The sequence below is a fragment of the Felis catus genome, chromosome B1 (assembly GCF_018350175.1).
Source record: "Felis catus isolate Fca126 chromosome B1, F.catus_Fca126_mat1.0, whole genome shotgun sequence".
Lineage (NCBI taxonomy): Eukaryota > Metazoa > Chordata > Mammalia > Carnivora > Felidae > Felis > Felis catus.
Genome location: NC_058371.1, coordinates 118,109,082 through 118,181,170, shown reverse-complemented (window position 1 = coordinate 118,181,170; position 72,089 = coordinate 118,109,082).

Below are 72,089 nucleotides of genomic sequence, written 5' to 3'. Positions count from 1 at the left end.
GAGTGCCGGGTCTTCTAAAAAGGGAGTAAATCACTCTATATACCTTAAATCAGATTAAAGAGTTTTAACTTGTAGATCATACTAACTTCATCAGTTTTCACAGTAACAATCTGTTAACTTAGCTACTTAGAGTAGAAAATGTTATCCATGCTATTTGCATATCTGGAGAGCATAACATTCTACTTTGCTCCCTATGAAGACCATTTATTAAAGCCACTGAATCAAACTGAGCCTTTGAATTGTAAACTCTGTTGTGTTATCTTAGCATAAAAACTCTGTTGATTTTATGAATATCACCTTTCCAGATTTTATTGATGCTATTCTTATCTGTATTAATTTCAAAGGAGACTTTAGCATAGAAAAAAACCTATAACTGGAGTTCAGTATATGTGCTTAAAAGCTTTATCTCTGACTTAGTAATGGAATACTGTTAGGGTCAGAGTATGTCATGGTATGGAAGAGAGCATTTTTTGTGTAATTTACTTTTTATGTAAAATCAATATTCTATTTATGTTTTATATTATATACTTATTTGATATAGTATGGTAGGGCAACTCCCTTGTCTTCAAGAAACTTATAGCAGATATTTAAAGATGTAATACAATTTATCCATTTTGGTTCAAAACATTTTAAAATATATATCAAGACTTCAAAGCTTTCCAACTAGGGACCAAGAAGAACAGATTTCTCTCATCCCATCTTGATCACTATAAAGGATCTCTAGTCTTTGAAGCAAAATGAGCTTATATTGCACCTTAATTGTGAAATTACATAATTTAAAATATAGTTATTTCATTAAAACTGATACTTTTGGTAGCTCAAAAATGATTTGTCTCATTGAACGTATGGCTAATGCCAGAGAAAGCCCATAATAATCGACTAGTGAGGCAACAAAGAATTATAAATGCGTAATTTATAAAGATGATGACAATACCTCAAGCCAATAACCCCTATTACCCTGCTAAGCTCATGAAATCACCAGAGTTGCTTGGAGTAAGGGAAGGATGTGTTTGTTTACAGTGGGCAGTCATGAATACCTTGCTATGGCTGATTACCACTCTGACTACTAGAAAATGGAACTGTTATACACAACAGCATCTGCTGAGCTGGAGTACTGCAATGCCCAGATTGCCTATTACAGAATTCCAGAGACTATTTGCCAGCAATAGACTTCATTTTGCCAATGGGTAATTTGCAGTGTGCTGTGTCATCAGAATCTGAACATGTCACATCTTCTCCTCATCACAGCCAATCCAATGGCAAAGTGTTATTGAAGCAGCTGTCAAGTGTGCAAAAAAAAAACAAAAAAACAAAAAAACAAAAAAACAACAAAACCCCAAAACTACAGAGAAAGCACAAAGTGACAGCAGATGCTATGCAAATCAGCAGTGGACACAGAATATGCGCTCCCAGAAACAATAACATACAGACCTGTGAAGTTCCTGACACTATTCAATGTGGAGACAATGCAGCTCTGCCTCAGATAAAATATCACATGTGGATAAATCAAAGACCCTGTAAAGAATGAGGAAGGGATTGTAAAGCGAAATGGTAAGTGCTAGATTATATTCTAAAATACTACCTGTGCACGGGGTTGAAGTCACAAAACATGCTGTTGGTAATTATTTCAGAAAAACAATAACAACAGAAAAACCCAGAAAATTTGTACAGCCATATCTAAGTTTTATAGTTGTTCATCATTTTTTAAAAAGTTCTATTATTTTGATTATGTTCTTGTTATTAAATGCAATTTGAAATATCTTTGTCATTCTTGAATTAATTCTGAACTAAAACAAAATATTTGTTTCAAAATTGATATGCAACATGTATTTACAGTCTATAAATTTCTGTTCTTTGAAATTTTCCTGAATTTTTTCTTACATAGTATTGAAATATCTTGAATACCGCCCATCATCATTGTTTAATTATAAAATCTTTGAATTGTAATACATTTAAGAAGTTATGTTTTTATATGAATCCACATCTCAAGAGCCCCTGTATAACATCTTTAGTGAATGCTCATTTGCCCAATTAATGCATATTTGAGTGGTGGGGATGTCATTGCCTCTTGAGGCTTACCTATCTCTTTGTTTATAGCAGTTCTAATTAAGCAATATCATAAATTAAGCCAAAATTTGCCATCTTGTGACTTTTATTTATTGGTCACAGAAACACAAAGTCTCCAGTGTTTCTTCCTCTCTAGTCACTCAGTCCCTAGGTTCAGTCACTTAAGCCCGTCAGTCCTACCTTCACTGATTGTCTTTGCAAGCGTTCCCCTCTTTCCTTCTTTTTTTTTTTTTTAATTTTTTTTTCAACGTTTATTTATTTTTGGGACAGAGAGAGACAGAGCATGAACGGGGGAGGGGCAGAGAGAGAAGGAGACACAGAATCGGAAACAGGCTCCAGGCTCTGAGCCATCAGCCCAGAGCCCGACGCGGGGCTCGAACTCCCGGACCGCGAGATCCTGACCTGGCCGAAGTCGGACGCTTAACCGACTGCGCCACCCAGGCGCCCCCCCCCCCCTTTCTTTCTTATGCCATCTCCCTAGTTGTGCACTTCCCAACTCTGCCAGAATTAGTAGAATAGCTTGCTGAGGGGCCTTCCCACTTTTAGCTTATTGATGCTACTGTTTTCCTTAATGTCACAACCAGCTTTTTTCTACAACGCTGTTCGAGCTCTTTTACTAGACTATCCAGGACTCCAAGAGTATAGTTAATAGCACTTTTATTAGTGTAGGTAGGGTAACACCAGCTATTATGAAATGCACACACACAGGCTCAGTGGCCAACAGAAGCACAGACTCCTTCTATTTGCATCTTCTAGCACTCCTTTCTTCCAAGACTTCAGGATTTTTCCCTTCCAGGATAAGAACGGGGAAAGACATGGGAGAGAAAGCACATCTGTTGTTAATCATGCTGGACTGGAAGGGACACAAATCACTTCCATTCAAATTCCATTATTAAGTCTTGTAGCTCCACTTACATGCCAATTGGACAAAAATGAAGAGTCCCTGACTTGGCAACAGCTTCCCCAGATCAATGGGGAATGGGGTCTCTGATATAGAATGGGACAGCAAACCTTTAGTAAACAATTGGCATACATTTTTTAACCGTATTTTTAACAAAATTTCGCAGTAGAGTATCCAAAGCAACACCTTCTCAATATTACATTTCAGCTTCAACTTTCACCTCATCTGTTCATAATCCTTAAACTCCCTTCACCGTATTACTTATTTTCCCCCCAACAGCACCTTTCACTGAGATGTTGTACATCTTTAGGTCCATCTTGGAAAGGTTTTTTTTTCATTCCTCCCCACTTTCAGGAACCCTTGAAATCCAAATTTCATGTCTCAGTTCAAATTATGTTCTTCTCTACAATCTTCTTTAACAATCCCATTGTAATTAGCTCCTTCCAAATCATTTCCCAGCTCTTTTTTATTTTTGGCAGGGCTATTTATATGCCTGTCTCTGCAATGTTTTGTGCATCCTCTTAAAAGTTTTACTTTTCGATTTCTCTTTTCTGTTGCCTCACTCTGTTGGCAAACGATGGCATGTCATAATAGCTAACACTTACGGAGTCTGCTATGTGTCAGACACTAGCCTAAGTTTTTTAAAAAACATAGATTATCTTACATGATCCTCAAAAAAACCTGATGAATTAGGCACTAAATTATCCCTATCTTATAAGAAAGAAACTAAGAAACAGAATGGCCATGCACTTTTTACAGGGTCACACAGCTAATAAGTAGAGAGTTGGGATATAAATCCAGCCTGACCTCAAAAGACACACTCTCAATTACTATGCTATAGCAGATTATTGCTTAATAATTATTGGATGTATTTTTGCCATAGTGTGTAATTCATTCTGACTTTCTTCACAATGTTACTTGAATACACATCATTTTCATCTTTCTTTATAATGTTCTCTATTACTAAAATTACTAAGCATTTGCTATTTTCAAGGAAAGGCATTCACTGAAAGTTTAATTCCTTCAGCTTTCAGTTATGAGACCAAGTTGGGATACTTAATACTCTTTTGCATGTTTTGTTACATAGACTGCATGTTCTCAGCATCATCATAAAATGGCCTTCAAAACTTAGGAAACGAATAAATATAACACCAATTGTGAAATTGATTTCCCTGATTCTAACTTTTTCTTGTGAAAATATAGTGTCATTAACAATCATTCCATGGATTTGAAAATAGATTCTCTAAGTAATTCTACAGTTCTTTCGTGGTTTATTTTCTTTCTAACTTGCTGCCTGCAAGTAAACAATGTATGAAAGAGGATAAATTTTGCTTAGTGATTAAGTCTGTCTTTAGATGCAGAAAATCCTTGAGATCTCTGTATCCACATGCAAAGATGTGTGCCCCAGGTTGGCATCAGTAGATTTTTTTTTCCCATTTAGTCAGATTTACTTGTATCTCTCTTCTGAATCTTTGTTATCAGTTGACTTGTTTTCATATCATAAGCAATATATAATGTCCATGTATAGAAATAAATATTTTCTGTTTGTGTGTGTGTGAAAGAGACAAAAAGGAGAGAGTGTGCTCACAATCATGAATTTGTGAGCGAGGTAATCCATCACTAGGATAAAAATTTAAAAGAAAATTAGGACTGCCCATCACTTGTTACTCAGTTGTTGTTTCTAGGACTCTAAGTCAAATACATTGTTGGAGGAGGTCATAAAGAGGACAGGATGACCAGTTGATAAAGGAGCTGGGCCTGGGCAATCGGAGGCTCTTCACCACCCTGGACTTACAAACCTACATTCTGCATGCCATTCCCACAGTGGGAGCCATTTTAAAGGATGCAGCCTTGAGAGAACAGTGTGTTTGGGGGTCTATCTGAATGGTATGTATGACTGAATTCTGTTAAGGTCTCTATATAAACTTTTAAGATGCTGGCTGGCAAATGTGGAGATCTACTCATTCCTCATCTTGCCGCCATCAGGGACAAACCTCTAGGTAAGTTCCCTTGCATATTAAACTTGCCGTCTTGGATCTCAGCTGGCCTGCCTCTTTCATTTCTCCTTAACCTCTGTGTGTGGCAGCCAGTTTGCAAACCAACCTAACATCCTTTTTTTTTTTTTTTTTTGGAATGTGGAAGTTAGCATATACTTATGTATATAGATTAATTTTCACAATGTTTTATTTATTCAAACAATTCAAATCAGAAAAGAAACATACACTGTACATTGAATTACCCAATTTATTTCTATTTTAGTCACCAAATGTCCCTAAAGTAGGCCTGTTTATGTCAACAAATTAGGAAGGGAGTTTCCATGGGGATATGTTTACCATGCAATGTTTCTTGAAGCCATAGGCAAAACTTTTAATAAGAATCTTAGAAAGGAATCTGAGTATGCTAGCCTATCAGGAAAAAGAAGGGATGGACCTCTTTAAAAACATTGTATCCAATTGTAAGATAGAGATGCTTATTTTATTTCACTTTTGAGTTTCAATTTGTGTATTTGGGAGTCTGACATGTTGCCATGGTCCAACCGATGTTACTGCTTCCAAAATGTCCTTGCCCTGTTCTATCTTATTGTATCACGTAAACTCTAAATGAAGTTTGTATTTATGACTGAAAATTTAAGAGAGCTATTTATGAAATGTTCTATGAAGAATGCCTATTTATGTTTTCATTTCTTTACTTTATTTTTATGGCCATATAGCTTATGTGATAGGTTAGTTAGCAACAGAGTCAGTAAATTTACATTTAGCAATTTACTATGTTCAAAGATAGCAATATGCTAAGCATCATGGAACATAAAAATGATCTTAAGCATGGTTTGTCCTCAAGACATCTGATCATTATAGGAAAAAATAATTTAAGACAGAAATGGGATTGATTCCCATTTAAGGCACTGCCACCAAAAATTGCACACCAATTTGTTCCCTACCCGTATGTTTGTTTTCTGTCCTATGGAAACAAGATATTGATGATAATTATCAACAAAGCCTTGGCAAACAAACTTCCTTCACAATTATGTAAAATATGTAAACACAAAAAAGGGTTAAAGCCACAGAAGAAATTGTATGTCTCAAAATCTTGGAATTAGAATTTGTATTTATTATGGGATTCTAGTTCCCCAAGGAGAAATAAATCAGAGACATTCGTTTGGGTTCATTATCACTTTCCTAGTTGCATTTTTAATTGAAGTTTTTATTCAAATAATTGTAGAATCACAAGTAATTGTAAGAAATATTATAGATATATTTCCAAGTATGTTCTATGCAATTTTATCACATCTAGGTTTGTATGTCCACCAAGACAGTTAAGATACTGAAAAGCTCCATCATCACAAAGATCCCTTGTATTTCATTCTTACAACCACATCAAACTTTCCCACCCCTTCCTAGCCTAGAAAAACCAATTCTAAAATTTACTCATTTCAAAAATGTTATATATACTGAATCATTCAATATATAACCTTGTAAGATTTTTTTTTCCTTACTCAGCTAATTCCTTGGAAATGCATCCAAATTGTGGCATGTATCAATAGTTTATTTCTTTTTATCACTAGGTAGTATTCCATGCTATGTATGCACTAAAATTTGTACAACCTTTCATTTGTTGAAGGAAATCTGGGCTGATTATAGCTTTTGGTTATTACAAATAAAGCTGCCATAAACATTCATGTACAGGATTTTGTGTGCTCACAAGTTTTTATTTCTCTGGGATAAATGCCCAAGGGTACAATTGCTGGGTCATTTGGTAACTACATGTTTATTTCTATAAGAAACTGCCAAAAATGTTTTCCAGAGTGGAAATTTTGCATTTCTATCAGCAATGTATGAGTGACCTATTATCTATGAGTGCTTGCCAGCATTTGGTAGTGTAAAATTTTTAAAAAATATAACCATTTATTTTAAAAAATAAAAACCATTCTGGGGGGCGCCTGGGTGGCGCAGTCGGTTGAGCGTCCGACTTCAGCCAGGTCACGATCTCGCGGTCCGTGAGTTCGAGCCCCGCGTCAGGCTCTGGGCTGATGGCTCGGAGCCTGGAGCCTGTTTCCGATTCTGTGTCTCCCTCTCTCTCTGCCCCTCCCCCGTTCATGCTCTGTCCCAAAAATAAATAAACGTTGGAAAAAAAAAAAACATTCTGATAAATATATACTGATATCTCATTGTGCTATTAATTTACATTTCCCTGATGGCTAGTGGTGTTCACCAGCTTTTCATATGCTTATTTGACATTTGTATATTGTCTTTAGTGTAATGTCTCTTTATGCCTTTTGCCCATTTTCCAGTTAGATTACTATTAAGTATTAAGATGTTTCCTTTTTTTAAGCATTGAGATTTCTTTATATAATCTACAGAATTTTTAATAAATGTCTAGTGAATTAGCCTTCTCTTATTGCTATACCAAATTACCACAGAAGTAGTGACTTAATACAAATTCATCATCTTACATTTTGGAAGGGCAGAAGCCCAAAATGACTCCAGAAGGAACCATTCTGGAGTCTACAGGGGGAAGTCTATTCCTTGACTTTTGGAGCTTTTAGGCCCTTGCATTCTTTGCACTGGGATATTACTGCACTATCCACTTCCACCATCACATTGCCTTGATCCTGTCTAGCTCTCTTGGGTGCCTCTTGTAAGAACCTTTGATTACATTGGTCCTCATTTCCTGCATCACATCTGTAGTCTCTTTTGCCATACAAGGTAACATTCACAGGTTCCTGGGATTAGAACACAAATATCTTTGTCGGGGAAATTATTCAACCTACCACACATGACTTGCAAATGTTTTCTCCAAGTCTATAGCTTCTCTTTTCAATCTCTTTACATGGACCTTTAAAGAGTCTAGCCCCAGATACTATTTTCTCTCATGTGTTTTTCTAAAAGTTGTATAATATTACATTTTCATTTAAGTCCATGATTCATTGTGAATTAATTTTATATAAAGTGTGAAGTTTAGTCTGAGGTTGAGTTTCTTGTCCATGGATATACAATTGCCCCAGTCTCATCCGTTGAAAAGACTACCCCACTTTCATTGAATTGCCTTTGCACCTTTGTCAAAAATCATTTAAGTATATCTGTGTGGTTTTATCTCTGTATTCTTTGTTCTGTTTCATTGATCTGTGTGTCTGTCCTTCTGCCAATATCAAAAAGTCTTTTTCATTTCTATAGCTATAAAGTATAGTTTAATATTGAATAAAGGGATTCCTCTAGCTAGATTCTTCTTCTTTGGAAAGATTGTTTTTTTTTCTAGGGCCTATACCTTTCCACTGTAGAATGAGCTAGTCTGTGCCTGCACACACACACACACACACACACACACACACACACACACACACCTAAACCCCCCCCCCAAAAAAAAAACCTTACTGTGATTTACATAGGAATTGCCTTAAACGTATAGATAGATTTTGGGAGAATTGACATCTTTACTTCATTGAGTCTTTGAATCTGTGAACACACTATGTCTCTCTGTTTAGGATTTCCTTGATTTCTTTCATCAGCATTTGGTAATTTCCAGCAAAGAATTCCTGAATATGATTTGTTAAATGATATGTAATTATTCCATTTTCTTTGGAGCAATTATAAATGGTATGATGTTTTTAACTTCACTTTCCATATGTTCATTATTACTGTTTAGATATATAATTTTACCATTGCTTTTATATCTTTTGACCTTGCTGAACTCACTCATCAGTTTTAGCAATTTTATATTTTTTTGTATAGGTTCCTTGTAATTTCCTGTACAATCAAGTCATCTGCAAATAGAAACAGTTTTATTTCTTGATTTTCAATCTATGTACTTGTATGTTTTTCTACTGCCTTATTGCACTGGCTAGAACTTCCAGCACTATACTGAATAGGAGTAGTGACAGTGGACAGCTTTAACTTATTCCCAATCTTAGAGAAACACATTCAGTCTTTTATTATTAAGAGGAGTGAACTTAGCGGTAGGGTTTATTAAAAAAAAAAGTCCAGGATATTCCTGTCTGTTCCTAGATGGTTGAACATTTTTTATTGTAAATATATGTCGCACTTTCTAAAACTCTTTTTTGCACATCAATGGCTATGATCATCTAATTTTTCATCTTTAGTTTGTTATTGTGAATTACATTGATTTTTGAATATTGGATAACTAGGAAAAATCTTAATAGATCATAGTACATACTTCCATTTCTTCATTGCTGTTACAGAATAAAGCAATTGATTTTTGTATTTTAACATATCCTTCAAACTTGAAACAGTGATTTGTTATATCCAGGAGATTTTTGGTCAATTCTCTGACTTTCTACATAGATGATCATGTTATTTGTGAACAGGGAGAGTTTTATGTTTTTCTGCCTGTGCTGTATACCTTTTATTTCTTTTTCTTGTCTTATTTCATTAGCTGGAATTTCCAAGACAGTGTTTAAAGAAATAGGTGAGAGGAGATATCCTTGCCTTATACCTAGTCTTAGTGAGACTGTTTCCAACCATTATGATGTTAACTATAGGTTTTTGTAGATATTCTTTAACAAGCTGAGAAAATTCCTCTCTATTCCTAGTTTACTAAAAGTTTTTTTTTTTATAATTAGTAGGTGTTGGATTTTGTCAAATATTTCATAGTATTTGTTGATAAGATTGTGTGATTTATCTTTTTTTAACCTGTTTTTGTAATGAATTACATTGATTGATTTTAAACATTTTTGAATGTTTAACCAGCCTTACACACATGAGATAAATCCCATCTGGTTGAATGTATAGTTCGTTTATAAGTTGTTGGATTCAGTTTGCTCATATTTTATTAAGGATTTTAAAATCATTGTTTGTGAGAGCTGTTGTCTGTAGTTTTCTTGAAATTTATCTGGTATTGATATTAGGGTAATGCTGGCTCATAAAATGAGTTAAAATGTATTCCCTCTGCTTCTATCCTCTAAAAGAAATTGTAGACAATTGATATAATTTCTTACTTAAATGTTTGGTAGAATTCACCAGTGAATCCATCTTGGCCTGGTTCTTTCTGTTTTGAAAGGTCATTAATTATTGATTCAATTTCTTTAATAGGGGCCTAGTTCTTCTTGCATAAAGTTTGGCAGATTGTATCTTTCAAGGAAATGATCCATTTTATCTAAGTTATCCAATTTGTTGGTGGAGCTGTTTATATTATTCCTTTATTATCCTTTTAATGTCCATGAGATCTGTAGTGATATATACTCTTTCATTTCTGATATTAGCAGTTTGTGTCCTTTCTCTTCTTAGTTAGCCTGGCTAGAAGCTTATTGATTTTATGGATCTTTTCAAAGAAACAGATTTTGGATTCATTGATGTTTTCTATTGATTTTCAATTTTCAATGTCATTGACTTCTCTAATTTTTATTATTTCTTTTCTTCCACTTACTTTGGATTTAATTTGCTCTTCCTTTTCTAGGTTTCTTAGGTATAAAATTAATTTCATTTTAGAACTTTCTTGTTCTCTATTATGTGCTTTTATTTAACTCTATCAATTTCCTTCTAAGCACTGTTTTCACTACATTCCACATTTTGTATTTGTTGTGTTTCATTTTCATTTAGTTCAAAATATTTTAAAATTCCTCTTGAGATGTCTTTTTTGACCATGTATTATTTAGAAGTGTGTTGTTTAGTCTCCATGTATTTGGGGATTTCCCAGTTACCTTTCTGTTATTGATTTCTACTTTAATTACATGATTTCTATTTAAAAAAAAATTAAGGTGTGTTTTTTATGTTCTAGAATGTGTCTATATCAGTGAATATTCCATGGAATCTTGAAAAAAAAACATGTATTCTGCTGTCATTGGAAGGATGAAGTAGTCTATAATGTTCATTATATACAGTTGACTGATGGTGTTGAGTTCAACTATGCCATTGCTGATTTTCTGGCCGCTGGAGCTATCCATTTCAGATAGGAAGATGTTAAAGTCTCCAACTATGATACTGGATTCATGTATTTTTCCTTGCAATTCTTTTTTTTTTTTTTTTGCCTTACATAGTTTGACACTCTGGTATTATATGCAACACATTAAGAATTATTATGTCTTCTTGGAGAACTTACCCATTTATCATTATGCAACACCCTGATGACTTTTTTTGCTTTGAAGTCTGCTCTGTCTGGAATTAATTTAACTACTCCTGGTTTCTTTTGATTAGTATTAGCATGGTATATTTTTCTCTGTCCATTTACCTTTCATCTATATTTGTCTTTGTATATAAAATACATTTCTTTGAGACAATATATAGCTGGGTTGTGTTTTTTTTTTTTTTTTGCGTACACTGTGACAATCTCCATCTTTTAATTGGTGTGTTTAAACCATTGACATTCAAGGTGATTATTGATATAGTTGGATTACCATTCTTCCTCCCATCCCTTGTATCATTATTATCACTCATTTCAGCTATATAAAAACACTAGATAAATAGGTAGATAGATAGATAGATAGATAGATAGATATAGATAGTAATATATATGGATAAATATACATAATCAAATAGATTGTCACTATTTTTATTTTGAAGAAACTGTTATCCAATAGATCAATCATAAATAAAAAAGTTTTTATCTTACCTTTCTACCTTTACTCCTTTGGGGCTATTTCTTTATTTATGTAGACCCAAGTTTCTGATGTACATTATTTTCCTTTTCCCAACAGATCTTCTTTTAACATTTTCTGCAAGGCACATCTACTGGCAAAAATTCTCTCAATTTTTATTTGTCTGAGAAAGTCCTTATTTCTTCTTCACTGTTGAATAATAATTTCACAGAGTATAGAATTCTAGATTGGTGGGTTTATTTTTTTCTCTCAACACCTTAAAATTTTCATTCTACTCTCTTCTTGCATGGTTCCTAGTGAGTCTCTGTCCTGATATAGTTCTTTTTTTTTTTCGTTTCTCTATAGATATGCATCCCCCTCACACACACTTCTTTCAGGAATTTTTCTTTATTTTTGATTTTCTGTAGTTTGAAATGCTATGCTGAAGGCAGTTTTTGTTTTTTGTTTTCCTGTTAGATGTTCTTTCAGTGTTCTGAATCTGTCATTTGAATGTCTGACATTAACTTGAGAAAATTCTGTTATTATTGTTTATCTTTTTCTTTTCCTGATATTCTTCTTATGTATATGATACACCTTTTATTTATGTTCCACAGTCTTTGGATATCCTGTTTTGGGTTTTTTCACCTTTGTTCTTTTTGCTTTTCAGTTTTTGAGGATTCTATCGATATAGTCTGTAGCTAAGAGATTCTTTCCTTGTCCGTATCTAGTCTACTAATAAATTCATCAAAGGTATTCTTCATTTCTGTTACACTTTTTCTTTTTGATCTTTGGCATTTATTTTTGACTCTTTCTTAGAATTACATTTCCCACCTGTTCTTGCATGCTGTCTACCTCCTCCATTAGAACCCTTAGCATATTAATAACATTGTTTCCCATTCTTGGTTGGATAGTCCCAACATTCCTGCCATGTCTGGGTCTGATGTTTGTTCTGTCCTTTCAGATTGTGTATTTTGCATTTTATTATGCCTTGTAATTTTTTGTTGGCAGTGAGACATTATTTACTGGTTAAAAGAAACTCTTGCACACTACTCTTATAGTGTGGGGTATGGGGTTAGGGAAAGCATTCTATAATCCTATGATTAAGTCTTTTGGTTAGCAAAGTGTCTAGACTATAAACTTCAAAAATGTTTCTCATTGTTTTCCCACTTAGGAGGTACAGGATGGCTAGAGTGGGATGCAGTCAGGTAGGTATTTCCCTTCCTGTGTGTCAATTTTTCTCTGATAACCCAGCTGGCTAGGCTCTAGTTAACTAGTTTCTCCTGAGGGCAGGCCTTGTTAAGAACAGAATGCTCTGTCATATTTCAAAATGGTTTCTTTTCACCTCCTCCTGCTGGAAGCCCAAGAGGATTTTTCTCCAATATTTACTGTCAAAACGTGGTTGAGCTTTTGGATGTAAATCTCACATATATTATGGGAATCCCCTTATGACTGGGTTCCTTGGAGTTTTTAATGTTCATAGTTTTCTACACTTTGTCATTAACAGTTCTTTAGGTACAGTTCCAGTTTCCCTAACTCTGGTTCCCTTGGTGGTTTTCCCTAGTGAGTCTCTGTTCTGATAAACTGTGACTCCCGTATTTGCCTGTCTCCAACCTTTTAACTAGTCATTTGTCCTGTGTCTTTCCTTCTCTGTAGGATGCAAGAACAGTTGCTTTTCAGTCTGTTCACCTTTTAATTTGTTTTAGGATGGAGTGGCAAGTTCCAAACTCCTTACAGGTGGAAACAGCTAATTCTTTTCATGTATTGTTGAATTCAGTTTACTAATATATTGGGGGATTTGTTGTCTAAGATCATGGGATATAAGGTCTGTAGTTATTTTTTTTATTGTACTTTCTCTTTTCCAGTTTTGGTGTCACAGTAATAATGAAATTATAAAATGAACTAGAAAATATTCCTTCTTTTTCTGGAAGTGATTATGTAAAATTGATGTTAATCTTCTTTATATGTTTAGTGGAATTCTCCAATGAAATCATCTGGGCATGAGATTTCTTTTTCAAAAGCTTTTTTAAGTTATGAATTTAATTTCTTTAGTTATTATCTGTTTATTCAGATTGTCGTTTCATCTTGGTTGAGTTTGGTAGTTTACAGGTTTTAAGGAATTGGTCCATTTATTCTAAGTTGGCAAGTTTTGAATGTAAGGTTGCTTATAATATTCCCCTGTTCTTTTTTTTAATAGATTCAGGGTCGGAAGTGATACCACCTATTACATTTTAAATATTGATGTTTTGTATTTTCTTTTTGTTTTCATATGTCTTGGTAGAATTTTATCAGTTTTATTAATATTTCTCCAAGAAGCAGCTTTTTGTCTGTTTCATGTTTTCAATTTTATTCCTTCCTGGACTTGTTCTCATTATATATTTTATTCTGCTTACTCTAGCTTTATTTTGCTGCTATTTTTCTAGTTGTTTTTTCTGAGTTATCAACTGTGATTATCGATCTGAAACCTCTCATCTTTTCCCATATAAGCATTTGGTGCCATACATCTCTTTCCTACTTTGGCTATATCACATATTTTGATAATTGTATTTCCATTTTCATTTAGTTTAATGTATGTATCTATTTCATTTGAGACTCTTTTTGACCCATGGATTATTTAGAGGTATGTTACCTAATTTCCACATGTTTTGGAATTGTCCTGTTTTTGATTATTGATTTTTAATTTGATTTCATTAGAGTCAGATAACACACTCTTTAAAGTTTCAATTGTTTTAAAACTGTTGCATTTTTTTTTTCATGTCCCAGCATATGGCTGTCTGGTAACTGTTTTAGATTTCAAGGCTTTTGTTTTTAAAAAAAAATTTTTTTTTCAACGTTTATTTATTTTTGGGACAGAGAGAGACAGAGCACGAATGGGGGAGGGGCAGAGAGAGAGGGAGACACAGAATCGGAATCAGGCTCCAGGCTCTGAGCCATCAGCCCAGAGCCTGACGCGGGGCTCGAACTCCCGGACCGCGAGATCGTGACCTGGCTGAAGTCAGACACTTAACCGACTGCGCCACCCAGGCGTCCCAGATTTCAAGGCTTTTGATGGTAAATAAGATGTCATTCAAGTTGGAATCCTTCCAATGCCAATGTCTTATGTCTCCCTGTCTGATTTCAAGAAGTTTTCTTTGCCTTTAATTTCTTCCATGCAAGAATCATCTCTCCTCTTTAGGTCTGCCTGGAGAGATGGAAGGCATTGATAATAAATGCACTGGGAAAAGCTGGTGGATTCATGGCTCCTGCTCCCTCCAAACTCAGTCCCCTGGTTGCCTCATTGTATCTCTTTTGCTCTCTTTTTCCACTTACCTTCTTCCTTCTGCTAACTCAGACAAGAGACCACCCATTCTCCTTTGGTTGTCTTACAGGATATGTCTTTCAGGATATGTGCTTGTGTTTAGAGCTAAAGAACAGGAAAAAATTAGGTCTATGCTTTTTAGTCTGAATGGGAAGTCCAGTCATAATTGCAATTTAGACCATGTTGTATTTTAATTGTTGCAAAATATGAGATTAATTAATGATTTATTTAACAGGTTATGTTACGTCATGATGATATTACAATATATTATAGACAAAAACAGATATTGTAAGCCAGTGTGTGTGTTATAGTCTCAAATTTCTAATTATATAGGCATATTAAACATTCAAGAAAGGAAATGCATCAGAAATATTAAAAATCATTATTTCTAAACAGTGGATAGTGGCTAATTTTTATTTTTCTAATTTTTGTGTAACTTCCAAATTTCCTGAGTGTGTATATTGTGCATGTTTATATTATTATCAGAAGACAAATAGAAAGCAAGACAATGGGGATCACTTTTTTTTTTTTTTGAGAAGAAGGTAGAAATGGTAAGAGGAAGGCTGGCCAGTGCTATTAAGAATATCTTGTAAAAACTTCTGCTTTCAGACATTACCCTTCCAAAAGGAGGGTTCAGTAGAAAAGGGTTTATGTAATTATATCCTTCCCTGTAGTGGTGGGATAACTAAGCAACTGAAACAAACAAACAGAATTAAAATAAAATGAAAAGAAAGAAAAAAAAGGAAAGGAAAGGAAAGAAAAGAAGAGATAAAAGAAAAAGAAAGAAAGAAAAGGCTCCCTCATGTAAAGAGCCTGGCTGCTAAAGGATTGTGTCATCCCAGAAAAAACTTACAGACCTGAAAAAACTTACTGCCTGAAAACATACAGACATCCCTTCAGGAAATTTTGTCATGTCCTACATTCTTTCTTTGCCTACTGCCTAGTTCCCATACATAAAAATAGTTAACTCAGCAAGGTAGATAAACAATTATTCCAATCATAGATGGGTATTATGTAAAACTAAAACTATAAGAGTTCAGGATATGGCTATAGCAATTTTATGATCGGTGTATCCAATAACTTAAACTTAGAAACACAAGCAACAGAAATATGTCGTAGTTATTTTGCATGTATCAGATGCCTATTTGGGTTGGCCCAAACATGAAGGGGAACTTAATGAGTGAGAGTAGAAGGAGACAGGGAGTGTTCACAGAATTCACAGAAGAGGGGAATAATTAAAACACAGCTAAGACTAGGAACAGAGAAACATCAGTGATATCAGCAGAAAGAATAAATGGGACTTAGTTCTAGTTTCCAATATTCACTTTATTAACCAACTCCTATCTCCTTGTGTCTCAGTTTAAATTCCTGGCACTGAGAAGCAAATGCCAAGGGGGAGACAACCTGAGAAAGAGGGAGAAATTTAATGTTGCCAATATATGTGAAATATCCACTTTTTGTCTAGTGGACAAATAAAAACACAACTGCTAAGGACTTAATTTGGTGGGTCAGTTGAACAGTTATAATTAATCCACACTGTATTTCATCTCTTTATCGCTCAACCTACATAGACTTCTCTTATACACAATTCAAAATGTATCCATTATCACATGTACAACTCTTAATGCATCCATAATCTCCCAAATGGAGACAGCAGAAGTCACATCTAACTTCTACATTTAAAAAACATTCCATCAAACAGTTGCAGAATACATTCTTTTCAAATGCACATGGAACATTCTCCAGGATAGAAAATGTATCAGGCTACTAAACAAGTCTTAATAAATTTAAGAAGATCGACATATCAAGCTTCTTTTCTGATCACAATGTTATGAAGCTAGAAATCAATCACAATTGCAAGAAGAATATTATAAAATACACAAATATGTGCAGGTTAAACAACATACTTCTTAGCAACCAATGGGCAAAAAAGGAAATCAAGAGAAATAAAAAATATTTTGTGACAAATGAAAAAGGAAACACAACCTATCAGACTGTATGGATGCAGCAATTTAAGAGGTGCATTCACAGAGATAAACACCTACATTAAAAAAAAAGATGGGGGCGCCTGGGTGGCTCAGTCGGTTGAGCGTCCGACTTCGGCTCAGGTCACGATCTCACCATCTCGCGGTCCGTGAGTTCGAGCCCCGCATCGGGCTCTGGGCTGATGGCTCAGAGCCTGGAGCCTGCTTCCGATTCTGTGTCTCCCTCTCTCTCTGCCCCTCCCCCGTTCATGCTCTGTCTCTCTCTCTGTCTCAAAAAATAAATAAACGTTAAAAAAAAAAAATTAAAAAAAAAAAAAAAGATGGGTGCCTGGGTAGCTCAGTCGATTAAGAGTCTGGCATCAGCTTAGGTCATGATCTCATAGTTCGTGGGTTCGAGCCACATGTAAGGCTCTGTACTGACAGCTCAGAGCCTGGAGCCTGCTTCAGATTCTGTGTCTCCTTCTTTCTCTCCCCACCCCGGCTCATGATTATTTTCTCTCTCTCTGTCTCTCTCTCTCTCAAAAATAAATGCTAAAAAATAAAAAAAAATAAAAATAATAAATTAAAAAAAGAAAGGTGTAAAATAAACAACCTAAATTTACACCAAAACAAACAAAACAATTAGAGAAAGGAAAACAAAGTTTGCTAGCAGAAGAAAGCACAAGGAAGCAAATAAAAAAGATCAGAGGAAAAATAAAGTACAGACTAAAAAGATAATAGAAACCATATATTTGGCTCTGGGCTTTTCTTGTTGGAAAATTTGTGTTCAGTGACTCAATACCCTTAGTCATTGGTCTGTTCAGATTTTCTATTTCTTCATGAGTTAGTCTTGGAAGGTTGTATGTTTCTAGGAATGTTGTTCTAAAAAAATTTTATCCATTTCTCCTAGTTTGTTCAATGTGTTGGTGTATAATTGTTTGTAGTAGTCTCTTATGCTCCTTTGCATTTCTGTGGTGTCAATTGTAACATTCTTTTTTCATTTCTAATTTTATTTATTTGAGTCCTTTTTTTATTCTTGATGAGTCTAGTTAGAGGTTTGGCCATTTTGGTTATGTTCTCAAAAAAACCACCTCTTAGTTTCATTGATCGTTTCCATTGTCTTTTTAGTCTCAATTTCACTTATTTTCACTCTGATCTTTCCTCTTGTCTTCTTTCTATGTCATTTGATTAGGAATTTTCAAACATGAGACTACATTCACAGAAAAGTAATTTCTAAGTTACAGGCTTGAGACAGCAGACATGTCTTCCTTCCTTATCCTTTCATTCCTCCAAAGCCTAGATAGGCAGCCCAAGCCTGGTTGGCTGAATGGTGCATTAATCAGGTTGCTTGCACCACACCCAAAATATATCAGCTCAAATAAAATAGTAATGTGATAAATTAAAAGTCAGAATTATATGCTTTTCAGAGTTGACTCACTGATATTAGTATCAAAAGGGCCATATTGATAACTCAATATATTTCATTTTGATTGGTGATTTCTGTTGCAGTTTGGAGTTTGAGTCTAGGGCCACAGTTTTGGAATTAAAACCCAAAGAAACTTGATCCTTACATATTGTCACTGGAATCAAGGAAATTACACGTCTTAGGTGATTAGGAAACCAAATATAATCCATTTTAGAGTTATCAAATTAATTTCTCTTTATTAACAGTAAATAAACAAAGATCCCAAATATTTTAATCATAATAAGCCACAGAAAGTTAGGAAATAAGGTAATAAAAATTAATACATAGCATATAATGAAAATATCCCATACAGATACCACAAATATCACAAATATCAAGATTATCACAAAGGACAAAGGATTCTGAAGTACCAAAGAATCAAACATAAGCAACCATGTCCTAAATTCATTCAATGGCCTCCTAACCAGTTTCCCTATGTCCACACTTGCCTTACTAAAATATTTCATGCAATATAATTCAGTAGTTTTTAAAAAGTATATCACTCCCTACTTAAGTAAGGGGAGGAAGGACATTTTCAAATTGAAAGGAAATCATTAAGTTAAAAAGAAAAGATTACCTATGAGTGTAGAAGGAACAAAGAGGATTATACAGGGATAGCAGGGACACTTGATTATACTTTATATTATAATTTTAATTTTCAGATCATGTAAATATTTTACATATTAATAAAGCTATTTTATGTTTAAATAATATCCCAAAATTAAATATAAAAACTAACTTCTAAACCATATTCTATGAGACTGATGGAATGACCACACAAGGAGGAATTAATTATTCCAAGTGGATAGCTGTATTTAAAGTGGGGTTATTTTACTTTACATCACTAGTGAGATCTATATTACAGACAAAAGCACTCAGTAAAAATCTTAAGCTGTTTTAGCAATTATGTTGTTAGTGGTTGTGTTAATAAGATTATTATGAAATTGTTTGGTGTGTATTTTAGGACCAATAAAGGAAGAAATTTTATTGGTATAATTAAGAAATGATATTTCATTATGGTTGAAACAAGACACAAATCAGAGGTGATAAAAATCTGTGTAGCACTGAATTTGACTTAAAAGTGTAAGTATAAACCCAACATGTACTTTATGTTTAAACAATTCCTAGAACTATCCAGTAAAAAAGGCCTACAAACAATGATCAACCCAGTAGAAATGAGTATGTCTTTGTATTCAAAGTATGATTTTAAAATGTCATTCCCTGTAAAACTACAATTGTCTTTTGAGAAATGGTTAATTTCAGACCCGAGCATGAAATATACAAATGAGTCTGAAACTCATATGGAGAAAGCTGTAAAGAAAGGAAAGACTCTTAAATCATGGCCAAAAAAAAAAAAAAAAAAAGGCCCAGAGCCATATCACTGGCAAAGGAGTGGACCATTTGAACTTCCATAATGGTTATAATTACAAAGGATTCAATCATAAACCGTGAGTTCATAATGATATTCAAAAACACGTCGGTCACTTTTAGAAAAAGTTAGAAATCGACTTAGTACTTTGGAAATTGTTAAGAAAAGGGGAAGAATCAAACATTCATCTTTTTATTTCTACACAAACTATCTTAGGATAAGAAAGTGCTTCAAGGGTTACTTTTATGATTGTAGAAATATTCTGCCTCATTAATGAAGCAGAAATGATAGAATTGGAATATTATATTACAACTCCATTAAATTTATTAAATTAATAGCTTTAGGTAAATAATCATCAACAGCTGGTAAAACAAAAACAAAAAGAAAAAACAAGGGATCACCAAACATGATGTGATACTTAAAAAAGTCCACACAGCATGAGCTATGAAAAAGAAGACATGTGGAAGAAGGAGGAAGAGAAGGAGAAGGAGTAGAATCTGATCAAGTCTGTGGTTTTAAAGCCATTTACAGACAACACAATAAAAATGCCAACGTTGAATTTACTTTAGCATACTCCCATGGGTATATAATTAGCAAACTCTAGACTTCAGCAAGTTCTTCAGGATTGCATGTTTTATTTGACAACAATCAAATAAAATGAGAGAAGTGAGGAGAGGAAGGCAAAGAGGGGAGATACAGATTAAAAGATGCTTAAGAGAAATAATAACAAATCACAATCTGTTGGACTTCTCCAAATTCTGTTTTAAACAAACTGTTGTTTTTGTTTTGTTTTTAATTGACAATCAGGACAGTATGACCACACGGTGGATAGTAGATCATCTAAGAAATTCTTCTTCTTCTTCTTCTTCTTCTTCTTCTTCTTCTTCTTCTTCTTCTTCTTCTTTCTTCTTCTTCTTTCTTCTTCTTCTTTCTTCTTCTTCTTCTTCATCTTCTTCTTCTTTCTTCTTCTTCTTCTTCTTCTTCTTCTTCTTCTTCTTCTTTTTAAATTGATAATAGCGTGGTAGCTATTTTAAAGTGTCATTTTTGGGGGGCTGCCTGGGTGGCTCAGCCGGTTAAACATCCGACTTCAGCTTGGGTCATGATCTCACAGTTCATGGGTTTGAGCCCTGCATGGGGCTCTATGCTGAGAGCTCGGAACCTGGAGCCTGCTTTGGATTCTGTGTCTCCCTCTCTCTGCCCTTCCCCTGCTCATACTCTGTCTCTCAAAAATAAATAAATGTTAAAAAAATTGTTTAACGTGTCTTTATTTTTAATTGACACAGAATACTCACAGGATGTTATGTGAAATCTAGGATTTGCTTCAAAATAATTCAGGGGTGGGGAAAATGGATAGCATGTTGATAAAACAACATTGACTCTGTGTTGTTAATTGTCGAAGTTGGAAATAGATAGGTGGGGTTTGTTATATTACTTTCTCCACTTTTGTATATCTGAAAACTTCCACAATAAAAAATGTAAAAATATTTAATATAGCAAAACACAGAAATGAAAAATGGAAAAAGTTGGTGTCACTGACCACTAGTTGGTTTCTTTAATCAATACACCATCAATGTGTGGCAAACTTCTGAATCTTTCCTGTCACATAAATTTTTGTTAATGGGAAAGTGTGACATTACAAATTGGATTTTGCACTGTTGTTTAGATTAAGGATATTATCAATCTAAATGTAACTTAGAAGAGAGTGGTGGAAAAAATTATAATCGCCATTTAACGACCTAGTATCTTCTATTTCCCATCTCTATCAAAGAATGCATCACCCTAGGAAGGGTCCCAAAAGAATGAAGCAAAGAATGTATCAATAAGAAACATCAGAGGAGGCAGCACTTTGTCTTAATTAGGCAACAAATTCATGGGAAGATTTTGTGCCTTATCTGTCTACACGTCTATTTTAGAATTTAATTTAGAATGTAGATGGTAGTCACAATAATGCATATTAAGAATAATTATTTGAATTTAGAACAAAATTAGACTCTTTCTGACAGAATGTAAATCTCATCCGGTTGATTGAATTTATGATAAGAAGTGGCTTTGCTAATCCATTTGTATCTCACAAATTGAGTTAAATATATAGTTCAAGGACTTGATGCAAATAAATTTAAAGCACATGGTAAGATAAATATAGTTTGTTTAAAAACTGCATTGACAAAGTAGAATTTGTAACATTTCCATTTTTCTCAACCCTTTCTGACCATACTGGATTAAATAAAATGCCACTAACTGAAAAACTGGCAAGCATCCTCAATAATCATAGCTAAATTTCTTGAAAGGATTTTAAACACACTTTTCAGAGACAGAAACTAAATAGCCCTGATGACTAACAAATCATTTTGCCAGTTAGGCTGCTTTTAATTCTTTGCTTTCAGAAAAACTGACAGACCTTTTAGGTCAATAAAAATAACTTTTAATGATATACCACTCTATGATTTTAGATGTGTAACTAAGAGGAAGTGAAAATAATGTGTTATTGAATAACTAAAGTCTTCCATTTCCATATACATCTTGTAAGAAAAAGTACTTGCAAAAGTCAAATCCATAAAAACAATATAGACCTCATCCTGAGCACTACTGCATTCTACTAAGTATTCATTTGTGTATTCATAAAACAATTTTTAAAAGTCCAATCTCATGGTGAGGTGCATTTTCAATATATTTTATTTTAATAATTATCAAAATTGGCCATATATTTTTGATCAATTGTTTAGAATAATCATAATGATTTTAATCCTGTACACATTTTCAAAATTCAGAGACTTGCTAACACACAGATACACACACACGCACACACAAACACACACACATAAACTGCAGAGACTTGTGATTAATAAGGCTATCAAACTTAAAAATATATTACACTAGGATAAAATTTTGTGGGAAAATTGGAATAGAAATACACAAATATGAAAAATACAAATTTTGACTATAATAAATTTTACTGTAACGTAGTTTTAACGGACTGAGGTACATAATTAAAGGCCATGTCCTTTATATTCACTTGTATGTATATATATACATATTATTTATTTATGCATTTATTTTCTGTTTATTTACTTATTTTGAGAGAGAGAGAGTGAGCAGGGAGAGAAGCAGAGAGCTAGGAGAGAGAGAAGCCCAAGCAGGCTTCACGCTGACGGTGCAGAATCCAATGAGGGGCTGGATCTCACAAATCATGAGATCATGATCTAAGCTGAAATCACTGACTGAGCCACCCAGGTGCCCCTGTTTATTTTTAAGAAAGGAACATTTGAGACAGAGAGAGGCAGAAAGAGAAAGAGATAGGATCCTAAGCAGGCTTTATGCTGACAGCAGCCAGCCTTATATGGGTTGGAACTCATAAACCATGAGATCATGTCTTGAGCTGAAGTTGGATGTTTAACTGACTGAGCCACCCAGGCACCCCTCAGTTGTATATATTTAAAAAGTGGTATAATTGAATTTTAAATGTCAACATTTATAACACACATAAATTATATCATTTGCCACAAGGACGTTATGAAAAACAATTTTATGTCAAGTTGAAAATTTGTAAGGGTTATGGAATTCTTCTTTTTTTAATGTTTATTTTTGAGGGAGAGACATAGTACGAGTCGGGGAGCGGCAGAGAGAAAGGGAGACACAGAATCTGAAGCAGGCTCCAGGCTTTGAGCTGTCATCACAGAGCCCGACGTGGGGCTCGAACCCACAAACCATGGGATCATGACCTGAGCCGACGTTGGTCACTTAACCAACTGAGCCACCCAAGTGCCCCAGGTTGTGGAATCCTTAAGGAAATTATTTTAAGGGTATTAGACTAAGAAGGTTTGAAAACTACTAAGTAACCCAAACCCATATAAAATGATTGCTGGATTAAATTAAGTTCTTCAGTGTTACCAAACTATGAAGAGATTTCAATTAAATTCACCACAGACAACCACGCGAGGTCATCCTTCTGCCACTTGATCTTATACCCCTCTTCCTCTGTGACATTTTCTTGGAATAGAGCCTTGTTCCATTTATGACTAGTGATTTCCTGCTACTTTGTACTTACCACACTCACAAATTCTTTCTCAAACAACAGGGATTTCCCACCTTTCTCCCTCTGCATATCTCAATTAGGTTTCATGCTATGGTGATAATCAGGCTTGCCCTTACTTGACACTCAAGGCTGTAACATCCACTGTAAGTGATGATTTCTCTGACTTTTTTTTTTTTTTTTTAGTTTCTTGAATTACCTTGGTCCCGCTCCAGTAACTGGGATTTGGATTCATCAAGGTCATGTACCCCAATCACCTGAAAGTTCAAATCACAGATCAATAGTAACTTCTTAGTTCAGCCTCAGCAAGGCCCAGGGAATTGGTAATTAGGGCAAGAAAAAATTATTTTTTCCCTTGAAAGTCTTCATCTTATATGAAGCCAATAGTTTCCTCATCAAACTGTACTCATTCCATCTTTATTGCATTATCTACAAGATATTCAAAATACATTCCTAAGCAATACCTATGTTTTATTATTCAACAAAGGATAGTCCAATCAGAGTCAGATCAGAGAAGATGATTTATGGTAAGGTGGAAAGCAAATAAAAGTTTTCTAACGGAAGGATCTGAAAAGTTGCTGGCAAGGCAGCCAGGCAGTGTGTGAGCAAAATGTTCAAGGAAATATTTTATTTTTATTTATGTTGGCTATGAAATAAATATTGCATAGTTGAATCAGTGGATTTTATGTGTCAGACACTATTTTCTGCTGCACCCAATCACCACAGAGCTGTCAGAAGCAAAGTGTGTATTTGAAGAGGCTACCCTCTCTGAACAGAAAAAGAAAAAAACAAAACAAAACAGGAGGGTTGACAAAATGCATCCTGATGAATGTCTCTTTTTGGGTTTATTCCAATTTTAGCAAATGTGAACTGTGAATGAATGGTAATTGAAGGCAATAGTTTCAAGAAGACATAGTGAGGGAAGGGGGAAGACTTACATTTTCTAAGCAGGTAACATTACACAGGTGTAATGTATGTCTGAAGAATATAAGATAGAATGGTCTCATCGCAGATTGGATATCTTCTCCCTTTACTCAATAGCAAAATACATAGAATGTGATGAGATGAGCATTTTATATTGTGGGTGTCTGGTCACTGACCTGTATGTTACAGGCACATCGGTGTAGATGAGCATCAGGAACAGGCAAATGAGAATGGCCCCGAAAACAGCAAATGTCAGAGGAGTCCAGGCGGGGAAGCAACAATAATTCAGCACATGACCCTGCGCAGAATTTGATTGGAATTACATGGCAGAAGGATGGCGTATGATAAGGCCAGAGAAGGCCCGGCACACGCACCTGAGATTTAGGCTAGCCTTTTAAAATGGCTTTCCTGGGCAGGCCTCTTTGTATTCTCAGTTTTCTCTGCCTCATTCCTCAGAGGCAGAGCTCCAGAGACTGAGACATTGGCTTTTGGCTGTTTATTAATTGCCATGTGTGTTTGCTGCTGTTATGTGACTCAAGAGCTTTAAGTTATGAATAATTAAAGCCTTGACTCTCTGTGGACATAAACTATGATATAATAATAACAGTCCTTTCAGAGTATCCCTTAATACTGTATGGATAGTAAAATTATTCCCACCTCTCTCACACATGCATGCGCACACACACACACACACTCTCACTAACATATTCAACTCCTTCATTTTTTAGTAACCTCAGTTACTCTGAATGCTTTTTAAAAAATTACCACTGATTTCAGTGTTCTAAAAAATCCTTTTTCATGCTATGATGCAAAAGGTTAAAATAATACTGAGTAATTAAATTTGTACCACTCCAGCATCTTTGATAATGTCATAATGGCATACTATTTGTCCTAAAAGACTTCAGATAAATGCTTTGTCCTAAATGGGCTAACTAAATAATTTTGAGTGCTAAAAGTCTTCATAACTTGGCATTGGCCTTTTCCTTTGTCCAGCGTCTGGGCACCACCTAGATTCCCAGGTCTGAGCATGCGTCCACATATTTGTTTCTCTGTGCCTCTCTGCTTGTTTGTGGCCTCAGCTGGTTGAAAGGAGTGAATTTCTAATGGTGAAATTACAGGCATTTTGACAGGCCAATGGAGAGATATTCTGAGGGTGGGGAGCTTCCCAGCATCCCTCAAATTTAAATGACAACAAACAGTAGGGTTTAATTTCTTCAGTCCAGGTTTTAGCAAGATTCTTGTCAGTCAAAGACATTCACAAAACACCTGCCCTATATAAAATATTTCTCTTCACATACTAATTCCCTGCCTGACACTTGACAGTTCTTATAAAGAAAGATGGGAAGCTGAGTATTTGCTCTGTAGAATGGAAATTTGATTCACAGCAATTTACTTATTTAGAATGAAATGCCACTATGGCAAAACTGTTTCATTTCTGTGGTTTTCATTGTAAAGGAATGTTGCTGGCACTTCAGTTTATGCTGGTTTCTTAATTTTAATAAAGGAGGCTATTTGTTGTTCAGTCTTTTAAGTATATTTGGGTAAGCTTTTAAATGAAGTCTAAGAGTATAGACCATAATGGAAATCAGCTGTAACTGAATCTTGCCTTCTTTGTATGGAGAAAAGGGGGAAGATGAGACGCTAAAGAAACTGTGATCACACCTTTACTTTATTTACAGCCTGCATTCTAGCAAAATGTAAAGCCCATGTTTCTTTCATCTCTTGACTGCACTTTGAGGTGGGAAGTTTTTTCTCCCAGTTAACTTCAGGTATTGTTTTTCTTTCATAGAATGGTTCTTGCCAATGGGAAACCTGTGGATTGGCTATATTCTCTCAAAATGGGCTCCTTACTGTACGTGCTATGGATATTTAAGTGGCCAAATTCGACACAGCCCAATATAGAAATTGGAGTAAGAACTCTGAGGATCAGATACTGCGACACTTTCATTTATGCTGTCAGTATCTTATTATAAAATGAGGAAGATAAATCTGACCATTCTTAGATACCACAAAGATGATGAAAACGAAATAATACTTTTAACTGTTAAATAAAAGATCTCAAATAATCCTGTAGACCTAATTTTTCCAAATGTGCTCTGATTTGTCACTTGTAAAGATAGGGACTCAAAATGCTTGAGAGAAAAGACTACACTGTTGTGTGGCATAACCTTTGAAAAGAAAAACTGCGTTATTAAGGTATTCTTGACATACAACATACTGCACATATTTAAAGTGTACAATTTGATACGTTGTATATATATACCTGTGAAACCATCGTTAAAATCAAGATCATGAACAGATACATAACCTTCCCAAAGTTTCTGATACCTCAACTACCTACCTACCCCCACTTCCAACCCTCAGACAACTGATTTGCTTTACATCACGGTATTTTTCTATACATTTTCTAGATTTCAAACTAAATGGAATTGGTTAGTATGTACTCTTTTTTGGGAGGGGATTTGTCTTGTTTCTTTCATCCAGCACAATTATTTGAACAAGTTATTCATGTTTTGTGAGTATCTATAGTACATTTATTATTGCTGAGTAGTATGCCATTGTGTGGATATACTGGAACTTGTTTATCCATTCAGTGGTGGGTGGACATTGGCGTTGTTTTCAATTTTAGGCTGTTACACATAAAAATGTTATGAGCATTTGTGTGCAAGTATTTAGATGGGACTCGTGTTTTTCTTTCTCCTGGGGAAATACCTACATGTGGAGTAGGTATATGTTGTTTTTGAAAAAAACTAAAACACTGTTTTCCATATTGGTTGTATCATTTTAAATTCCCACCAGAAAATTAAAAGAATTCTAGTGGGTCCACATCCTCATAAAAATTTGACAGAAGTCTTTTTAAATTTTAGGCATTTTAATAGCTATGTTGTGACATCTCATTGTAGTTTTAGTCTGTGTTTTAATTCTTCTTTGCTAATTTGTCAGAAAGATGGACACTGGAGTGATGTAAAGTGATGAGAAGTGACGAGAAGTAAGAACTTTAGTTTTCTCGGCCTCTCTGTCACCACAGAAAACTGAGAAAGCAGAAGAATTACTTATGTTCTCTCTATTATCTCTACAATGGGATTGCATTTATTTATTCATTATTCGCTATTATGATACCTTATACAATATTTGGAAAAGTTATATAAAAAGAACACTCATTTTTTTTTTTACCTTGTCAGTTTTACTTTCCAGATTCTGGTCTATTTCATTCATTTTCTCAATCATTATAAAATTACTAACACATATTAAAGATTCAATGGCCCAGAATTAAGCTATGTAGACTAATATATCTCATACATTTTTTGATAATCCTATAAGTTGATATTATTTTCCCAATCTATAAACCAGACCAGAGACTTAGACAAGGCTCCAATCATAGAGCTGTAACTAGCAGAACCCTAACTTCATTCAACATATTTCTGACTTCAAAGACTATGTCTCTCGAGTTGTCTGGATTCTAAGAAAATCCAATTAAAAAGAAAAAATACATACAGCTGAGTTTTAATGATATTGATAGCAATTATTTGTTTGAAGTCAGGAAACTGACTTAAGTGTAATTGGAAAGATGGAGTAAACAGACTTGGAATAATCAGCATGGCAGAGTAAACCAAGTTTCTGGAGAAATGGCTGGTACTCCAAGCCTACTATAGAATAGCTGTGACTGTTCCAAATTATTTTACTTCTCTGATTCATTTAACATCTCTCAGATGAGGCTGTGCTAGAAGAACTCTAAGACGAACTATATCTCTGAAATGTTTTACTCTGTTTGGGATGGAGAAACAGTAAAATGTGTTGAATGACCTCCAGATTCTCAGCTCCCAGGTAGTGTCATTCAAAGTTGATGATGATAAATCACAGGAAGATATAAGATTGTTGACTCGGTCAAAACATGGCGGAGGCACACTGGATCTGCCAAGTGTCAAGTAACACATTTAAAGAAAAGAAACAATCTACTGAAGTAATTGAACTGTGAAGTCTCATTCCTCATTCAGAAGAAAGAGTTTTGTTCATCGCCACCTGGTTCTTAAAAATATCAGCTCAAAAGCACAACAAATGCCAAGTTATTATAAGCAGCAAAAAAATACATGTATAATCCATAAATAAGACCCAAATGCATCACACCTAGAAACTTTCTTTCTGTTTATTGTAGCTGTAAACATTAAAATGAAACAATAGATGTTCTAAAAAACATTAAACATAGATGTTAGAGATTCTTTTAATATTTAGCAATGAAAAGATTAAAAACTATTATTCAATGTCCAAAAATAAAAGCTGAGCGTTTTTATATTTAGAATTTAAAATTAATTAAAGGCATAGATGAGGAAAGAAAACTTGTTCACTAAATTGATGAATTCTGGAACAAAATATCGATTTCAGGACAAATAAACATAAACCATTTTTTCTACTGTCCATTATATTGTATGAGGCTCATTATCACTGTATGTGATATAGAGTAGATGGGACATATTGACTTTGATCAAGATGATTATCAAGAAACAACTGATATTTGAGCCACAAATGCATATGGAAGGAGTATAAGATTACTTAGCAAACATGTTCTTAATGTTATAGTTGACGTTGGATAATAGTTTGGGTTTTCCTCAGATTAATTGATGTCAACAACGAAAATAACATTATAGTCTTTTAGTCCAATATTCTCATTCTATGCTTAAAGAAATTGAGCCTTGGAAACGTGTAGACAGTTGGTCATCTCATGAAAGACGGCAGGCATTTCAACAAAAGTGTTTCTTAGGGCTACTTTCAGGCACACGTTGACTTGTGTGACCCTTAACATGGTACCAAGACTTTCTAAGACAATTTTTTCACATGTAAACTGCAAGTGTTAATATGTATAACTACAATTTTGAAAGATGATTTAAAGAACATATTTAATCAAATCTAATACATTGTCTATTCTAACAGTCACCTTTATTTTTTGTATCACTAAGGAAAAAACTATAATTCTTTGTTTCACTTAGAATTATTCATATTTAAGGAGATATTTAAGGTTTATTTAAATATTAAACTTAAAATTAAAATATAAGAAAAATATATTGGTTTAGGTGTTCCCAAAACATAACATTTTCAGAGCATGACTTTTTTAGGTCACTTTGAAACTCAGATTGGTCAATACTTATATTGTTGTTCTGTTTTTGTCTGTTAGTTTTTCAAATGATGGTATTCTCTGTGCAGTTAAAAGCATTACTATTACAGCTTTCCTTAAGAGAGTGATGTACTATAATCCCTGGGATTTTCTCCCACATTGGTAAGACTCGCTCTAGAACTGCTTTGCTGGCAATTTACTATCTATCTAAACATAAAATTTCATTTTTTCTCCTCTCATTTCAATCACAAAGTGCTGGAAATGTGAACAATTTTTGTTCAAAGTCAGTAGAAAGTTTCTGGCAAATTGATGTTCAATGTCTTAATAATGGTCTTGCTCCATGGAAAAAATCAATCATATCTGCCCCTGGTTTCTTTGAACCTTCCTTCATCTACTTTAAGGGATCCAGCAATATTTCCTTCTTCAGTTATAAGGTTTTGTTTATGATAAGCAATTGTTTTCCACGTAGTTCAGAAATAACACATAACAGAGATTATTGCTATTATGGGTATCATGCTTTCTTGGATCCTGAAAGCATTTGGTTGTGGCATTTGAAGAAAATATGGAATTGTAATTCCTCTGATGAATTGTTCATTTATTAATACCAGATTTAGAGTTCATTTCCATGTTTATCAGCATACACTGTTTTGTATCTGTGCCCTTTGGTATACGTAATAATTTTTCTAATGCCTTGACACATTGTAATATTTTCAAACTCCTTTTAAACAAGCCTAACAAATGTAGAGGTACTAAGTTGACATGAGGAAAATTTTAGCAACAATGACCAAGTCGCACATGGGGAAGCAGTATCAAGTAGACAATTGTCTTGCGTACAAAGACTGTAAAAAGTATTTATTTTAAGAAGACTCTATTTCAACGTGTATTGATATGAGAAATGGCTATCACAACATTGGTGAAATATGATACATTAAACATTTTACAATGTCTGGCTTATCAGCGTTTAGTATGTGGTAACCATCGTTGTTATATTATTGTTATAACGTTGTCTAATGGGATATTTTGACATTCTTTGTTAGTTTTCTAATGGTGCAACCGCTCACTCCTAAGACAGTGATATTACCCACCGAATGGACATGGCTTCCTTGGCAAGTTTAGGTACTCTAAACTTAATAAATCATATTTCCTGCCTTGATAAATCATATTTTTATTATTTTCAGAATTGAACTTTTGCCATAGTTCTTATTATACAAAACAATAATTCACTGCTCCCTCAGGATATTTATAGAATCCAGAGCTTATATCATCTGGTCGCAGAATCGTTTATAAACACATTTTTGTAATGAAGAATATATTCACTTTGACCTGGTGATTAAAGGACTTTTTATCCATTTGTGAGTTCTGAAATATTAATGAAGGTAAAGCTCCTTATTGCTTAATCAATTTTAGATCCTGTGACTTTAATGGTTTTGCATGTTTTCAAATACTTGAATAGTTGAGCACAATTTCAACACCCATATCTGATGTAGTTACTTAACAAGAAGCCATTTCTCTCTCATATTTCTTCTCTGCTAAGTTCCATTTATTTTAGCAGGCCAAATATTAATGTGGAATGCTATATATTAGAAGGCTAAGTACATAAACAACTGTGAAATAGTTATTTATATTATTGTCTGTGTAGGCCGGAAGGGAAAAAATTTTTTATTAAAGTGCGTAGGTGTCAAAATGCTTTAACGCTAAGCTTACGAAAATTGGGTTCTATGATATCTGAGGTAAAAAACCTATTTTGCAAGCAATGATTACATAGATGGCATGTAAATCTAGGGAGTGATCCTCAGAGATGTGGCCTTGTGAGTGAAGCGGTGATTCACACATTCACAAGGGTGAATTCACAAGGTGACGTGTGTTACACACACCAGGGAGGGCCATTTCTGCAACAAATAAAGGGAAAGATAGACGAATCTTCTTTGAAATATTCAGATGTTTAATATAATAAATCTAGGTTTCACTTTCTTCTTTTGACATAAGTACTCTCACTAGCATTATAGCTGTTTTGCCCACTGGGAAAGGTATTCCTCATTTTGTTAACAAGCCATTAGGTCATTTTATCCCATTATTCTTAAATACTTTGTTAGAGATTTTTTTTTTTTCTAAATGAACTCCACCTATTTTCATTCACATCTAAGGCAGAACTGTAAGTAGACAAAGCTTAGAATTTGGATTTAGAGACTTAAAAGTACCACTTTTCCCTGTAAAAAGTTACTTAACGTTGAGCAAGTCACTACATCTCTAACAGCTTCTGCTTGTTTACCTAAAAATAACTTCGTTAAGGTGTTGTTGGGAAGATTAAAGAATATACATCAAATCTCTGGCACACGGTAAGTGCTCAATTGTTTGTTTTCTGTTATTATTTTGTTTCAGTTAGTTCTAGTTATTTAAATATTTGTACTTTTTACACTGAATTCCATTTTTGTTCAATGTGCTGTATGGTTAATTGCATTATTGGCCACAAACCTTCATTCTGTCAGAACTCACGCTTGTAATCATGTGATTTTTTTTTTAGTGTCTCTGTTAAAGCAGTGGGATATATATGTATAATCCTGCTCCTAAGTATGGGTTCAGCCATGTGACTTTCTTTAGTACATAGAGATGAAATAAAAAGTGAAACTATGCCTTAAGGGGTCTTGCACGTTTTGGGGCGTCTGGGTGGCTCAGTCAGTAGAGTGTCCAACTCTTGATTTTTGGCTCAGGTCACGAAGCCTGAGTTGGTGAGATGAAACCCCACGTTGGGCTCTGTGCTGACAGCATGCGGCCTGCTTGGGATCTTCTCTCTCTACCTCTACTCTGCTTGCACTCACCATCTCTCTCTCTCAGAAATAAGTAAACTTAAAAAAAAAAGAGGCCTTGCATGTTTTTGCTTAGTCTATTAGGATTTTCAGATTTAGCTTAAAAAATGTTTAAGAACACACATGCATTAATCATGGGACATATTCATACTACTTTATTCGTTGTTTATCTAAAATTCAAATTTAACTGACATCTTATATTTTATTTGGCAATCTTATCTATAATGCCTCTGCCATTTCCATGAGAACATACCAGATAGCACTTTGGTTCTATCTAGGAAGATGATGAAAACAGGTGGGACACAACTGCCCTAGCTGAAGCGCAGCATGAAATAGAGATGCCGAAACAAATGGAAACATCTGCCATTACTCAATTACGCATGCATAGATAACATGATTGTGTACTAAGAAAATCACAGAGAATCTAAAAACTATTAGAATGAGTTATTTTAGCAAGGTTTCTGGGTAAAATTAAATATATTAAAAGCAAATGTGTTTCTATATATTACGAAAAAAGAAAGAAAAATAACGTTTTAAATATAACACCATTTGCAGTAAAATAAAACACACCAATTACTTTGGAACATATCTAAAGAAAATATACAGGACTGTATAATGAACAATAAAACATATTTTTGAGAAAAAAATTTTAATGTTTATTTATTTTTGAGAGAGAGATAGGGAGAGAGACAGCTCGATCAGGGGAGGGGCAGACAGTGGGAGACACAGAATCGGAAGCAGGCTCCAGGCTCCAGGCGCTGAGCTGTCAGCGCTGATGCTGGGCTTGAACTCACGGCCCGTGAGACCATGACCTGAGCTGAAGTCAAACACTTAACCAACTGAGCAACCCAGGCGCCCCAATTTTTGAGAAAAATTTTAAAAGATGAATAAATTGGGAGATACACCATGTTTCTGGATTAGAACATTTTATGTTTAAAAATGTCAAGCCTTCCAAATGAATCATTAGATTCAACATTCTCCTAACAAAAGTCCTAACAGTTTTTTTTTTAACTGTGAATATGACAAATTAGTTCTAAAATTTATTTGGAAAATGTAAAGGCTCAAGAACAGCCAAAGCAATCTTGAAGAAGAAAAAAGTTGGAGGACCTACAATGTCAGATAAAAGATTGATGTAAAGCATGTAATTAACAATATATAAATAGATCAATGGATAGAACAGAGTCCAAAAAAGAGCCCGTATAAATAGAATCACTTTACATATGGGAAAGGAAACATTGCAATACAGTGGGGAAAATTCTGATATTATGAATAAATGAAGTTGGGTCAATTAGTCATTTATTTAAGAGAAAATATATATCTTGACACATTACATCAGATCACAAAGGTAAAATCATTATGAGTTACAAATATAAATGTGAAAAGTAAAACAATAAAGATTCAAGAAAAATAGAAATGGTTAATCTTGGAGTGGAAAATATTTCTTAAAACATAGAGACAGTGAATTTAAAATAAAAGAAAAAATTGTACTATACTAAAATTTAACACTTCTGTTCATCAAAAACATCATTAAAAAGTAAAAAGGCAACCATAGGTGGGAGAACATATTTATTATATTACTTACATATATTTATTATATATATATATATATATTATTGACAAAATCCTTATATCCAGAATATACAAAGAACTAGAAACCACTTAGGTAAAGCTGACAAGCTAACAGAAAATGGGCAAAAACTTTGAACAGACACTTCATAGAAGAAGATATTCAAATGGTCTTTAAATGTAATTTTCATCCTCATGAGGGAAATGTACATTAAAACCACTGGCTTGGCATGCAATAAAGGAAGAATCACTAAGTGTATGTGAGAATCTGGAGCAATCAGACTCTTAAGCACTGCAGGAAGGTATTTAAATATATATACCACATTGGAAAACTGTTTGTATTTACTAAAGCTGAAGATGTCTATACTCTATGACTCAGAAATTCCATTCCTAGGTCTATATACTCAACAGAAATGTCCACGTTTGTTCACCAAAACACATGGACTAGTATGTATGTAGGCAAAATTCTCAATAGTAAAATACATAAAACTGTGGAAAATTCATAAAATGGAAAATAACACAAGAATGAGAATAAACAATCTATCACTATACACAATAATGGATAAATCTCAAAAATTAAATGTTCAGCAAAAGAAGCTAACACAAAAAGAGGACATAGTCTAAATTCATTTAGCCAACCATAAAGACTGCCCAAACTAATGTATTCTATTTCATTCAAAACAATGATTATACTTGACAAGGAACAATGATGGAAATGGAGGGTGAGGGAATAAGGGTTTGTTTGTTCATCTGGGTACTGGGGACTGATTCTTTTCAGTTTATTAAAGTTCATCAAGTTTTACTTGTGTGTGGATGTGTCTTTTTTTTATACTACACTTCAATAAGAAATTTAAGAAGGGAAGGTAGAATGGTATAATGGATGCCAGAAAAGAGTACAAAAGTTCTGGGGGAATATGAGTGATTGCTCAAACCAAAGCATGAATATAATTGAAAGAATGTGATCTGAAAAAGTTGCTTTGCTTTTGTGAAATTGGGAAGAACCATTTTTTTTTTTTTTTGACACGGAGAGACAGGCAGAGACAGAGAGGGAGAGAGTACACCGGATCTGTGTGCATAAGTGGGGGAAGGCAGATGGAGAGAGGGAAGAGAGAGAGGGAGAGAATCTTAAGCAGGCTCCATGCCCAGTGCCAGGGCTCCATCTCACCACTGTGAGAGAGGGACTTGAGCCGAACTCGAGTCACTTAACCCACTGAGCCACCCAGGTGCTCCTCTTTTTTTTTTTTTTTTTATATAAAGTATAATTGACTTATATTTATTTCAGATGTAGAACATAATGATTCAATATTTGTGTATATTGTGAAATGATCACCAATATAAGTCTAGTTAACTACTATCACCATACATAGTTACAATTTTTTTGTGTGATGAGAACTTTTAAAATTTAGCAACTTTAAAATATGCAATACAGTATTATTACCTATGGTCACCATGCTGTACATTACCACGTAGAACTATTCTTTCCGAATTAAAAACAAGATGTGAATGACTCTTATTTTTTAAAACAAATTTCATAAGATTTTGTAAAAGCACAAATTAATCACTTGATAATTTTTTCCATTAATGGCCAGATTAGATCTTTTAAAGCAACCTTCTCATCAAGGACGTTAAAAGTTTTAGGAGAATTTTTTTTAATGTCTTTTCTACTTAAGTGATAAGACATAAGTTAGCTTCCATAATAATGAACTACTACCAAGCCAAGATTCAGGAGGCTAAGGGAACCTAAGCAAGGTGAGTGCTTAACTCTTCTGGTATTTCCATGATTAAGAGATAAAAATTCAGTCTTGAGGTCCTTGAAATGTGAAGTCCTGGTTAGCACACCTTGCTTTGTGCAAATATCTGAAGCAAGGCTGGATGACCAGTCTGGGTAGTGGTGACTCTACATAGCAACTCTAACTACTACCAATCCCAGCCCCCACCAACTGAGGCATGTTATTGTTATTTGGTTATTTATCTTTTAGTGACTGGCTGCATTATTTTAGTAAAATCTACTTCTCCTTCACAGTTTTAAGTCTCTGATATTGTTCCGTAGAGAAGTGCAGCCTTGAGTATGTCCACAGTTACCCTGCGGTGACTTGGTTTGGGCAGGACCTTCTTTGTTTCTTTCCCTGACCAAACCGAGCTTTTAAGTTCCACTGATTGCTGGCTGATTGCTCCATAATTTTTTTTTCTAAAGTTTATTTATTTATTTTTGAGAGAGAGTGCAAATGGGGGAGGGGCAGAGAGCGAGGGAGAGAGAGAGATATTTCCAAGCAGTGTCTTTGCTGTCAGTGGGGAGCCTGATGCAGGGCTCAAACCCACTAACTATGAGATAATGACCTGAGCCAAAATCAAGAGTCATATGCTTAACTGACTAAACCACCTAGGCACCTGTGCTCCATAATTTTCCAACTATGCCCTAAAGTTGAGGGTGGGTACAATGGCAAGCTTGTCTCACAGTTAAATCCTTTATCTGGGAGCTGAGCACTCACTGGAGGAAGTGGGCAGCAATGTGCAATCTTCTCCAATTGTCTCACCTGGCATGGAATCACTGTCTACTGAGCCAGAGCAAGAAAAAAAAAATCTTGTGTTTTTTTTTCCCCGCTTGTATTAACAAATATTTTTTCTTTTATAAATACTCTTACTCATCCGTCTACTTACCTGGGTAACAGTAGATTTGGTTAGCAATAACTCCAAATATATTATTTTTTAGAAAAATTTCCAGTCATATTTCCTTCACTAACTCTATTAAAGTATCCTGAATTACACTTTTTACTCTTTTATTTTTTAGAGACTATATGATGCAATATGTAAATAATGTAAATAGTATGACTATATGGAGGGTGATCATTAAAAAATAACAATAGTTTCAAAAACAATAATCAAGTTTCCTAGATTAAGACATATATGTATAAGCATGGTAAATTATGAAATATGAAGGATATTGAATCAAACTAATTGAGTTATCTTGCCCAATCGATTCCCTTCCTCCCTTCCTTCCATCCTTCCCCCCCTTCCTTCCTTCCTTTTCCTCCATTTCCCCCTCCTCCTTTATCTTCTTTTTCTTCTTCTTTTGCATTTTATAGGTCAGGAGTGTGCACTGTCGAGCATTTTCCTAAGTAAAACCATATTATAACATATATTTATGGAACATATTTGAATTAAAACACATATGAAAAAGCAACAACACTGATCAGGGACCTCTTGTTCATTCCCCAATTTTTTAATTATATCAAAACACTGTGTAGATAAGGCGATATAGATAACTTACTTTCTTTAATGTGATTAATTTTGATTGATTAATTCAACCCATGCCCATAACAAGTTAAGCAAATTTAAACAGAAATGAATTGAAGCTGCTCAGGGAATTCTGCCAAAATCTTGAATCAAATGAAATTTAATCCTTTTAGAGGTCAGATTTGGAAAAGGGAGATTCTTACTCTGTGTCTGCTTGTGACAGTCACACCCATTAGTACTGCTTTGGGAATCTTGCTCTGGGCTAGGCTTTAAACTCATCATACCTTAAGTTGTAATAGAAATATATGTAAGTAAACTTAATTAAGTTCTACTTAAAATTCTCCCTGAGATCTACCATAGCCAAGTTGATATAAACTTGCTGTCAACATACCATAATTTTCACTGGATTGAAGTTTTTCCAGACTGAACTTCTGGCATACATGTCCCACCTTGGATTTTGTCCATTTAGTTGACATACGTTAGTGTTGAAGGTATTTTGTTCAGCAGTGCCTTTAAAAAGTACTGAAATGATTAAGATAGACTAGACCTACCATCATGGAGATCAGATCCTAGTAGGAGACATGACAGGATCTGTACACAAATCACTCCAATTTAGCTATTTATTATGAGTACCATGTGACCATCAGAAAGACCCTGGAGGAAGTGGAGATGACCAATGCCATGTTACAGGAAAAGATAACATTTGATCTGGATGCTAGGACTGAGTCAGATTTCATGAAGTGACAATAATGATAGATAAAATTTCATTGTTTTAATATGTACCATGTCCTATTCTATGTTTCTTTCATGTGTTGTATCATTTAATTTTTACTTCCATTTATTTAATGTCATAGATGCTGCTATTATACTCAATTTGTAGATGAGAAAAATGAGGTGCAGAATGGTTTCTCTTCCTTTCCAGGAAGAAATAGATGTAAACTTCTCCTAGAAGGAAGAAAATGTGAAGTTTGAAGTATATATACCTGCAGCTAATCAAATTAATTGTGATGCACTCATTTAAATTTATTTGTAAATAACCTCAAATTTTTTTCCAAGATAAAGTTTAACTTTTTCAAAGTTTAATAATATTCATTTCCTGCTAGGTTGTATTTAATATTAATTAAATAAATCATAAACTAGTCATCTATTGTGTTCAAATGCTACTTTCTAATTATCGGTACAGAAATGACTAAATTTATTGGGAGACAAAGATAAACAAATGCAAACTCTTCAAAAATAGAAGACAAATAGTTAACTACATGTTAGAGGAGATCCCGCTTCAGGGCTAAGATTAAGAAATGAAGAGAATGGTAAATTCCTTATATTTAATCATTCTAAAAATTTGCACGTGTAGAGCACATACAGTGTGTTGTCACTGCTGTGAGTTCAACAGTATCTATTTCTCTTATTATTATTATTTTTAATTGGAAAGAGAACTCCCTCCTAAAAAGGTTAGGCAATTTGTCCCATATCATATTCTAGTAAAATCATTGCACCGAAACCAAAGTGTAAGATTATTTTCTCCCTGAAGCCCATTCTGAAGTGAGATGTTTAGCCCCAGGGTTTCTGTCTCTTGCAAATCAGAGGAGTATGAAAGGCCCAGTGGTTTCAGAAACAGCCCCACAGTTGGAGGACCATCGGTGTCATGAAATAGAATAAGAAATCTAGCAGCATCTTTCCCACAGAGTAGATTATTACACTGGGATTTATACAACAATGGGTTCTTTTCTCCTTTGTGGAATTGTCTCATTTTTATCTCTGATTGTTGACACCTTGTCTTACAATACTCTACATGAGAAAATAAATGAATAGCAATGACCTATTAAAGGCATTTTTGTAAAACAATATTATAGAAGATTCCCATTCAAGAGATGTAAATAGAACATTACTATGTCATGTACCTATGGTATTTTTCATGTGTGTGTGTGAGTGTGTGGCTAGGCACAGTTGTTATAGTTCCCCAAATATTAAAAATATGTAAGAAATCATTTACTTACCACTGCTGTCTGAGTTCATGGAGTTAGATCCTCCCCCCACCCCTTCCACATACTAACGTTTTGATTCTGTCTTAAATTAGAGGAGCTTCTGCCCACACAAGGGGTGCCCTATAGTAAGCATGCTGGAGATGGCATAAGTGAAATCCTCAAAGAGAAGAGAAGAATCTTTGTGATACACTGGGCTGCAATGACAGAGGATCCCTGCAGTGAAAAGGAGCTCCCATAAATGAAACGGAAAAAAAATAAAGCATGGAGGCTGCATATGGACCAAACATAATATAATTAACATTTTTCAAATGCTTGATATGTGGCAGGTATATACATCTATTACCTTTAAACTGCATAATATGTGTATGTGTATGATATGCACTGTATATGATAGTGTTTTCAATGGACAGATGTGGAAAATGAGCTTCCAAGAAGGTGACTGTGCAGGAATTCACAGCAGCAGAGAAGCCTCAGGAATCTGTATGGGAAGATATTAAAAGCGTCAGGATAGTTGGAGACAGGGCTTACATATGCATTTTATACAGCATTCTAGATAATATTAAAGAATGAGGGAAGGGCAAATGCAATTATCTGAGGGGTCAAGCTAAAGCCACCCTATGTCCTCTTGTGGCTGCCAACATGGCTTGTTGGAGCAGCGCTAGGAGTTTCGTCCAACTCCAATATAGGTTTGTTGTTCATGATATCGCACTACCTCCTACGTTGTCAGATTCAACATCATATTAGAGTTGAATTCTGAGTGATTTGTAAAGGGTAAAACTGAATTTAAAAAGTCTCTCCCAAAAAGAAAGATGGACATCAAATTGTTTCCTTAGTCTGAAAACTCTCTGTTTTCTCCCAAACTAAAAGTTGTTCCCAGTCCTCTGCATCCCCATGATTTTCTGGAACCAAGTCATAACTCTGAGCGGATGGTCACACTGAGCCCACGGCGCTACAGGAGGCACAAATACAGTGCGGCAGCTTTGTGGCTGCTGTGGATACAACCCCAAGTTTTCCATTGGCCTCTTCCAGTGGGATTTGCTTAGCTGTAAGTCCAAAACCTCTTTCATTAGCAGTTACAGTAACGTCCTGGGAGCGGGGGGTTGGGGGGGGGGGCTCCTGGGTGGCTCAGTCGTTTGAGCTAACGACTTCGGCTCAGGTCATGATCTCACAGTTTGTGAGTTCAAGCCCCACGTGGGGCTCTGTGCTGACAGCTCAGAGCCTGGAGCCTGCTTCTGATTCTGTGTCTCCCTCTCTCTCTGCCCCTCCCCCACTCATGCTCTGTCTCTGTCTGTCTCAGAAATAAATAAACATAAAAAAAATTACAATAACATCCTGATCAGCCTGCTCCGCTTCAGCAGACGTGTGATGCACAGCCTGAATAAACCACAACAAGGAAAAAATATATTTTCGTATACCATAATGATACTTTTTGTGTTTTATCCCTGTGTAGGGTTGCCAAATAAAATATGGAATACTCATTTAAAGTAGAATTGCAGATTCTTGAATCATTTTTAATATGAGTATAAATATATATGTTAGTGCAAGTATAAATATTAGCATAATTATGTAAGTATGCCCATGTAATATTTAGGGTACCCTTATTTTAAAAATTAGTATTTATCCAAACTTCAAATTCAACTGGGCATTCAGTGTTTGATTTACTAAATTTGACAACCTTACCTACATGCCATGCAAAGCCCTGGTCCCTGGACTCAGGGAATTCAGTCTGGGAGAATCAGATATATAAACCTTGATTGAAAAGAAAAACGGTAAGTTCTTTAAAAAATTATAAAGTGCTTTGCAATCTCAGAAAAGGAAGTGCCTAATTGAGAATGGGAAGCATGAAGACATATCAATGTCTTTCTGTTTTACAGCTGAAATCAAGTCAGTAGATAAATGGCTATGTATAAGACATAAAGAACTTGCTACAGAGTTGGGGAAATAGGGCATAAATATAGGCAAAAGAAGCAAACCATACAAAAGAAGGGTTATGGCCAGTTGCTAGACAAATCATTGGTACACTACTCTCTAACACGACTTCATTTGTTGCTCCTTGCCCTACCCATTGAGGAGAGATTTGATTTATGCATCAGAGGAGAATCTCTCTAAATGCTGGGTAGAATCAAGCATTCTTGTTCCCCCAAAGCAATGTATGTATATTCTTATTACTATTCTCCTCAAATCTCTCATTAGTACTTGTGTCCTCTTTTAGACTATGAATTCCTCATGGGCAGGGTGTTTTTACGATTTTATTTATATTCTTCTTTATATCCTAGACCCCTAATGAACGCATGTACAGTGTAGGTGCTCAGCAAATACTGAACTGACTTCGTTGGAATTAATGCAGAAGGAAATGCCCCTTCAGGGAAAATAAACATAAAATGCTGAAAATTGAAGTGATAATTGTGCCCACACCTGAGTGTGAGAGTGTTTTTTGTGCGTGTTAACATGTGTGCTTTTGACAGTGTGTAGTGACCAGCATACTGTAGAAGCCTGCAGCTACGGAGTCATTATTTGGTTTTAGTAATAGTGATGATAATGAGGAACAAAGGAAACCTAGATAAGAAATAGAATTCACAACCCAAAAATATGATAGCAAAAGAGTTTTCGTTTATGTTATGCTATTTTGTCACAAGGTAAGCTTTTATCATTTTAATCCTTCCTCTTCCAATTTTTATCACTCTAATCAATCTCATACATGTTACCTAAATTGCTGAATAAATGATCACCTCTCAGTCCTGCCATTTTAAGTTCCTTTTGTTCCTTCTACTTTGCTCTACTTTTTTTACCAGCACAAAATGAAATATTATATATGCATACACATGTATACAGCCTGAAATAAGAGCCCCATGGAAGCTAGGGGAATTAATTAATATTAATTGATTATAGTTGTTCAGAGAGAAACAGATTCCTTGTGTTCCTTCCTCTCGCACTTCCCAACTTCAGGTATTTTGGTTTGTTGGTTGTCCTTGGTTCTAATTATCTATATTCTCTACCTATTTTTTTTTCATTATTCTTATTAAATCAAAAACGTGTGTGTGTGTGTGTGTGTGTCTGTCTGTCTGTGTGTGTATTAGAGAAGGACTTAAGCAAATAACATGCAAGCCTATAGCATGTATTGACATTTTTTAAATGTATACATGGCACGAATATTTTAAAGAGCATTCTATCTGTGCGTGAACATAGTTTTACTTAAAAACAAAGTTTGATAGTAAGAAGGAGTTGAATCATCTATGTTTTCTAGAATACCAGGTATACTATAGGTGCTTAATAAATGCAAAATAATAGTAATCTGTTCATATATATTGATCTTCTGTCTGCAATTAAGCAATGGGGTGCCAAATTATATATCAGGCAGTTTTTATTAGGTTATATTTTTCTAGGCAGCAGGAGGATTCACAACACGATGCATTATAGATCTTCCTCAGAGCAACTTACTATGCAGTTTAAATACATAAATTTCTGACCAACACCCTGCAGCGAGATTGTCAAGGCTAAAAGCAATATTCAGACTGTTCTCTTTTGCTTTCTTTCTCTCTTCCTTTACTTCAATTTTATTACTTCTTATGAAATAAAGTTTTTTTTTCATTTTTGAGCAAATTTTTCTTGCACTTGAAATTGGTAAAAATGCCAATTTTTAGTTTTGATATCAATAACTCCTTGATGCTTTTCTTACTTCTTTGTGTTTTGGTTGCATTTTTTACTATTTTTAATTTATTTTTATTAAAAAAAATTTAATGTTTTTATTTATTTTGAGACAGAGAGAGACAGAGCATGAGCAAGGGAGGGGCAGAGAGAAAGAGGGAGACACACAGTCTGAAGCAGGCTCCAGGCTCTGAGCTGTCAGCACAGAGCCCGAGACAGGGTTCGAACTCACAGACTGTGAGATCATGACCTGAGCTGAAGTCGGATGCTTACCCAACTGAGCCACCCAGGCGCCCCATATTTTTTTTATTTTTTGAATCAAGTATGTATTATGCTTTAATTGTTACCAACAAAAGATATACTATTTCTAAAGAGGAGGGACAGAAGGAGAGTGATTATTTTGTCTGAGAGATGGTAGAGAATGAGGCACTTAAAAGTGTGTGTGTGTCTTAAGGTGTATCTTAAATATCATCTAGTCTAACTCACTTCTGAGGAATCTCTTTCTATTTGTTCCTTTCATGAAGTCTGTGCAATCTGCGGAAATACTTATAATGATGAGGAACTATACCTCCTCATCTTTTCTAGGATGGTTTTCTTTTGAAAAGATTAACAAAATAGACAAAATAGCTAGACTTATTAAGAAAACAAGATGACTCAAATAAATAAAATCAGAAATTAAAGAGAAGTTGAGGGGCGCCTGAGTGGCACAGTCGGTTAAGTGTCCGACTTCAGCCAGGTCACGATCTCGCAGTCCGTGAGTTCGAGCCCCGCGTCAGGCTCTGGGCTGATGGCTCGGAGCCTGGAGCCTGTTTCCGATTCTGTGTCTCCCTCTCTCTCTGTACCTCCCCCGTTCATGCTCTGTCTCTCTCTGTCCCCAAAATAAATAAACGTTGAAAAAAAAATTAAAAAAAAAAGAGAAGTTGTTACAACTGATACCACAGAAATACAATGGATCGTAAGAGACCACTAAGAACAGTTACATGTTAATGAATTGAACAATCTTGAAGAAAAGGATAAATTCCTAAAAATATACAGCCTACCAAGAACGATTCATGAACAGAAAGCCAGAATAGATTAATGGTATGGCGTTTGAATTAATCATTTTATTTTATTTTATTTTTTTTTTTTAAATTTTTTTTTTTCAACGTTTATTTATTTTTGGGACAGAGAGAGACAGAGCATGAACGGGGGAGGGGCAGAGAGAGAGGGAGACACAGAATCGGAAACAAGCTCCAGGCTCCGAGCCATCAGCCCAGAGCCTGACGCGGGGCTCGAACTCACGGACCGCGAGATCGTGACCTGGCTGAAGTAGGACGCTTAACCGACTGCGCCACCCAGGCGCCCCTGAATTAATCATTTTAAAACCTCCTGAAAAAGAAAAGCCGAGGACCAAATTGTTTCGATGGTGAATCTTACCAAACATATAAAGAATAATTGATGCCAATATTTCTCAAGCTTTTCCAAAAAATTGAAGAGTAGGGAATATTCCTAAATTCATTTTAAGAGGCCAACAATACCTTCTTAACAAAGCCAGCTGAGGACACTACAAGAAAGAAAATTATAGGTCAATATCCCTCATAAATATAGATGCAAAAATTCTCACAAAATCCTAGGAAACTGAATTCAACAGCACATTAAAAGGGTCATACACCATAATCACATAGGATCCATTCCTAGAATACAAAGTTGGCACAACATATAAAAACCAGTGAATACGAGCCATTCCATTAATTGAAGGAAAAACTAAAAATCACATAATCATTTTTATAGGTGCAGAAAAAGCACTTGACACAATTTGACTGCATTCATGATAAAAACTCACCAAATTGGTTGTGGAAAGAATGTGCCTCAACATAATAAAGGCTGTATATGACAAGAGCAGAGCTAACATCACACACAATGGTGACAGGTTAAAATCTTTTCTTCCAAAATCAGGAATAAGACAAGGGTGCCCGTTCTCCCTACTGCTATTCAATATTAGTACAGGAAGTCTTCACCAAAGCAGTCAGAGAGAGAGAGAGAGAGGTGGGGTGGGGAGGAAGAGAGAGAGAAGTCTGGGAAGATAGAAGTTAAAATGTCTCTGTTTGCAGATGATATTATAGACAAAATACCCTGAAGACTTCACTAAAAAAATTGATAGAACTAACACATTCAGCAATGTTTCAGGATGCAAAATCAAAATATAAAAATTAATTACATTTCTATACACTGGCAAGAATTATCCGAAAAAGAAGTGAAGAAAACAATCCCATTTACAAGTGTATTAACAATAACAATGAGAAAACAATAATGTATTTTGGAATAAATTTAACTAAGGAGGTGAAAAAGCTATACACTTGAAATTGTAACAGTTTGATGAAAGAAATTGGAGAGGAAATAAATAAATAGAAAGATATCCCCTGTTCATGAATTTCAAGAATTAACATCATTAAAATACTAATAATTCCCAAATAAATATATAGCTTCAGTGCAATCCTTATCAAGATTCTAATGACATTTTTCACAGAAATAGAGAAAATAATCCTAAAATTGGTACGGAGCTGCAAAAGACCTAAATAGCCAAAATATTCTTGAAAAAGCAAAACAAATATGGAGGGATCACACTTTCTGATTTTAAACTATATTACCAAGCTAAAGGAACCAAAATAATGTGGTACTGACATACAAAGAAGCACATAGACCAATGGAATATAATTGAAAGCCCAGATATAAACCCATGCATATGTGGTCAACTAATATTTGACAAAGGAACCAAGAATACTCAATGGGGAAAATATAGTCTTTTCAATAAATGGTGCTGGAAAAACTGGATATTCACATGCAAAAAAAATGAAACTGGGCACTCACCTTATGCCATTCACAAAATTTAACTTGAAATGGATTAAAGATTTAAATGTAACACCTGAAACCATAAAACTCTGAGAAGTAAACATAGCAAAAAATCCTTGATATCGATCTCGGCAATGATTACAAGCAACAGAAGCAACAAACACAAGCAAACACAGCAACAAAAGCAAAAATAAGTAGGACTATGTATATCAAATTAAAAAGTTTCTGCACAGCAAAAGAAAGGATTAACAAAATGAAAAGCAACCTACAGAATGGGAGAAAATATTTCCAAACTACATATCTGATAACAGATTAATATCAAAATATATAAGGAAATCATATAACTCAATAGCAATAATAATAATAATTCACAATTATTATTTGGTTATACTGATAATTATAATATTATAATATATAAGTGTTATTATTTGATTAAAAATGGACAAAGGGCCTGAATAGATTTTTTTTTTCAAAGAAGATATTTAGATGGTCAACAGGTACAAACAAAGGTGTTCAGTATCATTAATCATCACGGAAATGCAAGTCTAAACTATAATGAGATACTATCTCATACCTGTTAGAATGGCTGCTATCAAAAAAAGCAGGAGATAACAAGCTTTGGAAGGATGTGGAGAAAAGAGAATCCTTGTACACTGTTGATGGGCATGTAAATTGGTACAGCCACTACAGAAAATGGCATGTAAGTTCCTCAAAAATTAAAAATAGAACTACCATATGATCCAATAATCCCACTTCTGGGTATACATTTGAAAAAACACCAACTTTTTAAGTGATATCTGTACTCTCATGCTCCTTGTAGCCAAACAAGGAAATAATATAGATGTTCATTAATGGATGAGTGGATAAAGAAGATATGGTATAAATATATGCAATAAAATATAATTCAGCAATAAAGAGAAGGAAAATCTGCCTTTTGCAATAACCTAAACTAGTCCTGCTAATCATCATTGTCAGACACCTACACTTGGATTTAGGATTTCCTGTGCCTTCTCTCTGGGCTCTGCATATTTGAAGAGCCCTTTCTGATTCCAAAAGGTAACACTTCCACTAAGGGGGGTATAGAAAAAGAATCATTGAATTATATGTTAAAATGCCATCTGGGAACTTTGGGGTCATTGAGCCAAGAGAAGAGCAGACACAGAGAAAAGACACCATGTTTGTAGAGGTAGACAATCCTGGTCATCAGGATAAGTTAGGCCTGCTGTTGCATCATATTTGGCATCTAGATGTTCCACCTGGGCACTTTTTATTCATTTGCTCAATCATAAAGAGTCAAGTACAACAACCCTGACTTGGAAAAGGCAGAGTGACCAGGGTCCCAGATTCCTAAAGGATGAAGGTCAGGACAGACATACTAAGGGATGAAGGTTGAAGACACTTAGAAACTGGCTAGTGAAAGAAGTACATGATGACAGTGCTTGTGTGCCTTAGAGCTATTGTAGTCGTGGCTGTATTTCATCCCATTAGCCTTGCTACTTTAAATTTCCCTCAAAATTCTAAAACAAAACAAAAACAACAACAAAAAACTGCCCCCATTGGGACGCCTGGGTAGCTCAGTTGGTTGACTGTCCGACTCTTGATTCTTGATTTCAGCTTGGGTCATGATCCTAGGCATGGGGATTGAGCCCCAGGTTGGGTTTGCACTGAGCATAGAGCCTTCTTGAGATTCTTTCTCTCCCTCTGCCCCTCTTCCCTGTTCCCTCCTTCTCTCGCATTTTCTGTCTCAACAATAAAATAAAATAAAGTAAAATAAAATAAAATAAAATATAAAAAAATAAATAAAATAAAATAAAATAATAAAATAAAATAAAATCTGCTCTCAAGATATATATGAAGAAAGGGATACAAGTAGTCTAAAGTGACTGTGGTGGATACTATCATGTGCAACCCAGATTCTCCCTCAAAGAAGAACATGAACATGTATGTAACAGTTTTATTTTTTCGTCCAAAGAGTAGTTGTTGAGCACATTGATGCAATAGGTACTGTTCTATGTGTTGGGGATTCACTTGTGACAAAACTAAAACATGACATATTTATTTAATGTCTACCAATAATTCAAACATCCATGAAAGGATAAACAGGAACATTTTTTTGTTTATTTCTATAACCCCACAGCTTAGGATATTCATTAATTGGGTAAATGAATTAATTGATTTATGCCATTCTTACTTAGATTCCAACAGAAATGTCATTCATAAAACTCACATTGCCAGCATATCTATTTAATCCTTTTACTGCACCACCCAGGTTACTTTTAGGTGGAATAATTAGGGAAAATGTGTGTGTTGCTTCTTCCTTCAAGCTGCTTCTTTGGCTGCTACTTCCATTGAGCCCACTCTGACCTGAAGAGGAATTATGGGGAATGTAGTTCAGCCTAGATAAATTCACACATCACAAATCCAACACATTCAATCATGACTGAAATGAGTTCACTGATTTATATTCTCTAAATCCAATAGAAAAAATCCTGGGAACACCAAATGGCAACATTTATACTTTTAGCCAATATTTTAATTACTTATTTCCACCCAAATAGCACTCTACAAACTTTAATAAAATTTGATTCTAGGATTATATTTTATAATCTATGCAAAATAGTTTTCTTAAGGTTAGAATTTCTCCAACCAAAGGTTCTGAGGATAATTGTACTTTAGCAAGTCTGATTCCAAAATTGTGTTTCTAGATAGAGAATACTATCCAATTACAAAGGCTAATTCTATCCTTTGAGTGATTTTTTTCAAGTTACAAATGATGGAATCTCACAGGTGGTTGCAGGGGCTTAATCATGACACTATTCTTTTCTCCTGGTGCTTCCCTCCATTACACTAGCAACATTTAACCCTGTTCTTTTCACTAATTCCCTCACTTGCATTGGGGCTGGCCATTAGATCTACGCTAGATGTATACTAGATCTATGTTCTTATTTTGGAAAGAGAGAGAGAGAGATACTTTCCGTAAACCATAGCTTAGTTTATTTATATGGCCACATTTCTGAGTTGTAAATTTGAGCAGAGACCTGAATAAAGGAAGGAAACAAGCCACTGAATGGGCTGGGTAATAATTCTCGAAACAGATCTATCTGCTATTTAGGGGTGTTTTTGTTTGTCACCATTATTGGAAGGCATCCAGTGGGCGGAAGCCTTGCATCATGGTTATTCTGCAACGTGGGGGCAGCCTGCATAATAAATAATTATGTCACGTTCCTTATGACTTTTAAGTACCCCCACAAGAGAGGCTTCTGTGAATTCCCACAGTCCCAGACACACTGCTCTCTGTCATCATTCTATAGCAGCAACCCCAGCTTCACATGACAGGATCAATCATTTGTGCTAAGGAGTCCAAAGTGACCAGGCAATATGTGGAGCCTTAGCTTCAGCCGAACTCCATTATGACTCCTATCATCATTGATTTTGTAAATGCATTTCTAATATTTTTATCAAAAAGGAGAATCAGAAACAGGTCACATTCACATGGAATGGACAACAGTATATATTGACAATTCCCTTCTAACCTAAGTCTGTGTTAATACTTCACTTCCTTTCAAGAACCAGCAAACCTTGTGGGAAAATCATCCTAATAGTTAAATCAATTATAATAAAATATGTCTGGACTTTAACCTCTAGGTCTTTTGTGAAAAACTTAAATTTTTTAAATGTTTATTTGTTTTTGAGAGAGAGAGAGAGAGAGAGAGGGTGTAAGCAGGGACAGTAGAAGGGCAGAGAGAGAGAGGGAGACACAGAACTCCAAGCGGGCTTCAGGCTCCACCTGTCAGCACAGAGCCCGGTGTGCAGCTCAAACTCACAAACTGTAATACTATGACCTGAGCCGAAGTTGGACGCTAAGCTGATTGAGCCACCCAGGCACCCCTTGCAAAACTTAGTTTTAATTCTCATGAACAATAAACTCTATGGGACTGCCCACATTATGTGGTTGTAATAGCATTTTATTACATCCTATGTTAAGTATTGCTTGAATAATATAAACCGTTTGTATTAATATATATTGTGATATTTTTAAATACATTCCTTAAAGATATTAATATATCAAGTTCTATTAAAATTCATTCGGAAGGGTAATATTTATTAATTATGAACACTAATCTAAACATCTAATTTTTATTCTTATCAGTTTCCTTAAACATTTAAAAAATGAAAAGTAGTCTATTTTACATTGATTAGAGTAATACTAAACATATTAAAATCATAAACATAATTATTCATTAGTTTTTAATGTTTACTTATTTTTGACACAGAGAGAGAGATAGAGAGAGAGTGAGTGGGGGAGGTGCAGAGAGAGAGGGAGACACAGAATCCGAAGCAGGCTCCAGGCTCGAGGCTGTCAGCACAGAGCCCGATGGTGGGCTCGAACTCAGGAACCATGAAATCATGACCTAAGCTGAAGTTGGATGCTTAACCGACTGAGCCACCTAGGCACTCCTCATTAGTTTTTAAAAACATGTGTACATTCATCACATACCATCTCAGTTATAGAATCAGGTGCTTTAAACACAAACATAAAATGAAGATACTCTTTTCTAAATTTCCTGTGACAGAATATATAAAATTTAGAGAACTCCTTTTTTTTTTTAAATCAGAAGTTGCCAAGATATGTCAGAATAGACATCTTGCAGCATGAAATGAATGAAGATGAAGGTCATACAAAGTTTTGGTAATGAGAGCTGGAAACTGGCTCGTTTCCATTTTTATTAAGAATCTGAATTTAGCTTATGTTCACTTAGAAGTTTATTACCTTTCTATACAAATCTAATCTACATCTTTAGGTCATTCTCCACCCTTTCCATTCATTCTCACTAAGATCTAATGGAAAATTAGCTCAGAAGAATGCCATTTTTCTATTCTTGCGCAATTAACATCCCTGATTGAGCACACAGGTTATGAACTCAAAAGGCTTTAAAAGAGATAGAAAAAGATATCGGGCAAGCACTTTCACTTTCTAGCGATGTGAGTGTAGTAGGTTTAAAGTTTGGGGGGAATATGTGTCTGCAAAAAATATTGAGAACTTTGTCATAGAAACAACAAATAATAACAAAAATAGTGAGACAAAAATATCCCGTGAATTTATCAGTTCTACAGAGATACATAAGAGAAGGTCCTGCTTTTAGGGAGTTTATAGTCTAGAGTTTGTGACAAGATATTGTACATAACTTCCATTGTTCATACTTAAAAATGTTTAAGAAAATCCAGTCGATGATTAAAAACTTCAAAACCCTTCACACACCTAACCACCCTTTAAGTTTTGTATAGTGCCCCATACATCCTCCTTAGGTTTGACTAGGTCCATACCGCAACAGAACAAAAATTTACAAACCTTTGTTCCTGAACTGCCTTTTACCTACCTGAAAAATTCCTGCTTAAATTACACATTAGGACCAATTTTAATTTTTATCTTCCCCACAGTATTTTAAATCTCAATATAAGGCGAAAATTCCTCTGAATTATTATGCTATAAAGAGTAAATCATCTGATATTAAAATCCTTATGAAGCCTTTGGTATTACACGTCTCTCTTTTTTACTTTATTTTGAAAAGTCTTATTGAAGACAACTTAGCTTGAAAACTGTTCAATCAATGACATTGTTGAGTGCTTATAGAGTCTTCTTGATGGAATTGGTAAAAAAAAAAAGAAGAAGGATAAGAAATTTAATGTGAATTTAGTTATTATTCACTTATTCTTGAGATAGGATCTAAAATTATAATAATTTTATACCTTTTTTTACCCAAAAGGTGAAATAAATGATGCAATAAGTTGTCAAGTTACAGAAACCACAAATATATACCCACAGGAAAAATGCATAGACAATTCCCTTAAAACAATGGGAACAGATACCTGTGCCCTAGGATAAAGTTTACAGCAATAAAAGTACAGACAAATTCAAAGATTACTCAGGAAAAGTGGAAGCAAAGGCAAAATACTCTAGACAATATATTACCAAATTTAGCTTTGGTGATTTAAAACAAAAAGGATACTAATATCAAAGATATTTGTGAAGGAGTGAATAAATGAGGGAAAAAAGCAACATTTGTAAATAAAGGAATGATTTTTGTAACTTGTGAATCTTCATCTCTCTCTATGTAAATAGCACTGAAAAGGTAATAGATTCAAGCTGTTCCTCAAAAAAAAATGTGTTTGGATTCTCTCATCAGTCAGTTGTGGAGTGAGGGAGACCCCTGATAAGTGCACCTATATGATAGCAAACGCTATTATTTGTATGCATGTTAATAATTGACTGATGTCTGTGCCCACTTACAATACTTATTATTTGTGTACATGTTAACAATATATTGTGAACCTGCTGAAAAATGCTTGACATTTGTCCCTATTGTCAACAACTGCTATCTGAACAGGGAACTATGTACCATGTGTAACATCTTTTTTTTTTTTTATGTTTATTTATTTTTGAGACAGAGACAGAGCATGAATGGGGGAGGGTCAGAGAGAGAGGGAGACACAGAATCGGAAACAGGCTCCAGGCTTCGAGCTGTCAGCACAGAGCCCCACGCCGGGCTGGAACTCACAGACCGCGAGATCATGACCTGAGCATAAGTCAGACGCTTAACCGACTGAGCCACCTGGGCGCCCTGTAACATCTATGTAACAGGAAATTTACTGGATAGTGGGGACATAGAAGTAAACTGCTCTCTTGAGGTTCATGTTCTATTATAAGTTCCTATACATAACTCTTTCTCTTTACTTCTAATGAACATTAAGAAAATGATATTATAGTTGGCTATATATTTGTAGGTCTCCTGCTTCCTCCTAAATTTCTTAAAAACTGAAGCAATGTATGGTGTTTCATCACATAACATAGTGGCTGACACAGAAGTAACATAAAAAAAGAAAAAAAAAGTTCCTGGGGAGCCCTGGTGGTTCAGGCAATTGAGTATCTGACCAGCTCAGGTCATGATCTCGCGGGTTTGTGGGTTTGAGCCTCACATAGGGTTCCGCGCTGACAATATGGAGCCTGCTTGGGATTTTCTCTCTCTTTCTCTCTCTCTCTTTTTCTCACTCTGTTTTCCCTTCCCCCACTCATGCTCTCTCACTCTCAAAATAAATATACTTTAAAATTAAAAAAAAAATTCCTGAATTAAAGAATAGGCATATTCAAACTATTTCAAAAGGTATAGAATTCAAATAAATCAAGCCCCATTTTTAAAAGTATTATTAAATGACTCAGCAAAAAAAAAAAAAAAAAAAAAAAAAAAAGAGGTTAGAGTGGGAGAGAGCCAAAGCATAAGAGACTCTTAAAAACTGAGAACAAACTGAGGGTTGATGGGGGGTGGGAGGGAGGGGAGGGTGGGTGATGGGTATTGAGGAGGGCACCTTTTGGGATGAGCACTGGTGTTGTATGGAAACCAATCTGACAATAAATTTCATATATTGAATAAATAAATAAATAAATAAATAAATAAATTACTTAGCATTCAGGGCAATGAATGTTATGTTTTGAAAAGAAAAAAAAGTCTATTTTTTATTTAAGTATAATTTTTTTTAGAGTTTTAGATACTGATATACAATATCCTATCAGTTTCAGGTTTATATCCTAGTGATTCAATTTTTTAATGTCTATTTATTTTTGAGAGAGGGAAAGACAGAGAATGAGCAGGGGAGGGGCAGAGAGAGAGGGAGACACAGAATCGGAAGCAGGCTCCAGGCTCTGAGCTGTCAGGACAGAGCCTGACACCAGGCTCAAACTTGTGAACCACAAGATCATGACCTGAGCTGAAGTCAGATGCTTAATCGACTGAGCCATCCAGGCACCCTGTGATTCAATATTTTTATACATTATGAAATGATCCCATGATAAGTCTAGTTACCTACCATTTGTCACCATACAGTTATTACAACATGTTTGACTATACTCCCTGTGCTGTACATTACATCCCCATGATTTATTTACTTTATAACTGGAAGTTTATACCTCTTAATCCCCTTCACCTATTTCATCCATAACTCCCCTCCCCTTGCCTCATCACCCAGTAACCACTACTTTGTTCTTTGTATTTATGTCTGTTTCTGTTTTTTGTTTTATTTTGTTTTGTTTTTATTATTTTTTAATGTTTTTATTTATTTTGGGGAGAGAGAGACAGAGCATGATGAGCAGGGGAGTGGCAGAGAAAGAGGGCGACACAGAATCCGAAGCAGGCTCCAGGCTCGAGGCTGTCAGCACAGAGCCCGTTGCTGGGCTCGAACTCAGGAACCATGAGATCATGACCTGAGCTGAAGTTGGATGCTTAACCGACTGAGCCACCCAGGTGCCCCTTGGTTTGTCTTTTTAGATTCCACATATAAACAAAATCACATAGATCATATGGTATTCATCTTTTTCAGTATGAATTATTTCACTTAGCATAATACTCTCTAGTTGCATCCTTGTTGTCACATATATACACAACATGTATATGTTATACACATATATATACACACACAGCACCACATCTTGTGTATCTATTCATCTATTGATGGATATTTGGTTTGCTTCCATATCTTGACTATTGTAAATACAGCTGCAGTAAACAAGGGTATATATCTTTTCAAAACAGTGTTTTTGTTTTCTTTGGGTAACTATTCAGAAGCAGAATTACTGAGTAATATGGTATTTCTGTTTTTAATTTTTTGAAGAACCTCCATATTATTTTCGATAGTGGCTGCACCAATTTACATTCCCACAAATAGTGCACAAGGGTTCCCTTTTCTCCACATCCTCACCAACACTTGTCATTTCTTGTCTGATACTAGCCGTTCTGACTGATATGAGGTGATATCTCATTGCAGTTTTGACTTGCATTCCCCTGATGATTAGTGATGTTGAGCATCTTTCCATGTGCCTGTTGGTCAACTGTATGTCTTCTTTGAAAAAAAAAGTCTAAGTTCTCTGCTTATTTTTTAATCAGGTTGGTTTTTTTTTGGTATTAAGTTGTGTAAGTTATTTATATATTTTGGATATTAACCCTTTATTGGATATATGATTTCCAAATATCTTCTCCCATCCACTAGGTTGCTTTTTGTTTTGTTCATGGTTTCTTGCTATGCAAAGCTTTTTAGTTTGATGTAATCCCATTTGTTTATTTTAACTTTTGTTGCCCTTGAAAATAGTCTATTTTATAAAATTGGGTTATGGTGTGTTTTTCTATGTAAAGAGAGTTCTAGAATATTATTAGATTAAAACCCAGAAAATTGTAACCCAGTTTTAAATGGCATTTTTAGGATTTCCAGGTCCAGAAAGTAGACCTTTCTTATGGTGCCTTCTAGTAACTATTTATCATCTTACCCCTCAGTGACAATAAAAAAATTCTGATTCAAGATGATACAATGTTTGGCCTGTCAAATTAGAAAAAGTTCACAATGATATTATATAGTCCTGGCAAGGGTACTCTTTATGATTGGCACTTTCTTTCCTACTGGTAGCTGTGTAAATTTTCACAGAGCTTTTGGAAAGCAGTTTGGCAATATATGCCAACTTTTAAAATCTTCATCTATATTGACTCACAAATTCCAATTTTAGGAAAAACATACTAAATTAGTATTTAGAGATATAGCACAAATTGGCTATACATTTGTATTATTCTTATAATGCAAACTTGATTTCATGTCCAAATATAGAAGAATATGTAAACATATTCCAGTGAATCCATTTGAATATTATACAGATATTAAAAATATATTTTTAGAGAATATTTAGACATGGGAATTTTTTATTATGTAATGTTAAATGAAAATAACTAGGTATAAATTTAAAAATGATATAAATGTACAAAATTCCCATTGCAAACACTAGTCCAGAAAAAAAGCATAAGAACAATTTAAGTGGTTTGATGATATCATCTTTGCTGGATATGATTCCAATTTTTAAAAATATAGTTTATAATTTTTATTTAACTTGGCTCTTAAATACAATGGCAGAAGGCCACACATTCAACTCTCACAGCAACTCAGATGTTCACAGAAAACATAACATTTTATATTTTGTCGCTAACTAATGTGACCTTACTTACTAGTCCCCATATCTCTGATTAGCAGGGGAGATACTTAAACTAAACGTCTTATCTATAGTGAATGATTTAAACAACCCTTTAGCTAGTGTTAGATGGTATCTTTTGGCAACTTCTTACCCTAAAATAAGGTGATTGGAAGGAAAAAAAATACTTTTGGGGGTCTGTAGCACAAAGCAGAAGCATCTCCCTTCCAAACTCTCATGGTCTTTTTTGGGTAAATGTTGGTTGTTATCTGCTGTTCTGAAGAACAATGGCTTCTGCATACTGGGGACAGTCTACCACATTTGTTGTTGAAGTCTGTGGCTCTATAACTTGTGTTTTCATTTCTTTTGGCTTGAGTGGTGTTTTCTCTCAATCTTCTAACTCATTGGACTTCACACTGGCTCAGGTAACACTAAAGATCCATCCAGTCAAGCATTACTTTCATTTCTGCCTTGGCTTAGGAGTGCTTTCAGTAGATATACTTTATTCCATTATCTTACATTTGACAAGACAGCCAGACTCTGAGCTATTTCTGGCTGCAGTCATATACCACAATAGATTAGGAGAGCTAACCTCAGTGCTTCCTTCTCAGCGTCACTCATAGACCAAGTTTATTTTATTGTATTTTATTTATTTTATTTTATTTTTTTATTAAAAATATTTTTTTTGAGAAACAGAGAGAGACAGAGCAGGAGCGGGAGAGGGGCAGAGAGGGAGACACAGAATCCGAAGCAGGCACCAGGCTCTGAGCTGTCAGCACAGAGTCTGATGCAGAGCTCCAACCCACAAACCGTGAGACCATGACCTGAGCCGAAGTCCGACACTTAACCGACTGAGCCACCCAGGCGCCCCCCACCAAGTTTATTTTAATGTGCCGCATCCCAGGTCGATATTGCCCCCCAATCATCCAAAGGTAGATGGGATTTTCTTTTACTTCTATACAGTCTATCTGTTTTACTCCTGATTCAATCTTGCCTAGACTTCCAATCCTGCTTGTTGCTGATGTGCTAATGAAGAGGTTAAAAGGAAATTGAAAGCAATTGTGATAAAAATGAGAATGGTGGTTGCCTCTGGTGGTGATGGGATTTGGAAAGCTCAGTAAGGCAATTTTAACAAAATATTTAAGATTAGGGGAGCCTGGGTGGCTCAGTTGGTTGAGCGTCCGACTTTGACTCAGGTCATGATCTCACAGTTCGTGAGTTTGAACCCCGCATCGGGCTCTGTGCTGACAGCTTGGAGCCTGGAGCCTGTTTCAGATTCTGTGTCTCCCCCTCTCTCTGCCCCTCTCCCACTCGCGCTGTGTCTCTCTCTGCCTCTCAAAAATAAAGAAATGTAATAAATTTTAAAAAATATATATTTAAGATTAATACTATATAGTTTGATTGAGTCATGGTTACAAAGCCCATATATTTGTCAAAATTGATCAAACCCTACACCTAAAATGTTATGCCACAATACAATATATATATATACATATTATATATACTATATATATATATACTATATATATATATTGTATTGTGGCATAACATTTTATATATATGTTATAACATATATATGTTATATATATATAACATATATATATGTTATAACATATATATATGTTATATATATATATATATGTTATATATATATATAACAGAAAAAGAATTAAAAATCCTCTCTAAGGAAAGCATTATCCTTCCTTGTGGTATTATCTTATTGAGTAGAATTGTATTCTATGTCAGAGGCTGAACTGTCCCTCTGATGGTTTTAATTTTTTTTTTAATTCAATTGTGGTAAAATATATATAACATAAAACTTACCATCTTAATTATTTTAAGAGTCCAATATAATGACATTAATTATATTCACAACATCGTTCAATCACAATCACTGTCTATTTCCAGAACTTTTCTATAACTCCAAATAGAAACTCCATACACATTAAGCCGTAACTTCCCATTACCTTCTCTCCTCAATCCCTGGTAACTTCCAATCTACTTTCTGCCACTATGAATTTGCCTACTGCAGATATTTCATGTAATTGGAATCATACAATATTCTGTCTTTTGTGTCTTTTTATTAACTTATTATGTGAATGTACCATACCCCAGAACTTGATTTCTTTGAGTAGCTTACTTTTCTAGAGCAAAACTGAGTGTAAAGTATAGAGATTTCCCATATACACCCTGCTCCTACATATGCAAAGCCTCCCCCTCTATCTTTACACCCCACCACAGTGGTAAATTTGTTATAATTTTGAACCTATATTAACACATCATTATCATTCAAAGCCCATAGTTTACATAATGGTCCACTGTTGGTGGTGATATTCTATGGGTTTAGTCAAATGTATAATAACATGCATCATTATAATATTATATAGAATAGTTTCACTTCCCTAAAAATCCTCTGTGCTCCAACTGTTCATCTCTCCCTCCTCCTTAACTGGTAATAACCACTGGTCTTTTTACTGTTCCATAGTTTTGCCTTTTCCAGAATGTAATATAGTTGCAATCATACAATATGTAGCTTTTTCAAGTTGGCTACTTTCACTTAGTAATATTCAGTTAAGTTTCCCTTTTGTCCTTTCAAGCTTGATAGTTTATTTATTTTTTTCTTAAAGTTTATTTGTTTTGTGAGAGAGAGAGAGAAAGTGCGGGAGGGGCAGAGAGAGGAGAGAGAATCCTAAGCAGGCTTCTCATGACATCTGCAATGTCAGCACAGAGCCCGATGTTGGGCTTAACCTCACGAAATGGGAGTTTTGTGACCTGAGTCGAAAGTGAGAATCAGATGCTTAACCAACGGAGACACTTAGCCACCACCACCTCCCATAGATCATTTCTTTTTAACACCAAATAATATTCCAATATGTGGATGCATCACAGTTTATCCATTCACCTACTGAAGGACATTTGATCTCCTGCAAGTTTTGATAATTATGAATAAAACTGGCATAAACATCCATTTGCAAGTTTTTGTGTAAACATAAGTTTTCAATTCATTTGGGTAACACCAAAACATGTGATGGCTGGATTGTATGGTAAGATTATGTTTCGTTTTGCAAGAAACTGCCAAACTGAGTTTGAAAGTGGTTATATCATTTTGCATTCCTACCAGCAATGAATGATAGCTCCTTTGTTTCACATCCTTGCCAACATTCATTACTGCCAGTGTTTTGGTCATTCTAATAGATGTATAGTGGCATGTCATTGTTTTAATTTGCAATTCCCTAATGACATATGACGCTGAGTATTTTTTCATGTTTTTTTTTTTCCATCTCTATGTCTTCTTTGGTGAAGTGTCTGTTCAAGTCTTTTGCTCATTTTAAGATTGGGTTGTATTATCATTATTGAATTTTAAGAGTTCTTTCTATATTTTGTGTAGCAGTCTTCCATGTGACTTTTGGAAATATTTTCTCCCAATCTTAATGCATATTTATGGAAAAATAAGTGAATTAAAATGCTAAAAATAGTAACCAATGATGATGGGATTAGAAGTGATTCTTACTTACCTTTTATTTTGGTCCCCAAATTTCTACAGTGAGCCTATGTTTCTTACATAATGAGAAAAATGTAAAAAGTAACCATTGAGTCTGCCAAATGCAATTTCACTCAACTTTTACCTAAAATGGCAATGATAGGGAAGAAAGGGTTAAAAAAACACACCACCCTAAAACTAGGAACTAGAAATGGCAGCCAAGCCATTGTCAGAATCTGGGAGAAACTTCCTTTCTGGTAACTGCCGGGAAAATGGGGTTCGAATGCAAATCTGCCCTTCCAGTTTATAGTGCCCCAACCAGAGAAATACGTAATCCAAATCTTTCCTGCCCTTGCATGAAGTCATATTATAAAGTAATTTCCTCAGACAGGGCTGATTTTTCTCTCTCTGTTTCTCTCTGTGTTTCTCTCTATGTACTCTCTATGTACCCAATCCTTTCCAAAATACTTCCAAATTACGAACTGAGTGCTCTGAAAGTATCACACATCTCCTCAGGATTAAATGCCAGGCTGCTGTCCATTCTTACTGCGATGCCATGTGGCAGGTACCACCCCTACTCTCTGTGGCTCCACGTTCAGTTTATTTCCCCATTGCCTGGGACTCTAGTTGGAGCAGCCGATCTATCAGTACTTTACGTCCCCACCAGATACTCTTTCGCCTACTACCCACCTGGTTCCCACAGCTCTTGGGAACAGGAGTGGGGCAGGGGTTATGATGTTTCTCAGCACCACTGTCTCAAGCAGAAATGACCCTTACGGTGTCAAAGCTGTGTGTGGTAGTCTGTGGTAAGAAAAAAAAAATGTTATGTTTATTTCTTGCATTCATTATGTTTTTAACATTTAGTCAACTAGGTTTTTATTTTTATTCTTGCTTTTTAAATTTTATTTTAATCCCAGGGTCATCAACACATAGTGTTATATTAGTTGTAGGTACACAAAACAGCGATTCCACAGTTCTATACATTACTCAGTGCTCATTGTAAGTGTACTTATCCCCATCACCTATTTCATCCATGCCCCCACCCACCGCCCTCTGGTAACCATCATTTTGTTCTCTATAGTTAAGGGTCTGTTTTTTGGTTTGTCTCTTTGTTGTTGTTCATTTGTTTTGTTTTTTACATTCCACATATGGGTGAAGTCATACGGTATTTTTTCTTTCTCTGAGTTTTTTCACTTAGCATTATACTCTCTGGATTCATTCATGCTATTTCAAATGGCAAGATTTCATTCTTTTTGTGACTAATAGTCCATAATATTTATATATAATACTGCTTCTTCTTTATCCATTCATTTATTGATGGACATGGGCTGCTCCCATGATTTGGCTATTGTAAACAATGTTTTGATGCACATATGGGTGTGTATAATTTTTGGAATTAATATTTTCATATTATTTGGGTAAATACCCACTAGTGGAATTACTGGACAATATGGTAATTCTACTGTTAATTTTTGAGGAACCTCCATACTGTTTTACACAGAGGTTGCCCTGTTTACATTCCCACCAATAGTGCAAGAGGGTTCCTTTTCTTGATATCCTATCTAAAAATTATTGTTTCTTTTGCTTTTGATTTTAGCCATTCTGACAGGTGTGAGGTGACATCTCACTCTGGTTTTGATTTGCATTTCCCTGATGATGAGTGATGTTGAACATCATTTCTGGTATCCATTGGCCATCTGTATGTTCTGTTTGAAGGAATGTCTGTTCATGTCTTCTTCCCATTTTTAAGTTGGATTACTTGGGTTTTGAGTGTTGAGTTGTATTAACTCTTTATACATTTTGGATACTAACCCTTTATTGGATATATCATTTGCAAATATCTTCTCCCATTCACTAGGCTGTCATTTAGTTTTCTTGGTAGTTTGCTGTGCAGAAGCTTTTTATTTTGATATAGTCTCAATAGCTTATTTTTCTTTTGTTTCTCTTGCTTTAGAAGACATGTCTAGAAAAGCATTGCTATGGCCCATATCAGAGAAATTACTGCCTGTGCTCTCTTCTATGATATTTATGGTTTCAGGTCTCACATTTATGTCTTTAATCCACTTTCAGTTTTATTTTTGTGTATGACGTAAGAAAGTGGTCCAGTTTCATTCTTTTGCATGTAGCTATCCAGTTTTCCTTACACCATCTGTTGAAGAGACTTTTTCTCATTGCATATTCCTGCTTCCTTGCCTCCTTTGTGGAATATTAATCGATCGTATAATCATGAGTTTATTTCTGGGCTCTCTATTCTGTTCCATTGAACTATGTGTATAGCTTTGTAGTATATTTTGAAATCTGGGATTGTGATACTTCCAGTTTTGTTCTTGTTTTTCAAGATTGCATTGGCTATTCAGGGTTTTTTGTGGTTCTATATAAATTTTAGGATTATATCTTCTAGTTCTGTGAAAAATGCTATTGGTTTTGATAGGAAGTGCAGTTAATCTGTAGATTGTTTTGGGTCGTATGAACATTTGAACAATATTTGTTCTTCCAGTCCATGAGTATGGAATATTTTTCCATTTGTTTGTGCTGTCTTCAACCTCTTTCACCAATGTGGGATAGTTTTCAGAGTATAGTTTCTTTCACCTTCTTGGTTAAGTTTATTCCTAGGTATTATTTTGGTGCAATTGTAAATGGGAGTTTTCTTAATTTCTCTTTCTGCTACTCTGTTATTGGTATATAGAAATGCAATGGACTTCTGTATGTAGATTTTGTATCCTATGATATTACTGAATTCATTTTTCAGTTCTAATAGTTTTCTGGTGGAGTCTTTAGGGTTTTATGTGTATGGTATCATGTCATCTGCAAATAGTGAAAATTGTACTTCTTCCCTACCAAATTTGATGCCTTTTATTTCTTTATTGCCTGATTGTTGTGGCTAGGATGTCAGTACAATATTGAATAAAAGTGATGGGAATTGATATCCTTGTGTTGTTTCTGCTCTTTGGGGAAAAGCTCTCAGTTTTTCACCATTGAGTTGAATGTTGGATATGGATTTTTCTTATAAGGCATTTATTATGTTGAGGCATGTTTCCTCTAGACCTAGTTTGCTGAGGGTTTTTATCATGAATGTTTATTGTACTTGGTCAAATGTCTTTTCTGCCCCTATTGAAATGATTATACGGTTTTTATCCTTTCTTTTGACATAATGTATCATGGTAATTGATTTGCATATTTTGAGCCACACTCATTTCCCAGGAGTAAATCTCACTTGATCCTAGTGAATGATTTTTTTAATGCATTGTTGGATTCAGTTTGCTAATATTTTGTTGAGTATTTTTGCATGTATGTTTATCAGAGATATTGATAAACAGAGAAAGAGAACTGTAGTTCTCTTTCTTGGTAGTGTCTTTACCTGGCTTCACTATTAGGTAATGCTGGCTTCATAGAATGAATTTGGAAACTTTATTTCCTCTTCTATTTTTTGGAATAGTTTTAGAAGAATAGATAATAACTGTTCTTTAAATATTTGGTAGAATTCACTTTTGAACTGTCTGGTCCTACACTTTCATTTGTTGGGAGGTTTTTGTTTTTGTTTTTTTTTTAATTACTGATTCAGTTTCATTGCTGGCATTCAATGTGTTCAAATATTCTATTTCTTCTGATTCAATTTGGGTAATTTATATGTTTCTAGGAATTTATCCAATTCTTCTAGGTTGTCTTACTTGTTGGTATATAATTTTGCATAATATTTTCTTAAAATTTTTTGTATATCTGTGGTGTTGGTTATTATTTCTCCCCTTTCATTTCTTATTTTGTTTATTTTGTTTATTTGAGACCTCTCTCCCTCTTTTCTTTTTTTCCCATCGGTCTGGTTAAAGGTTTATCATTTTGTTGGTCTTTTCAAAGAACCAGCTCCTGGTTTAATTGATCTGTTATTTATTTATTTATTTATTTATTTATTTATTTAGGTTTCTATATCATTTATTTCTGCTCTACTCTTTATTATTTCTTCACTTTATTGGTTTTAAGTTTTATTTGTTCTTTTTCTAGCTCCTTTAGATGTAAGGTTAGGTTGTTTATTTGAGACTTTTCTTGCTTCTTGAACAAGGCTTCTTGAGGCCTATATTGCTATAAACTTCCCTCTTACAACAGCTTTTGCTGCACCACAAAGATTTTGGACCATTATATTTTCATTTCCATTGGTCTCCAAGTATTTTTTGATATCCTTTTTGATTTCCCGTAACCCACTCATGCTAGTGGCATGTTACTTAACCTCCATTTTTGTGTTATTTCCAGATTTTTTCTTATGTTTGATTTCTAGTTTCATAGAATTGTGATCAGAAAAGATTCATGGCAGGACTTGGATTTTTTTAATTTGTTGAGACTTGTTCTGTCGCCTAATATGTAATCTATTCTGCCAAAAGTTCCATGTGCACTTGAAGATAATGCACATTCTGCTATTTTAAGATAGAATGTTCTAAATATATCTGTTATATCCATCTGGTCCAGTGTGTCTGTCATTCAAATCCACTGTCTCTTTGTTGTTTTTTTAATTTGGATTGATTTTCTGTTTGGATTGATGTAAGTGGGTTTTAAAGTCCCCTAATATTAATTTATTATTATTTATTACTTCCTTCATGCTTGTTATTAGCTACTTTATATATTTGAGTGCTTTCATGTTGGGGGCATAAATATTTATAATTATTATATCTTCTTGTTGGATTGTTCCATTTATGATTATATAGTCTTCTTTTTTGTCTCTTATTACAGGTTTTGTTTTAAAGTTTATTTTGACCAATATCAGTATTGCTACTTCAATTTTTTTTTCACTTCTATTTACATGGTAAATACTTTTCCAGCCCTTCACTTTTAATCTGCATGTCCTTAGTTCTGAAATGAGTCTCTTGTAGGCAGCATATAGATAAGTCTTACTTTTTTATTCATTCTGTCATCCTGTGGCTTTTGATTGCAGAATTTCATCCATTTACATTCAAAGTAGTTATTGATAGGTATGCACTTATTGCCATTTTCTTACTTGTTTTACGGTTATTTTTGTATATCTTCTCTTATCTTCTCTGTTCCTTTTTCCTCTTGCTCTCCTCTCTCCCAGTTTGCTGGCTTTCTTCAGTAATATGTTTGGATTTCTTTCTTCTTATTTTATGCAGATCTGGGTTTTGATTTATGGTTACCATTAGGTTTTTATATGCATCTTATGCATATAGCAGTCTGTGTTAAGTTGATGTTCACTTAAGTTTGAACCCATTCTTTACTCCTCTCCCTCCACTTTTTGGTTATATGATGTCACACTTTACAGTCTTTTTGCCTTGTGAATCTCTTGACTGAGTTTTACCCATATACTTAATTTTACTGCTTTGGTGCTTTTTAATTTTCTTACTACTGTTTATGATCTTTCTTTCTCACTCAGAGTCCCCTTTAACATTTTTTGTAAGGCTGGTGAGTGGTGTTGAGTTCCTTTAACTTTAGTTTGTCTGAGAAACTCTTTCTCTCTCCTACTCTGAATGATAGCCTTGAGAGATAAAGTATTTTTAGCTGCAGGTGTTTTTTTCTTTTAGCACTTTGAATATACATGCCACTCCCTTCTGGCCTACCAAGTTTCTGCTGAAAAATCCCCTCATAGCTTTATGGGGTTTTCCTTTTTTGTAACTGTTTTCTTTTCTCTTGATCCTTTAAAAAAGGGTCTTTCTTTCTGACTAGTTTTTGCCATTTTAATCACCATGTGTCAGGTTGTGGACCTTCTTGGGTTGATTTTGTTGGAGGCTCTCTGTGCCACTTGGATTTGAATTTATTTCCTTCCCCAGATTCAGAAAGTTTTCAGCTATTATTTCTTCAAATAAATTTTCTGTTCCCTCTCTCTCTCTCTCTTCTTCTGGGATCCCTATAATGCAAATATGATTATGCTTGATGGTGTCACTGAGTTCCTTAATCCATTTCCATTTATTATTATTATTTTTTCTCTCACCTGCTCAGCTTTATTGCTTTCCATTACTCGATGACACTGATCCATTCTTCTGCTATCTCTGGTCTACTGTTTATTTCATCTAGTGTATTATTATTACTATTATTATTATTATTATTTTAGAGGGAGGGAGAGAGAGAGAGAGAGAGAGCACAAGTGGAGACAGACAGAGCACTGGGCAGACAATCCCACAACCTTGAGATCAAGACTTGAGCTGAAATCAATAGTCAGATGTTCAACCAGCAGAGCCACCCAGGTGCCTCATCCATCTAGTGTACTTTTAATTCTGGTTATTGAGTTCTTCATCTCTGATTGGTTCTTTATTGTGTTTTCTATATCTTTGTTATGGGTCTCATTGATGTCCTCCACTTTTCTCAAGCCCACTGAGTATCTTTGTGACTATTACTTTAAGTCTTCCATCAAGCATATTACTTATGTCCATTTCATTTAGCTCTCTTGCTGTGATTCTGTCTTGTTCTTTCATTTGAAACATAATCCTCTGTCTCTTCATTTTGTCTAAGTTTGTATCTATTTCTATATGTTAGAAACATCAGCTATGTCTCCTGCTCTTGAAAACAGTGACTTTATAAAGAATAGGTCCTGTAGTACCCTACAATGTTCCCTACTCACCAGAAACTGGAGCTTCAGGGCTGTCTTCTATGTGTGTTGTATGTGCCTTGCTGTTGTGGCTGAGCCACTTTTGCCTTCAACCCATTTATCTGCAATGGCTCTTTTTGCCTACTGCGAGCAGGTGTGGTCTCTGTGTTTTGAGTGGACCTATCTGGATCCACTTTGGGCTTGAGATGAGTCATACCAGGCATATGCCAGATATATGGTAGCATGTAATTGCTGGGCACTTTCCCTGTGTTGTCCCCTGATAAGTTTTCATTGGGTAGTTGGACTGCAGACCAGATATCTGCCCCCAGCCCACTGTTGGGGCTGCAATCTGACTAGTGTGTGTGGTTATCTTCCCTGGTCACTACTGACTCAGGACAGTAGTCACTTTGGACTGGTATTGATCCCTGTCTGGGCTGTTGCAACCTGCCAGGCTTGTGACATCACTTTGGATGGGCTCTGGCCAAAGGTGTATTGGAGGCAGCAGGTCCACAGGAGAATGTGGGGCAGGGTACAAGGTGATAGGAAGGTTTGAGAAGGTCTGCTGTGGGAAAAGACCTGCAGCTGATGCATGGTTGGAAGGGGAGTGTCTACAGGAGAATGCAGTGGGAAGGGAAATTGCTATTAGCAAGTTAGGCAGGGAGTGTTGAAACCATAGTTGTTCCTACAGGAGTCTGTGTGTCTAGGCTGGGGGATGGGGGAGAGACACGGTGCCTGCCATCTCTTTTGTTCCTGGACAAGTCTCCCAGCAATTTCTACCCTTCCAACGCATGTTCTGAGATTAGTAAACATATCTCCCTCCCATATACCATTTTTCAAACTGCTGCTTCTATGTTGTATCTCCAAGGAGCTATTTGTTGTGGTATCTCTTTGGGGGACTCAGTTTTCTCTAGCCCTTCTGGCTCTCCCAGAGCTGAGCCCACTGATTTGTAAAGTTCCAGGTGTTAAGCACCACTGATAGTAAGAATTTGCAGAATTATGACTCTCTGGTTTTCATCCACATGAAATGTCCCTGGGGTGCTTGGTGTGAGGAAGTGCTCCTCTCTCCTATCTATGCCTATAGTGTCCCTCTCTCCCAAGTACAGTCCTGTGGGTCCATTTAGCTCCCAAATACATCTCTGCCCCTCCTACCCTTTACAATATGGCCTCTTTTCTACATTTGTCTGTGGAGAGTCTGTTCTGCCAGTTTTCAGGGTTGTTTTTTGGATTGTTTACACTGATGTAGGTGTTATCTAGTTGCATCCCTTGGAGGAGGTGAGCTTAGAGTGTTTCTACTCCACCATCTTCCCTGAAAGTCTCTTTAACTAGTTTTGATTAAGCCCTTGAGATGAATAATGAAAGCAATATTGAGGTAAACATCTTAGTCCCAATTCATAGTTCCATAAAACTTACATATTTAAGAAGAGAGGTAAAGGGACTGAGGAAGTTTATAACAGGGTAAATAATCCAAACTGTGGGATTGGAGAAGGCTTTATTGAGGAATAACATTTAAGCAGAGACCCATGGCATAGTTAAAAAAATAGAACAAAACACCAACCCCAAGAGAAAGTTACTTTCAACAGATGGACCCACCTGCACAAAAGCTCTGAGACAAAAGAATAAACATAGTGTCTGTATATTCAAGGAACTAAATGAAGACGACTGAACCTGGAGCAGAGTAAATGGAGAGTAATGAATCTGAAAAGGCAAACAAGATTCAATTATATATGGTTTTATAAATCATGTTAAAGAATCAGATCTTTATTCTAATTAAGTTGAATGCCATCAAAAACTTGGAATGAAAATGTGTGTGGCAGAGCCTTTTGGATACAGTATGGAGAATAAATTATCAGGGAGCCAGGATTGGACTGAGGAGAAGATAGGAAGTTTCAAAAAACTCCAAATGAGATTGTAGGGGCCAAGGGAGGGCCATCCCAAGATGGGCCACTTTGGCATGAAAATTATTTTGAGCTGAAATTAATATTGACCCTGTGTGCTCAAGAGAAACTTTTGTCCTTCCCTTTGAAAGAGGATTTTAGCTACTTCCAGTTTGAACTCAAACTTTCTGGTTAGGTTCTTCCAGCTTCTAGGCTGGCTCAAGGAGAAGACCCTGAAGGCAAAACAGTCCCTAATAGGAATCAAAACTACCCCCTCAAGCTATAAGGACTGCTGTGAGCCTGCAAGACCCTTTGTGATTTGACTCCAAGACAGTGATTGATTTGACCTTCACTGCCTACCTGCACATCCCACTGACTTTTGCCCCACATTTTCCTTATATAAACCTGGAAGTATTTTGGGCATTCTGGAGACAGTGTTTAAGAAGCTAGTCCACTGCCTTCCCAGTGTTGGCCTCACTGAAGTAAATTCTTTTCTTGTTTCACCAGCTGTCATTTCTTTGTCTTTGGATTTTGCCAGTGGAAAGTGGCAGAAGCTGGTCTGTTTGGGACCTCTGAAACGAAGTGCTCTTGCACCCCTGCCTGTTGGCTACACCTTTAGATTAGAAGAATCTAAGTTGGGGGTCTTTCTCAAAATAAAGATTATTACGAAGATAAATTTTACCTGAGTGACTCATCTGTATGGCAGGACAACCATCTACATTACTAAATATCTGCTTTTCTTTGCATTGTCCTCTGAATTGTATTTCTTCCCTCTGAAATCCCAGACCTCTACCCCTTCTCCTTAGCTCAGGATGACATATATATTCCATATTTTGCCTGACAGTCTTTGGAATTTCCATGTCTATGTGGATTCCTAGTAACTACTGCTATTAAATTTTATTTTCTCCTATTAATCTGTCTCATGTTAATTTTATTCTTAGTCCAGCTAGAAGAACCTTAATGGGGACAGGAATTCTTACTCCCAAACAAGATATTGCAATATTGCAATTTATACTGAGAAATATATATTTGGTCTTTTCCCTGTTTCTGGAATCAGGCTTTTGAAACCCCTGGGGTTTCCTAAGTGAAAAGAGCAATAAAGGAGTCTTTTGTTATGTTAATGAGTTGGCTTTCAGAAAGCCCTTGGGTAACCTAAGGATGGGGGCTAGTTTCCTGGGTAACCAAATTTGTGATTAGATGTTTGTAATTTTCAGTCCTATCCTCTGACCTCCAGGGAAGGAGAGGGGCTGGAGATTGAGTTCAATCACCAATAGCCAATGCTTCAATATAAAGTTACAGTGTAATGAAATCTCCATAAAAACCTGAAAGGACAGAGTTTGGAGAGCATCTGGGTTGTCGAACAAGTAAAGGTACTGGGAGAGTGGCACTTGGAGAGAGCATGGAAGCTCCATGCCTCTTCTCACACCTTGCCTTAGACATCTCTTCCATCTGTTGTTCCTGAGTTATACTCTTTTATAATAGACTTGTAATCTAGTAAGTAAAACGATTTTCTGAGTTCTGTGGGTCACTCTAACAAATTAATCAGACCCAGTGATGAGGGTGTGGGGATCTCTGATCTATAGACAGTAGAGAGTACAGTAAGGTAACAACTTGTACTGGCTATTGAAGTTCAAGAGAAGGGGGCCATTGGAATCTTCAATCTATAGCCAGCTTGTCAGAAATACAGGTAATAATTTGGGCTTGTTACTGGCATCTGAAGTGGTGGATGGGGAAGACTTGTAGGATTTGTAGGATTAAGTTCCTAACCAGTGGAATCTGATGCTACCTTCAGGTAGATAGTGTCAAATTGAGTTGAATTGTAAAACACCCAGTTGGTGTCCGAGAATTGCTTAGTGTTGTGTGGGAAGCCTCCCTACAAACACACACACACACACACACACACACACACACATGCACGCGCGTGTTGGAATTGTGTCCAGGAACCCAAAATAAACATTATAGTAGCTTTCATTAGGAGAAGAAAATAGAGATAGAAGAAATAGAGGAGCTCAGAAAAAAAAGAGGAAGATTTGACATAGTTACTGAATATATGGAAGAAGTGAGAAGAATCAAGACTAACTCCCACATTTTGGCTGAGATCTAGTAGAGGGATCAAAATAGAAAAAAAGCAACAGAGCTACTGGCATCAACAGGTTTCTCAGAGTCTCGGAGAAATTATTCTTTCAATTCTTATTTGTAATCTTTACTTATATTATTAAGACAATGGACCCAAAGTCCAAGTGAATTGATTCAAACAACAGGTATCATGCTACACTTGGAATACCTCCTCTTCTCCTTCCCTATCCCCCTGCTCCTTCTTCCTTAAGGAAAGTCTTTTCATGGGAATGTTGTAAGAATATCTGCTAGGGAATTCTGTTGGGTTACACCACGACTGCCTGAGTTACTCTCAGGGGTAGAAACAGTTTAAATTATTTCCAATATCCTTTTTAGCTCTCACACTAATAGACCTTCATGGTTTTCAATACTTCATTAAAAATCATAGACTTATAAATAACTTGGAAATACAGTACAAAAAGCTTTTCCCCCCAAACTATTTGAGAATAAGTTGCTGATATGATGCCCCATTACTCAAAATTTCTTAAAGATTTATTTCTTGTAATCATTTGTCTTACACAGCCAAAATAAATCCATCAAAATAAGGAAATGTTTTACATTTCTGGCACAATAAAATGGTCTGGGCTTACTTTCCACTTTTCTGCCCAATACCTAAAATTAGCCATCTCCATGTATATTTGATTCCTTTTGGTAAGGAGTGGTTTTGAAATCAATATCTGGGCAGTGTATATGCTTCCAAGCCCTCTCAGTTGACAGAAGTTGGGAAATAAAGGTGTGTGTACATACACACCCATACATACACATACGTATGAATACACAGACACAATTACATCTATTCTATCCATCCATTAATTCATAGAAACAATGGAAACAAAAACTCCAGTAGTTCCATTTCCAATCTGACACAACAGTATTCATTTTTGTTTTCTCCCTCTAGATATTTGTTCACTTATCTCTCATAGCTGGTTTCCATTTATATTTATTTATTTGGTCAATCTTCCTGTGTTGGCCTCTATCTTCTTCTCCTTGTGGATGCAATTCTAACAACTGTTTTGGATTTTATACTCTTCTTTTGGTTACCATGGATCCTCTTCCCAACCTCCCATTCTATCTTGCTGTGCCCCACTTAATGCTTTAGGACCAAATTGTTTAGAGAGTTAAGGGAATAGAAGAAGAGAAGAAGAAGAAAAGGCAAAAGGGGGGAGCAAATTCACTTCTGCAAAGCTTTACCATCAGTTTGTCTACTAGACTTACATAGCAATGGTTAAAGTCAGTTCATGGGTAGTATCAGGCAATGGTTCAGGGTGAAATCTCCATTATCTAAATTTTTGGTATAAAAGTAATTATACAAACATTTAGTTTCTCACTATATACTTTTGATTCAGACAGAACTATAACTAGCAAAACTTATGGTTTTATTTTCCTATTTGAGGGCTGAAATATCAAGGGATATTAAGGAATTCATACTGATAATTCTCTCCTTCTCCATCTCATTCTTAAATTAGATGTTTTTGACATGATGCTTCTATTCCTAGAAAAACGGGGAGATAGTAAAGAGGGTGTTGGTAAGGAGGTGGTAGTGGTGTGTGTGTGGGTGTGGAAGAGAGAGAGAAATAGAGAGAGAGGAAGACAGTGAGAGAGATTGGATTGATCTTTTGGGTTCATTACATTCTTGAAAGTAGCGCTCCGTATATAATGTACTAAGGGTAAGTGTATGAGCATCTGTTTACTTGAAAACATTACACCTTTTGGTAAAAACACCTGGCTTTTGTTGAGACCAAAAGTAATTTATTCTCAGTCCATGAATTTTGATGCAGTGTAAGCATATATATGCCCAACCAATTGAAGCATTGCATGCCTTTGTCATAGTGATTGTTTTAGACGTGCATACAAAATCTAAGCCAGAGCAATCAGAGCCTGAGACTTAATTCTTAGACTTTCGTTGGAGTTAACAGGGATATAGTGTTCTTATTTTACTGCACATTCTGAGAAATAGGATATAAGGCTAGAGCTGATGGCAACTATTTCGTCATCATGGGAGGCTGCTTGAGATTAGAGCCACCACATAAGAAAACAGAGCCAAGAGATAGTGCTAGTGAACAGGCTCAATGATGTAATTTAAACCTTTGTATATCTCTTAATATATTTATAGACACAAATTTCTTTAGTTTTTTTAATGTATTCCTAAAGTGTTTACTTTTATTTTATAAGCAAAAAAATATATACATTACTGAAAATATACAAAGCTATATTCATGCAGCACAATCATGTCAGTGGTGAAACAAAGCCTCATTTCAGCTTGACAATGATTAGAAGCTCATTTTTTGGAAATATAAAAAGGAAAATGATCCACAGATATATTTACACCATGGCTCTATGAATCTAAAGAGTCTCCAGAAAGCAACATTTTTCGCATGAAGCAATCAATTGAG